The 72,089-nt window shown below is 36.7% G+C and overlaps 1 protein-coding gene across 1 annotated transcript; it reads right to left on the bottom strand.

Moving 5' to 3' along the window:
* Nucleotides 1-18,690: 18,690 nt before the first annotated feature.
* LOC134543269 (uncharacterized protein DDB_G0290685-like) lies at nucleotides 18,691-57,427 on the bottom strand. Its single transcript, XM_063388180.1, has 5 exons — nucleotides 57,372-57,427; nucleotides 24,111-24,713; nucleotides 22,995-24,042; nucleotides 19,718-19,910; nucleotides 18,691-18,737 (listed from the first exon to the last, which is right to left on the bottom strand). Exons 1-5 carry the CDS (start codon nucleotides 57,425-57,427, stop codon nucleotides 18,691-18,693), a joined length of 1,947 nt encoding a protein of 648 aa, XP_063244250.1.
* Between the last annotated feature and the right edge of the window lie 14,662 nt (nucleotides 57,428-72,089).

The following is a 72,089-nucleotide window of genomic DNA, read 5'->3' as shown; positions in this document are numbered from 1 at the left end:
ATTTCAGTTTCGTCGCAATTCACCGTGTAATCTGGTCCCTGGTGACATGACCGCTAGACCATCGCGCAACGCCTTCCCCCCCCCCCCCCCGCAACTCCTTCCACCCCCCCCCCCCAGACCATCGCGCAACGCCTTCCACCCCCCCCCCCCAGACCATCGCGCAACGCCTTCCCCCCCCCAGACCATCGCGCAATGCCTTCCACACCCCCCCCCCCCAGATAATCACGCAACGCCTTCCACCCCCCCCCCCAGACCCTCGCGCAAGCCTTCCACCCCCCCCCCCCAGACCATCGCGCAACGCCTTCCCCCCCCCCAGACCATCGCGCAATGCCTTCCACACACACCCCCCCCCCCCAGATAATCACGCAACGCCTTCCACCCCCCCCCAGACCCTCGCGCAAGCCTTCCACCCCCCCCCCCCAGACCATCGCGCAACGCCTTCCACACCCCCCCCCCCCCCCACACAATCGCGCAACGCCTTCCACCCCGCCCCCTCCCTCCCGGTGCCCAGGACACTGACGCGGCAGGACAACTGGCTCGCAGAGGCGAGAAGTGTTTCCACTCATGTTCCCCGCGGCGGGAAGCCTTCTTTTCACAGACGAGAGAGCCAAACGCCCGATCGTGCATCTTCGGTTTTTTTTTTGTATGTTAGGTTAGCTACATTATAAATACTTTAAAACATTGTGGACGGTTGATATGGTTACGATAGCTACATTAAAGATAATGTGAAATCGTGTAAACGGTTTCCTAGCCCTGGATAGCTACATATTAAAAAAGTTATTTGCTAAGGCAACCATAAAATGATTTTACAGTATTTTTTAATGTAGCTATACTTACCTAATATAACCAACCATCCAAAATGTTTTAAAGTATTTATAATGTAACTAACCTATCCTAATCGACCGCAAAATTTAATGCCACACCGGTTTATACAATGAGCTAGAAAGGGGGGAAAAAAAAGCGAGCATGAACTTCGGGGAACTTCGGGTGTGGCTCTCTCGTATGTGAAATGATGGATTTCCCCCCCCTACCCCCCCAGTGGCGGCCAGGCGTCATTTCTCAGCGCTGCCAACTGCGCGGACTATTTCCCTCCTTTCACCCCCCCCCCTCCTGCATGCAGGTGGTGACTCCTGACGCGGCCGCACAAAGCTACAGCCACATGCAGACCGGATCGATCCATTGGGTTAGACGGCGCGAGCGAGCTGCGCAGCAAACGCATTCGTGGGCCCCCGACGTTCAAAGACTCGACCGTTAGAAACATCACGAACGTTAAGTCGTTTCGGACGCAATCGGCACATCGTTGAATTATTCAACTGACTGATCACTTTTTGAAATCGTGTTAAGATACGACTATCATTTCTTTTTTCTAGTAACATTTTTTACGTGAAAATTGGTACTTCAGTGTGCTGTTGGCAAATCGCTATGCAGTGGGTAACGCTGTGAGCAAGAGAAAACTTTAAACTGTATACACCATCATTTATTCGCTAAAGAGCAAGTAAAGTGTAAAGAGAAGTTAGTAGCCACCATCTTGGAATTTTTATTTTTTAAAAATTACGAACTGTAGTTATTTATCTTAATTTTAATGACAAGAGTATGAATAATGCTTTCGAAAAGTAGCATATTTCGTTACTGTCTGTTTTTTTTAATGAAACATTCCAGTTTAGAGGTAATCACTGCCAGTGTGGTGTAGTTTTGAACACTAAGTTGTCAGTTTACATGTTCATAAAATTTAAAAAAAAACACATGGAAACGTAAGATACATTTTCTGGTGTTCTACGAACACCCGTACACAATCTTATACTGTTTCCTTTTCTCTCTCTCATTCTCTCTATCAAAATTCAAAATAGTATGTTATGTCGCTAGACTGGCTACAGCAGCAGCTACGTCTTAATCCCAAGTTTTACTTTTTATTTCAAATATTGTATGTTGTGTGATGTGAAATATAGTTGTCATGACGTTTATATAGCAATCCATAACTTTTATTGGAAAGGTAAAAGAAAAGTTTGCAACTTCCATATTTAGGGTAGCAATAGGTAACTGCTACCCTGAAGATGGCGACTGCAAAGTTGACCAAAACGTCGGTGAAATCTTCATCTTCGACGCGGCCAAGCAACTTCAGGCGATGGCCGCTGCGGAAGCCAGCGATCCTTGTTGAGGTAAAAAAAAAAAAAAATGTTTATAAAATAATATCGTGAAGATACTTGTACGGTGTAATGCCGCCACTTGAGGCCACGGAGATCTCTGGCGCGAGGTGAGTGCTCTTAGCCGCTTTTCGAACTGAGCTCGAGCCTTTTTTCTCTTCTGCTGTCGGCGACACCGTCGTTCGAGCCACGTGTTACCTCGCGTTCCTTCAGGTCGACTTCCCGAACTACCCCCTTACCCTCTTCCCACCCCCCGCAAACGGGCCTACACCTGCACCCTAGATTCGGGCAAAGAAACTACCGCGGGTAGGAGGGAGGAAACTACAGCAGGAGTAATGACGTGAAATATATATTTTTTTTTCCCTTCCTCCCCCTCCTAAAACACTTCATCCGCATTCCCTCCCGGCAAGGATCGACGGTAGTGGCCGTGGCGTCCGCATGGTGGGAGGGAATTAGTTCACCCCGGAGGTGTCCGGTGTGTCCCTTACATCGTGCCGCACCTGCTCGGAAGGACCCGATAATTTAGCAATAGCCACCCGCGCAGGGCTTAGCGTTAGGCTCAGTCTCCGGCGTTTCACCCTCTCGCTGCGAACCAATGGCCGAGATTCTGATCATGTTTCTGTAACTCCAAAGGTTATTCACGAAGGAATATTTTTAAAAGAAATGTGTGCGTGAAGTCCACGCGCGCCAGAAGTGAAACTTCTTTCTCATTATGTTAATTGGGTAGAGGAAAAAATACTTCTTATTCGCTGAGGTCGCAGAGGAAAACAAAATATATGCAATTATGCGAGCGTTAAATAATGCTGTTGCGCAAGTATGCAAGATTGTGAGTGTGAAAGAATGAAGAATGCAAGTAAGCGAGTGTGCAAGCAGCAAGTGTGCCAGTATGCTGCGTCATTTCTATCCCTCCCCTGCCGTCTCCTCCCCTACCGTTTCCCCCACCACGTTCCTAACTATACCTTTCATGCGATCGGAATTTTCGTAACGCTAAAAAATTGTAGCGTTCATTAAGACTGAATAAGTTAAGTGTTTATAAGTGTAAACAGATACGACTGGTGAGGAAAGACGTTTTGGTAATTTGCTACAATAGGGGCTCACCCTCAAGAAAAAAAAAGGAAATTTTAACAGACAATATATATATATTTATATTAAACTTTCTAAAATAATAATTTTTAGTTGTGTTATCTACTACAGCTAGAAAATAACATTTAGTAAACATTCGGCGAGCAAATTTGTTATCCGACAGAAAATCCAAGAGAGCTATTGGCATGCATTTTCCAGGAAAAACCCAAAAGTTTATAAATAATGTTACGAAAAAAGAATAAGCAACTCGGCGCGTGAGACCGAGGCATGTAGACGTGTAAATCATTTTCTAGAACTCAGTTCAGAAGTGTGGCTACATGGCAGGGATGGGGAGTCGAATGAGGCAATTTGGAACCAAATTCCGCCCGCATCACCGCATCACGGTTCATTTGACTACGTGCTCGGGAACACGTGTGCAATCGCGTGTTTTGTAGGGGTCGGTCAAATTGGGGGGGGGGGGGGGGGAGGGGATATTCGGCAAAATACAGCAAGTGTGTTGTGCAGGAAGGGGAAGGGTATAAGCAGTGTCGTGGCGAAAAACTAGAATGAATCATCGCATATTGTTCCATTCGCAAAACATTGCAGGAGATTTCTACAAGGTTGTATACGTACAGGAAAAAAAATCATGACTCGGGTAGAGAGCTAACACATTTATATTTTAAAATAAAAATAAAATATAAGTGTGGTTGAGTTTTTCAGTACTCGCCAGAGATGAGTAACATCTAACCGCGATAAAGCCAGCCCCACACGATACCAATTTCCTTAGAAGTTTTCATACCTATTTTCTGTCTCATCTCGTGTAGGTAACATTTCAGCACCCTTCGGAGGGGTCTGGCTGTGTGTATAAAAGTTTTCATAACCGAAGTCTTCGCCAAAACCGTAATAAAACGTGTTCTATTTTTCTGCTTTACCAACAAGTGAAAGACTTCAAGATGGTGAAACCACGCTAGTTTTAAAATGGACCCACACTCGGGGCCAGCAACCCGAGCACTTGTCCACCCAGTAACACAAACCAAGTTAGGACAAGGACCCAGGCTTCTGCTACGGACGAATTTAATAGCCCATAGTCTCCTCGTTAATAACAGGGTGTCTTGATAGCGTAGTGATATAGCGCATCGCGTAGATAGGTAAGAACTGCCGTTGTTTTTGATGTGGTTCTAAACCTTGTCACGTAAAAAAATTTTAAATTATTTTTGTTATGCTGTAAAAAATATTTATGAATATATTTTTTTTATCTTAACTTTATAATATTATTAATTACATAGTGGTCTACATTAGTTTTATTATTTCGTTACTAGTTAGATTTATTTCTACTTCAAATAAAATAAAAGTGTATGTTCACAAGTCATTTAAACAAAAAAAATCTCTGATTAAAATTCCAACGTTTATTAGTACTAATTGTCCATACATTGTTGATGAATAAACTAAAAATCTCATATAAACCTACACCTGTTAGTGTGAATTAAAATGAGAGATGAATTTTTTTTCACTTTATATTCAAGTTTATTATGGGAAATATGCGGGTTTCTTTGTCCCGGTGTGTTACTTAATTTTTTAGTTACAATAAGTAAGTAGTAAAATAAGTTAGTAATCAAGTAACAAATATAAAATATGTGAATCGGTAGCATTTTTTACTATTTCAATGAAATTAGCACAATTAATACTGTGAATTAGCTAGATTAACCGTCTGTGTAATGTAATATTATAGATTTATTATAAATTAACCCTATTAATGCAAAATATATTTCCCGTGTATCCTTTAAATTTTATATTACTATATTTTTAAACTAACCTACCAATAAAAAAATACAAAGTCGTTAATTGCAATTTGCTCTGTATTTGTTTTTGAATAATAAAACAACTTTTTTTTTTTATATTTCTCAAATGAACTAGAGAAGATCAAATATCAAAAGAATCATTCACTATATTAAATCACTTTTAACATAAACAGCTACAATTTTCATATTTCTTTTCACTATTTTGTTCAATTTAAATGTTTACCTTTCCCGACATGCTTTCTGTGGTCGGCAAATTACGTTGGCTGGTTTTCTGTAAGAATTGTAGGTATCTTGTGTCTGGAGTTAAGAATTCTTTCTTCTCTTCTGCTGCAAAAATTTTTATGCACATTTTTATACCCATGGGTATACCCAGAGTTATAGCAGAAAATGGGCATCGTGTCAGGTGGGCTTAATGTAAATGTAAATGCACTAATAATATTAAACTTGATCACACGAAATATAACATAAAATCATGAAAAATAATACCGAGATTGATAAATTTACGCGAATTATATTTTCAACTTCTTTTTTGAACGCGAATCACTCGTAGTTTCCTTAAACGCCGCTAGAATTCGCTGCCGGAGCAGCTACGTCGACTATCGAATCATTCAATTTGAAGAGCGAAATATATAATGTATAATGAAACTTCTCCGACAAAAGAGAAAAAAGACTTGTTGAAAAAATAATAAATAGAGTTTTGAATTATTTTTCGACAAGGGACTTTATTATAATACTGGCAATCTTTTTAAAATTAATTAAATCTTTAATACTATAAAGTTTCTCTTTTTTAATTTGCGAACTTTGGTTGAAGTCATCCGTCTAAGATGACAGTACCGTGGTTACACCATTCCGTTCCATGCATCTTCCGTTCCATTCACAAAATTACTCCCACCAAAAATGCACTATACCGAGAACTAATATATTTATACATTAAGAAAAAATTCTTCCAGACACGTCGAAACCATTCACTGTTATAATTGGTTTTCAACAAATAATAAACACATACACAAAAGACAGACACTTCGAAAGTTTTTGAGTCACTGAACACACAGCTTATACATGCGCAAACTACCAAAATCAAGGAATTGATATAAGATGCCAAAAGAAATTGACATATTTTTAAAATCCTTTTTTAATAAGTTTACGTAGAACATAAATCTTATGATTCTACCATTTGAAAAATAAAATGTGAGCCTAGCTTACGCCACCATACTCATTTTAAGTTCTATACATGCAATTGTGATATCACTGGTGCCAGGTGGGTAGTTAACTATCAGTTTAGTTATTTTTCAGAAGGGCTTGTGCCCCATTTAACTTCTCCCCTCACGCGGCTGCGCCTTTGGTTCGATGCGAGACCCGGCGTCGATATGTGCACCAGCCGGATACGACACAGACCACTCCAATCATCTCTCACGCCAATCGGCTGCTCCAATCACCGTCAGTCACACTGTTTTATTTTTTTATTTTTAAAATCACTTTTGTTATCTGCCTGCCAGCTTTCTCTCTGCACGGCTCCACATTAGCGGAACCTATGCACCGGGGGGAAAATGTTTTTTTTTTCTAAGCGTTGGTATTCGTGGAGTGCGGTGTGACGCGTTGTGTCCACGCAGAAAGAGAGAGAGAGAGAGAGAGAGAGAGACGAATGGCCTTCGGACCACGGACCCTCCCGATACGCTGATCCCATAAAGAACGGTCGGATGATGATATCGTTTGATTGTGTTCCAACTTATCGCCAGGCTCATTTATAAAGCATGTTGCGCCGGAATTACTGGAGGATTACATTTCCGTGCGAAAGGTTGATGAGTGGAGAAGGGAGGGAATTGGGAGTTAATTTTTTTTTTTTTCGCGAGTTTCGAAATCATCCGTCCGCCTTTTTTTTTTTTTTTTCCCCTTTCTGCCTTTTGCCCTACGAGCTGATAGTGCTTATTACTTTCATCATTCATTCCATTTGGTCACACTTTATTTATTTCTCTTAGAAGTTAAAAAAAAAAAAAAAGTGGTGTGCCGATTCTCACCATTTACGTTTTCTGGCCTCATGGTAGATGGGAAACATACGTCACTCGACGAAACAAAGTAATCGATTATCGCGCCTCGTTTACTTTTTTTTTTTGACAGTTTAGAGCGGAAATACTTCAAACGAATTTCATAACGTACGAACCAAAAAAAGATGTATTACCTGAATATTACATTAAAAATGTATTATCTACTTTTACCCCTGTGATGTCAGCATTGAAGGATAGAACATTGTATCCAACGCTCATATTACACAACGGATTCGAAATGTCAGATATTTAAACAGGCACCAGAACGTTTAATTCTGATCATCAGAGACGTCAGTATCGTATTCATTTTACACTCCTGTGTCATTCATAAACTCTCCCGAGTGAGAGCTAATAGACCACTTGTTATTTATATGATTTACTGCACGTGGACAAAACTCATCGGATGAAAAATGGTAACCATTATGTAATAAATTTAGTGTTATAGCACTTAACTTTCGATAACCTTTATTTAATCTTCACCAAATAAATTTGAATATGTGTTATATGTGTATTAATTTTAGTAGGTATTTAGAAAAAAATTCTCATATTTCATAAACAAAAATGAGAAATTAGGATATTTTGATGACCAAGCAGTTCTCATGTACCTTCTCCATAGGGGTCTGGTGGAAAAAGAAGATTCTGGGTTTATGAAATCCTTGAAATTGTATGAAAAGCATGTAAATAATAGTATATGTGTTTTCGATGTGGTATGACGTGATAACAATTAATTTTTTTCGGGAAAAGTAGTAAGAGAAAGATATTTAGCGTACCCTGAATTTGTATTTTTTGTTCACCCTTCTGTAACGTTTGTTCTAGGAGTAATCTATTGGATTTAAACTTCTTTGTTAAGGAGGCTCCAGTTTTCGAACCTTACGAAAACTCCGATCGCATGAGGGATAGTTAGGTACGTGGTGGGGGAACCGGTAGAGGAGGAGAGTGCGTCAGCGGCGACGCCACTCAAACGCATGCGTTAGCAGTTGAATGGGAAGATGACAAAGGGGGGATAGGTACGTAGCGGAGCATGTTATATGCTAGTTGTAATGGCCAGCAGGGGATAGGTAGAAAAGACGCAGCAGTGATGTTACGGAACTCTTAACGCCCCTTGTGTTTGTCCACTCCTCAGTTTTCGTAACGGCTAACGATTGACGCTACCATATTAATTCTATTTTATTTATAGTATCTACAATTTAATTATTCATGGGGAAAAATAATTATGGATTTTTGCAATTAACTTTATAAGTATCATTCATTTTTATGTAAATAGTGTGATTGAAAATATAAAAAAATGCGTGTAGACTTAGGAGGTTGTTTTATAAGTGTAATTTAATTTTTGTATGTGAATACTGTGATTATTAAAGCCAAAATTACTTATAGTTTTGTGAGATAGACTTTATAAGTGTAATTTATGTTAGATTGAAGTGTTTTTTTGTTCTTTCATTTTAATCAGCTGGAGATAGTGTTTTAACACCATATCTAAAAATAATAAAACGGCAGAAGCAGATAAGAGTTATTATCAAAGACAACGTGGAAATAAACCTCCAAAAGAGGCGCCGAAAAGTGCCAGTGAACAGGTGCGAGAGTTCAGGTTGCGGAAAAAGGCTTTCTTTTTTCCATTTGAGATAATACCCGCACCCTTACTCAATCATTATCTTTTGTTCGATAAAAAATCACTAATAATTTATTTCTATCTATACTTCAAAAGCAAGACGTTTCACTTCGGTTGCGTGTGGACACACATTTTTTTTATTATTTTTACTCGCAGGAGTGTAAATATTTCGTTGGCATACGCCCGCCAAAATCTGTTTCCGTTCTCCACCACGAGTGTTGCCACTGAAGGGAAGCGAGACGAAGGAAAATAGAAGGGAGGGTTTTCCTACAAGGAAAACCCCCTCTCCCCTCCTGCAGGTTCGTTCACCCCTCCTTCTTTTTCTCCCGTTACCAACCATCGCGTTGATATTAACCCTCCTCCTTTTGCTCGCAAAACCTAAAGTTCTCATTTCAGAAATTGGCCCCTTTCTCCGTGGAAATAAACTTCCACTGGCGCCGAGGTCCCTCAAGACGTCTGTGTCTGCTACGAGTCCCCCCCCCCCCCCCCCCCTTTTCCTCCTCGTGAGAAAGATGCTTCCTCCATTCGAGTTCTGGAGAAAGTCCCCACTTTTTTTTAACATCCATACCCTTACTTTATCTCACCCCCACCCCACACCCTTAGAATTCCTTATCACTCAATCCTCCCTTTGAGTGGAGAAAGCTTTTTTTTATATTTATATCTAAGACTCGTCGAAACGAAACCAACCCCTTCTTCGTCCGTCAAGGAGATGAAATTTATGCAATTCGGAGTCTGCCTGTAACCTGGATATCTCCGCTGTGCAATACAAGCATAGTGTGTTAGCAAAAAAAAAAAATATATTCTTGTTATCGTAAAAATTAACAAAAAAATTGCTAAAAAATAAAAATAAATGGTTTTTGGCTTGTTTTTATCTGTAGGAAACAACCCCACTAAATTGAAATCTTTTACTTTATGTGGTCTTCAGGCAAATAATTAAAAGTTTGATTCAATTTTGTGTTTAAAATTTTTTAAATAACTGAACAGAATGTTACTGATGCAAGTTATTTTTTTTAATATCCATTAAAAAAAGGAAACGAATTAACAGGAAAAGCCATACATGGGTTTAACATTAAATTTAGGATTATATTACATTTAGAAGAGTTGACAAACTCTACTTTAACTAGAAACAATCATATTATAATATGATAATGTTTTTATTATTTCACTTACGTCAGTCAAGTATTCGCATGATATTTGAATGTATACGCCTGGCTTTGTGCTTGTTTAACGAATCGGAGTTATTTTTTTAATGATTTAAAGGATGAGCAACTCTTTCTTGCGTTTTACCCATTTAGATAATTAATCCGTATTCTTTGAATGAAAACCTAATGAAATATTACTTGATTTGGCATGAATAAATCATCCAGGAAAACCTTTTTAATTTTATTTTTCATACAGATTTTTGGTACATTGTAGTCAGAATATATAATTTTGGTCTACTAGTCACTTTTATGGATGCATTTTAAAATGATAATTTGTTTATTTTTTCGTTAAGTAAACACAAAAGCTATGATATTAACACCAACGCATGTTATTAGGAACATTGTTTCAAATACTTACTATACAATAATTAAACAATTCAGATAATTAATTGTTTTCAAAATCTACCATAGATTTGTGTTTATAGTTTCGTTTTAAATTACTACCGAAATGATAAAATTTGAAATCGCAGTGTAATAATGAAACGCTAAAGTATTAATTAATTGTAACATGACTGTTAGTAAGCGATAAATAACAATTTGGTGAAAAATGTTAAGAGTTGTGATCAAACGAAAATATTCTTCTTTAATATGTAACTGTGATTCTGACAGATGTTGAAATTTTTTTTTCTATAAGTTATGCATGTCTTTGAATTAAAAAGCAAACGTACAAACGGTATTTGATGTACTCATATATTAAGAGGGTATTTAAAACGTGTGACATTCAACAACATAAATAAAAAATTAATTTGGGAGTAACTTAGGCACGAGACGATTGAAACAAGTAAGCTGTGACTGGCATCAATCTTCTCGGGGGCGGAGTTTCAGCTGAACCCAAGTTCCCGCCTCCCTGTTCTCTTCCTCGCACGTCTTCCTCCCTCGCTGCGCCGCACCAACTTGCTCCGCAGTTCGGATGAAGAGCTTATCAAACACGTTCAAACACGCGAGCAAATAACGGCCGCGCGCGCCGCTAATTAGGCGCGGCTCAGGAGAAGCGAGCGCGGAAAATGGGTGTTTGTCGGAGGAGGGGCGGAGAGGGAGGAGAATAAGCATCCCCGAGGTTGCCTGGCGATCCAGGGGCTCGTCCCCGCAACAATGCTTACCTCGCGGCGACGCGGGGTAGTCTAACCTCCAGGGGAAGGGGGGAATACCGCAGTGCCTCTGTCTCTCAAGCGCTCCACACATGTTTCCGGCCTGGTTCGTTGACGACTCTCGCGCGTTCACGACGCATCAGTCGGGACAAGGGAGATGTCGAGACGGATATGAAGTTGGTATTTCGTCTCCAGATATATTTTTTTAAATATGTAAACATCTTAGCTCTCGGTATGCGGCATTTGGTAGTGGTGATTTTTCTTTAAAATGGAACGGAATTCGATGAACGGTGGCAGAACCAAAAAAACCGTATATATTTACTTCCGTAAACATTGGGGGACACACCAAACGTATTGGTTTGGCAAATAAAAATTAATGATAGTAAAAACACCCTTAAATATATTTTATAAACAAAATAGTCATTATAAAACGTAACCTCAAGTTTTAAAATACCTAAGAAAACAGGCTTTACAATGTTTATAATACATATTATCCATATAGATTCCCAATAGCCCTATCAGCACAGTGGCAGAGCGCGCGTATGGAATCCTCAAGCGAGAAGTTCAAATCTCGTTACTGTATTTTTTATACTTTTTTAATAGCATTATAATATAGCAATGTTAAATCTGCTGAATAAAGTTAAGGTGGGTTTGTAGGAAATATTTAGACTGATTTCAGTAATTTAAAGAAAATCCAATATATAAAAAAATGCCTACTTAGTGTTATAATATGTGTTTTAAAATGTTTCATGTTAATATTTTAGTAATGCAATACAAGTATAACTTCTAAAGTGTGCGGAAACTTTAAAGTATCAACTGTTTAGTGAATTTTGACAATATGGGTAGAATTTTAATACAATTCCTTGTCGACAATCATGTCTAAATCCGGTGTTTATCAGAGCTGTTTCTAATGAATAGTTAAAACTTTACGTTTTATTTTGTACTGCTAATTTTTATCTGCGTTTGACGCTGGCAAGCAACGCTTACGATTCAGGCAGCGAATTCTAGCGGCGCGCGCAGAAAGTATGTTTGTGATAAGCATTCAGAAATTTTGGTATTTGTAAAGCGGTTCTTTTATTTATCACGCTCGGCATTGTATTAAAGAATTGTACGTTAAATTTCGTGCCCGAATTTCATATTATAAGATTATTTGCAACTTGAACAACATGAGAAAACTTTGATTTGGTCGTTACTGAGTTTGGATGTTTACACATCACTGGCGAGTACATATTTTAATTGATATTTATTTGACAGCTTCATTCCCATTTTTGCAAAGAAAAAAAAAGCATTGAATGAGAAAATGTTGTGTTAAACGGCATCGTCGGAGGAGCCTTGAGATCACCACTTACTTATTGTCACCATCTAGCCCATAGTGGGCCATGTTTTCTGTACAGTGTCATTGTTATTGTCTCCTGTATTGTGTAACTTGTTTATTCAGCTTTAAATTATGCTATTTTTTTGGTCGGGCCCCCGAAATTAGGAGGCCCCTTTAAAAAAAAACGTAGGGAATCAGGGAATGTAAAATCAATTTAAGACATAGTCACCCTAGTGCAAGCTGGCAGGAGTTAATCCTGTCCCAAAAAAAAAACCTCTCTCGAATTCTTTGAGCACACTACTTCCATTAGTGACCAAGCCATTTTTGGACCTCCAAGGTTTAAGCAATGGCCTACCACACCCTGAAGACATTACTGCTCGACTCCTAACAACAATCAGAACCAAACAAGAGCACATTCTTACAAAATTACAACTCTTAAAAATCATAGTAGCTTGACTTCTGGGTTGTAGCCGTGTCCTTGGCGAATAATTCACCGACTTTTCGGTCAACATTGCAGTCTCCATCATCAGGGAGCAGTTACCTACACTGCTCCCTGATGATGGAGACTGCAATGTTGACCGAAACGTCGGTGAATTATTCGCCAAGGACACGGCTACAACTCAGAAGCCAAGCTACTTCAGACAATGGCCATGAAAGCCTGCAAACATTCTTAAAAATCATACTTTTATATGCTTTAAATACTTGTCATATGCTTCTCAACTTATTGTACGTACAATTATTCTAACACAAAAAAAAAATTGCATCAGCTCGAAAAAAAATAGAGAGCTCGTATTTTTTTAATAATACAAATTGGCACGCTAGATTTTTTACATATTTTTCTTTGGCCCTAAATATTTATTGGTTGGCTATACTTGCGTTAACGCATGACCTAACCCACTTGGTTCTACTTAACGTTACGTTACGTTGTGTGCGTTACGTTCTTACTGTTGTGAAAGACTTGAAATAAAATGCCTTCATTTCCCAACGAAATATTTCCAGAAATTTAATAAAATATTCCCCCCCCCCCCCCTTTCCCGGATCGTTTATTGCAAAAGAAAATGGTTCGATTTTAATAAGAATTTATTTTTCTCCGAGCACTGGTTTATATACGCTTTAGTTTTCTTTTTCTTTGCGTGCTTCCTTTTCCATTTCCTCTTTCCGCCCAGAAACAAGTTTATGCGGCCTAGCTATCAGCGTTGTTTTCGCCGATCGTAAAATAGACGACTTTTTTTTTACTCGATTTGTTTTTTTTAACCGCTACAAGGAGAACGCCGCGAAACAAGAAGGGTAAAAAGAATACCTGGTAAACGTGGTAAATCACGTTCGAGGAACTTCCGCTCTCCAAAGTTGGCCGTATTGGAAATCGCGCAGAAACCAGAGGCTCACCAGATTCTGGCAAGGGGATTTAGGAAGCAGACCAAGAAATACAACCCTCTGGACTCATGGGGAAAATTTATATATATTATATACTTTTATTATTTATTTTATATATTAAATATGGCTACAAGGTAGGTACCTACAATAACGTCAAAACGAATGCTAGGCCTATACTGTTTTTAATGTAGTTATTTAACTTTGAAAATTTAACATACTTGAAAGTGTCAGTAATATTAAATTTACATCATTTCCTGGACAAGAAAATTTATTTTTGATACATATGGTAGGTATATGTAATGACAATAAATTTTATGGATCTTGTAAATTGACTCGCAATAATATTTATTTGGATTTCGGTGGAAGTGATACTTTATTACAGCATACTAATATATTTTTGGTCTTTATTATGCCCAGCTACGTTATTCTGCCAAACTCAAGTGTAGTTTAATTTATTAACCATATAGGATTGCTTTCAACTACCGAGTACGTTCGGTTAGAACGTTTCACTGTATAAATATTTTTATCAGAAGAACTGATAACTAGAAACCTAATTAATCAAAATCATACCCTGAATAATTATATGTTACATAACATTAAGAAAACTAATCTACTAAATAACATAACAATTTTTGGAACAAATTTTTGAAATGTGAAAACATACATTTACATTCACAGTGTCTCTATCACAAAATGGTATTACGCAACCAAAAAACATACATAACATCAATGTTTATTAAAATAAATCAATTCACTTGATATAAAAAACGATTAATTATTTTTAATGATTTCGGCTTTTTATGGTGAGTAAATGAGCTTTCTTGAAAAGTTACGTTTCTGCACTAAACTTTAAGATGAATATTAATTCAATATTGACTTCAGTATAATCGTAGATTCATTATCTTTTAATTTCCTACGTTAATGTTTAAAAACTCTCAATAAATTTTTTGTTAAATATTACCTAGAGCTTACAAAAAATATGCCAAAAATATTCTTACAGTGAGCTTTACTCAGTAATAATAATTAATGTAGGTATAACCATTTTTGACTCACACAATTAAATATAAAAATTAAATTTAAATTAAGTAATCTAAGCATACTCAATAAATTGTTAATAATATAACGGTAAAATTATACTGCCATTGTAGCAGATAAGTTAAATAAATATAGTTTAAAAAACTAAAGAAACATGCTTTTAAAGATTATCAAACTAAAAAGTTAAAAATAATTTTAAAATTTAATTTATGACAATAGTATATAAGCAATACTAGTATAAACGAGAAAAAAGCTTGAGGCGCTTTGTGCCATATTTTTTGTATATTAAGCGCCCCATGCTTTTTTCTCGTTTATACTAGTATTGCTTATATACTATTGTCATAAATTAAATTTTAAAATTAATTTTTTTTAACTTTTTAGTTTGATAATCTTTAAAAGCATGTTTCTTTAGTTTTTTAAACTATATTTATTTTTAACTTTTTAGTTTGATATTCATTAAAAGCATGTTTTTTTAGTTTTTTAAACTATATTTATGTATAATTATCATAGGGAAATGAGTTACCGACACTACCTATTACCATCTGAGATAACTATTTGGAGTTGCAACGTCACAAAGAAATGGTAAAGTCTCTCCGAATCATTTACAGTTAGATGTATGGATATAATCTTAGAATTTACCGGAAGAAAAAAAATTTGGCGTGGCCGGGAGTAGAACCCGCGTAAAAAATATATAACTGTAAATAAAATTATAATTAACTGAAGCTGGCTTACATACAACACTCATACAAAAATCGTTACGATAGCTAATTGCATTATTTTCCCGGATATACGAAAATTAAAATACATATTTAAAAGAATTTTTTATGTATTGAAATATATTTTTATTTTCTACTAAATATTTCATGTTGTATAATAATATTCTTTAATTATGTATGTGTTATACCATTCATATTTGAATTTTTTGATTCCTGATATAAAACAAGTGTTTTGGTAATACCTTTCGATTGCTTACATTATTTTGAAATACATTCAGTAAGTAGTGAAGAATGAAATTTTTGGTTGGTTTCCGATGTTTTGGTTATTTTATATGCCTCTCAGAATATATTATTAACGTGTTTTTTAAATTAATTCTAGTTTTAAATTTGTAAAAGTTCAAACTAATTCCACATGTTTTCTTGTATTTCAGTAAATAATACCTAGCTTGATGCAAAAAAATTCAATAGGAACTTAACGTAACTGTATAGTATTTTATACTAAGTCTATCGTAATTATATTGTCATTTTTAATTTTGAATGATAATAATGAGGTTTTAACCAAGAAATCTCATTTAAATATTTACCTGCAACGTTCTACAATCAAACAGTCTCACGAAACGTTTTATAAATTTATTCATTTATAAATATATATTACTTGAAAATTTATTTACATCTTGAAATACATTTTTACAGAGCCCAAGGAAGTGGATTTGCATCAATCTTATTTTTAAAAACTTATTATATTCTGATCAATGGCTACAAGATCTCAGCAAAAAAAAATGCAAACAAAGAGCCAAATACAAAAGGATCACAAAAGGTTAAGAACCTCATCACAACTCACACCGATATTTCGAACTCCAAAAGCTCTTATTTGAAGACCATTCGAATTTCGTCACAGAGAAGGCAAGCGAAACGAACGAGAGAGACAGAGTTTTGATTTCAGAAGTTTTCAGAACAGTTTCCTAATGATTCTACAATAATGAGACACGGCCCTTGTTCCCTCCGCGGAGAAAAGAGGGCAGCGATGAAAGTGTAATCACAAACACGGGGAAGAAGAGAAACTTGTGTAGCAAGAAAGATTCGCGAGGTGAGAGGCAGACGTTGGTGCGGTATCCTCTTAGGAATTGATATTCGCAGAATGGTGCAGCCCGTATGATTTATGTGCCGAATGTAATTTAACTTTTCCAATCATACTGCCCCCACCCTTTTCCACGTCAATAAACAACCGCCGTTATAATTACTGCATTGATTTTACCAAAACGAGTCACCCCCCCCCCCCCCAATAGGTTATTTTTATATATCTATTTTTTTGACATGAATTGTTTCTAGATTTGGAAAAAAAAGGCATTTAATTATTTCATTAACGTTCCATTCAAACCAACAATTTTCAAAGGCCAGTCAAATCCCCATGTTTGTGAAAATCACTACCATCAGTTGTGTGATTGAGATCACAGGTCTTGGGACTTGACATGTTTTTTAAAGATGAACTAAGCGCGAGGTGGTTCCAATATATGTAACTGTAGGCGTGAAATTCTACGTTTTTTTAAGCTGAATGCTTGAAATATTAAAATTAGAAAATACCGTGTAATTAGGCATTGTAATGATGGAACGTTTCTGAATAACTCAACAAAATTAATTTACTAGCTTAAGAAGATTCTGGTCAAAAGTTTTATGATTTACTAATTGATTTTTTTTTGTTTTAGATACAGATAATGCATGTTTTCTTTCCATTCAATATGAAACTTTAGTAGGTAAGTGGAGGACGACCGTTTAACTCATAGAAACTCATAGTTCTCGACAAGTTCTCGACGATAAGTAGTTCTCAATATGAAGTAGAAACACAAATTTTCTTCTTTCTACGTTAGGACCCTCATTAGTTTCATGTGCTTCGCGATGCGTAAGGAAAAATGAAAGGTTAGATTCGTTGTAATACAGCACTTGCTCCAGAAACTAAGTAATATCATAAAATTGTTTAAATAATCTACCAATCAATACGAGGCGAGTTATACCATTTTTATAATAAACTCTAAGTAAATGTTTGTCAATATAAGAAACATTAGAGACAGAATTTATCGATCCATGGATGGATATTTTAACTAACGATGTGATTTCTCTAATTTTGTAGTAAGTAAACGTATTTATATTAATTTTCATTTATTCAATTTTTATATTGAATTGGTTTATTTTAATTTAATTATTACTTTATCTTACATAAATATTTATTGCATTTTAATACATAAAGCATTTAAAATAAATAATAATAGTTTTTATCATTATAGAACAACGTGTATAGTAGAAAATACCACACGTATACATAAATTAGACTAATAGCACTCACACAAGCTGGATTTTGTTAGTGCTGTATTTTCTGTGATCCAGTGCTTGATTGAATTATGCTTAAAAAACTAAAATAGCTGAGTTGTTGAAAATTCCGAGCAGGAAACCAATATAAACACTTTTACATTGCTAATAATACATTTTGTACCATTTCTTGGAAAGTGAACAGTAAGCAAGTGAGTTATAACTACTCGTAAGGTCTTAACTATCCTATTTTGAAGTTACGTTTTAAATTTTTTTACATCACACCATGGTGATCTCTACCCAAACAAGATAAAATAGAAAAAAAAATATTTATATAAAAGGTAGAGACCGGAAAATATCGTGGGTTCATTGACCTCTAAGATAGACTTCACAGTTTGCATACTCGGGCAAATGTCACTTGTTCATTGGCTGCTGAATTGTGAGACGTCTGAACTTAGGTTGTCAGTAATTCGGCATTTTCTTGGTTTAGTGTTTCTCATTGGTTCATAGTTCTCCATAAAACAAATTTTGGTCCAGCCATTAAAGGGGCACAGAGACATACATTTTTTTTTTATTTTAGCCTATCGCGAAATTATTTCGTGAATTTTTCTGGTCTCATTAGGTAATAGAGGTCAAATAAACACATGTTTACGTATTTTTCAACGTGATCTAGAAGGAAAATCCGCAATATTTATTACATTTTCGAATTGAAAAAAAGTGAAGTGTAGATCAAAAACAAAACATTTGTTCATTATGTATCCATTGATACTTACTATTTTTACCTAGAGTTTGTGTAATTTTATTTTTTATAAGTTTTGCAAATTACTGTTTCCTGTGGTGGTGAATACTGTACCTCGCAAAGCCTCACGCCTGATGATGTTAAAGCTTTTCAACACGTATCAGCGCAAAACACGCGCGAGTGTTTTGGTTTACGGGCCTCCTGCGCCGTAAGCGCTAAAGAGATTTTAAACGCTTACCTCGTTACGCATCCTGGTAACCACGTCGAAGCCTACATCACTGAACCCAGCTCCGGCAAGAAGTCTGCAGTGTAGCTACCTAGCAAAAATATCGCATTCAATTAGTACAGGGCAGACTTCAAATTGCAAATACGTTACATTTTTTTTTGTTTCCAGGTTAAACTACACAAATGAAGCGTTTCAGTGAAAAAAAAATTGGAAATAAAAGAATTCAAATATGTTTACCCTTGCGATACCCATGAATTGGGCCCACAGTTTACCTGAATCGCTCTGTGCGGTGGCACGGCAGTAGGCTGAAAGTCATTTTTCCGAAAATTCGTTTGATCTAGAGGCACTAGACCGAAAGTCATTTAATCGAAATGCACTAGACCAAAAGACAGTCGAAAAGCACTAGGCTGACAGGCACTAGACCGACATTTCGGTCAAATGACTTTTGGTCTTCTTACTGATATCTCTCTGTGCCGTTGATAAACCCTCAACGAAATAATTATCTTGCTCCGGTAAGAGGATATTATCCTAAATTATTTTTCTTTTATGATTTAGTGTTTTTCTAATGATGTTTTTTTTTCACATATTTAATATAACCAAATTTATATGTTTATAAAATGTATTAATAACCTTTCAATTCCTTTTTACCAGTTAAAGGAACTTAAAAGCAAATATTTATGTAATCTTGGAATGTACTGAAGGCATGAAATCGTATGGTATGCAATTTTAGAATAACCGTTCGTATGCAACCTATGGTTTAAACTCTTCAATTTAAATATATAATTCGTAAGTCAATAACAATAAGGTTTGCTAAAATGATAAAACATGAGTTTTTCACGAATCCACAAGAATAATCTTGGTATAAGTCAACGAAAAGAGCACTCTTCTTCATTGCACTTGCCTGTTTACCCTGTTTACAGAAGGACACGGAACTAGGAAGTTGGAATACCGCGTAGTTTTGACGAAGATTCAGCTATCTGGAATTCATGAAGATATCTTCGATTTATTTCAGGGAATTTCTTCGTTTAAAAAGTCCGTAAATAATTTACAGGATTTTTTCTAACAGCGTACAAGCCCGCAAGGGCCATGTCAAATCCAGGCAGCAGTGCGTGATGACCCTTGTTGGTGTTGGGAGATGCCGCTGAGGCTCGCTCTGCCGACACGGGTCGCTCGGCGTGGTGGCTCTGATCGCTGAAGGAACGTCCTGAATGAGTCCCCTCTCTGACGATGGGTGGACGCAGTGCGCGTCGAAACATCTCCGGTGCTAGTAGAAGTCGGACGCTCTTCGGCCAGATCACATCAGGCTCTCTTTCGTTTGTCTTGAGGTATGACAGATCTGTTGATACGGTTAAGACGGGGAAGTTCCTCTGAGTTAGCTGAACTAGGTTAAACGGGGGTGGGTGTCAGTGATGCTGGGATGGGTATGCGTCAGCCTCTCATCGTAGTTCCTCTTCAAACACGTCCGAGCTGCGATGAGAAATGGCGTTAACTATTTTCCCTGTGGCTCTAGGGAGAGCGTGTCGATGTTGTTCCAGCCCCGCACGGGAGTTTTAAAATTTCCGGCCTGTAACGTCTACTGATTGCTGCATAGTGACAATGATGAGCAAATCCCACCCCGAGGGCGCAGGTGTTCCGAAACACCCTGTGTTCGGACACTGACTGACACTTCTTCACCGGATAACATTACCTTCTCCCCGCACGTCAATCGAGGCAGATTTCTCGCTCTTTCTCTCTCTCTCTCTCGACGGTTTAACTTTGTAAAGCTTCGAAAATTGTGTTCGGCGTGCGTGGGGTCTACCTCCCGATGCAATGCCGTCACGCATACCTGCTGCCCATTCCTCTCTCCACGCCAGGCTCTTTTCCGATAGCAGCTGCGGTAATCACATTTCCTAGCTCGGGGATTTTGTAATGGGATGAATCAACCCTTCTGCCTAGCTTGTATCATTGTCTATTCGTCTCTCTTCACCGTATACTCCTCTCAAACGCTTTTGGAGTCCGCTTTGATGCATTCGCTTTTTATCTCGGAACAAACTGTAAATTACCCCCCTACAACCTCCCTTTTTTTTTTAACAAAAACTAGTTTGGTGAAATTATTGATTCCTCAGCCTAGATACAGATGTCCTGAGGCCGCTCTTCGCCGGTGCTCCCGAGAGCTCACTACAACTGTATCTTGTTCCCAGTTCCTATTGGCCAAAATCTAATACTCAACTGTACAGTTAAAAAGCATCAAAACTGTGTTTGTTATTTTTTAATTCTTCGTTCTGTATATATTTCACTTTTTGTGTTTTGCCCATTTTTCACTACAATGTACAAAAATTCTAATTATATGTGTACTGAGGCTGCAATACGTTCGCTTGCACAATACGAAGGAAAGTTAAATTCTCTGTTTGACAACATATATTTTTAAAATCTTTGACAAATGGACACATTTGGGTTGTAACTTTTGAAATTTTTAATTTTTAAAACGTTAAAAATTTTGTACACTTAATGTATTTTTTTAAGTTCTTACAACTCGTCACTTCATAAAAGATGTTCATTGTCTACACAGATTTTTTTTTCTTTATTTATCAAAAGATTCCTATGGAAACCGGTTGCCAAGGAATAGTTTGTAATATTGCAAGAATGATATTGTCGCGATCGTATTTTGAAGGGGCAGGGGGGTTGTTAACAAACCATTCGTAGCTCGTCTATCTAAAACAACATTGCTCAAACTAGGTAAAGTTCCTAGGTACCTATATACCAGTATGTATAACCCCTTACAAGTATCGAGGGACTGCGTAAGCTGAAAAACTAACATTCTCAAAAAAAAAATAGACAATTTATTTTAAAAGACACATTCAAAGATAATTAAAATCACCGATAATTCATGAAACAAACTCCCTGTAGTTGAAAATACAGCCTACCCAGACATATCTCTGAACTGTAGTTGTTACATATGCTGGTCCGTAATACTATTGCTGAGAACGAGACGTAATGAACTATACAAACTTTTTTTGAAGACCTAATTCTTGCGCCTTCTGTGTGTCTGTGTGTGTGAGAGAGAGAGAGAGAGAGAGAGAGTGGACAGAAGACATCACCACCAAAACTTATATAAAGTTGCGTTTCGGCTTGAAACGAGACACAATCCCGGCGTGGTCAACTTCATAGTTTTATTTTCTTCCTCTCTCTCTCTCTTTTTTTTTTCCAAGTCTGTGTCGCGGAGGGCCCATGCTGTACACGCGGCGCCGAGAAACCTGTAAAGTTTCTACGACGGCAAGGCAGAAGCGGAACGCGGGCAGTAGACTGACTGCGCCCGTCGAGGCCCGGGAGTAGACCCTTTTTACGGCGCGTTTATGCGGGCGCAGACGAGGGCCAATAACGGCCCGGCGCTGACGAGCCTGGTCGCCGGGCGTAGGTTAACCTCGCGAACCGGCCGACATGGCCTGTGCCCGGGCGTGTATCGGACAGTAAAAGATCGCGCGGAAACGCGCTCTCAAAGCGGACCGGGGAAGGAACACCAGTTATTATTCAGTATAAAAATAAAAATTAAAAATACTCTACGTTCCACGAAACTTTTTTTTTCTCCCCGAGATATGTTATTCACGTTTCTCTTTCCTCTCGTTTTCAAAAGTATCTTTGAAATTAATCAGCGTCGGTGAAGTTAGGTAACGGAACTGAATTAACCTACAAATTCTCTATCCATGGGTGAATTATTTTTTCGTAAAATTTTTTAAGTGTAATCTTGAACACCTTTATTAATAACCATACATTGACAATCTAAAATACACCTAAGTGATTATGAAAACATAATTTAACTTCATTTCCGATATTGTTTTGAAAAGACAACCTGGACGTGGTTTTAATAAAAAAAAGGATTTTGATTCTCTTATCTTTTTTTCGTTAATTGGGAGTCACGTAAATTCATAATCACGTTTATTCCTAATTTTTAAAAAAATGTCAATCACATAAATTAATTTTAATTTATAATATATTTAACAACTCTAAAATTCTTTTAGGTATATTTCGAATAAATACTATCTATGGTAGCCGTTAAAAAGGTGCGACTTCCGAAAAAGTTTTATTTAGTTTTACGTTTCATGTTCCATAGACCCAAAACCATCGTCAACTCCAAGAGATGGAAAAAACGAGGATCGGAAGACAACAAATGCATAACTCCCTTAGTAGTTACACAATAGATTCCTTTCGAATTCTTTGTTGTAAGTCTTATAATTTGTATCTAAAACAATTTTTGATACAAGCTACCATTGCTTTTAAGGGTGAAATATATAGGGGTTAAAGGACTAAAACAAACCAAACTGCCTTATTAAGTATCGGGTAATTATAAATGTAATAAAAAATTATCTAAAACGTTCTCGCCCGAGTGGTTGCTGTTCTCTCCCGAGGGTTTGCTGTTCTCACCCGAGCGCGGTTGTTTTCTCCCGAGTGGTTGCTGTTCTAGCCCGAGTGGTTGCTGTTCCCGTCCAAGTGGCTTTTTTTTTTCGCCCGAGCGGTTGCTGTTCTCGCCTAAGTGTATGCTGTTCTCGCCCGAGTGGTTGCTGTTCTCGTCCGAGAGGTTGCTGCACTCGCCCGAGAGGTTTATGTTCTCGTCCGATAGGCTGCTGTTCTCGCTCGAGGGGTTGCTGTACTCGTCCGAGAGGTTGCTGTTCTCGCCCGAGTGTTTGATGTTCTCGCCCGAGTGGTTGTTGTTCTCGCCCGAGGGGTTGCTGTACTCGTCCGAGAGGTTGCTGTTCTCGCCCGAGTGGTTGTTGTTCTCGCCCGAGTGGTTGTTGTTCTCGCCTGAGGGGTTGCTGTACTCGTCCGAGAGGTTGCTGTTCTCGCCCGAGTGTTTGTTGTTCTCGCCTGAGTGTTTGTTGTTCTCGCCCGAGTGGTTGCTGTTCTCGCCCGAGAGGTTGCTGTTCTCGCCCGAGGGGTTGCTGTACTCGTCCGAGTGGTTGCTGTTCTCGCCCGAGAGGTTACTGCTCTCGCCCGAGAGGTTTATGTTCTCGCCCGAGCGGTTGCTGTTCTCGCCCGAGGGGTTGCTGTACTCGTCCGAGGGGTTGCTGTTCTCGCCTGAGTGTTTGCTGTTCTCGCCCGAGTGGTTGCTGTTCTCACCCGAGTGGTTGCTGTTCTCGCCCGAGTGGTTGCTGTTCTCGCCTGAGTGTTTGCTGTTCTCGCCCGAGAGGTTGCTGTTCTCGCCCGAGGGGTTGCTGTACTCGTCCGAGTGGTTGCTGTTCTCGCCCGAGAGGTTGCTGCTCTCGCCCGAGAGGTTTATGTTCTCGCCCGAGTGGTTGCTGTTCTCGCCCGAGTGGTTGCTGTTCTCGCCCGAGTGGTTGCTGTTCTCGCCCGAGTGTTTGCTGTTCTCGCCCGAGTGTTTGCTGTTCTCGCCCGAGGTGTTGCTGTACTCGTCCGAGATGTTGCTGTTATCGCCCGAGTGTTTGTTGTTCTCGCCCGAGTGGTTGTTGTTCTCGCCGAGGGGTTGCTGTACTTGTCCGAGAGGTTGCTGTTCTCGCCCGAGTGTTTGTTGTTCTCGCCCGAGGGGTTGATGTTCTCGCCCGAGGGGTTGATGTTCTCGCCTGAGTGGTTGCTGTTATCGCCCGAGAGGTTGCTGTTCTCGCCCGAGGGGTTGCTGTTCTCGCCCGAGGGGTTGCTGTTCTCGCCCGAGGGGTTGCTGTTCTCGCCCGAGTGGTTGCTGTTCTCGCCCGAGAGGTTGCTGTTCTCGCCCGAGAGGTTGCTGTTCTCGCCCGAGGGGTTGCTGTACTCGTCCGAGTGGTTGCTGTTCTCGCCCGAGAGGTTGCTGTTCTCGCCCGAGAGGTTGCTGTTCTCGCCCGAGAGGTTGCTGTTCTCGCCCGAGAGGTTGCTGTTCTCGCCCGAGAGGTTGCTGTACTCGTCCGAGTGGTTGCTGTTCTCGCCCGAGAGGTTGCTGTACTCGTCCGAGAGGTTGCTGTTCTCGCCCGAGTGTTTGTTGTTCTCGCCCGAGTGTTTGTTGTTCTCGCCCGAGTGGTTGCTGTTCTCGCCCGAGAGGTTGCTGTTCTCGCCCGAGTGGTTGCTGTTCTCGCCCGAGGGGTTGCTGTTCTCGCCCGAGGGGTTGCTGTTCTCGTCCGAGGGGTTGAGACAGAATTGGCGGCGGAGTGCGTGAGGCAGGGCGGGGCATTAATTTCGCAAATGGCCGGCGCACCCTTTCGCGTGTGGAGGCGTGCCCTGTGATTCTTGAATTAATTAACGCACGTCGGAGTGCCCTGGTACTTCGCAGAATAGGGCGAAACCCTTCCATTTCCCGTTACTGAACAGGGACAACACGGATCAGACACACCTTCACTGATCCCGAGTCAGACATTCTTTCGCGCATATTAGGATTATTATTTTTTATAAAAGTAAAAGGTATTTCACGTAATATGTTTTATGTAAATCCAATTCTACAAATAATTATATTTATTGTTTTGGTGATCATATCTGAAATGGAAAGTTTGCTAATATCAGTTCAGTTACAAAAATAAAACTTATTAAAATATATAAAATATCTCTTCCTTATTCATTTTTTTTTCCCAGGAGGTAGGATTTCTCCAGTCTAAGTGTTCGTAACTGAAATATTTGGATCAGAAAATTTTAAAATGCTCTAAAATTGCGAAAGTGTATGTTTTTTTTTTTTTTTTTTTTTTTTTTTTGCGATTGGACGATGAAGTTACACGAGCGAAATGCGAACTTTGTATATGTTCGGGACTGACCGTATGTCAATAAATAATTTTTATTTAAACAGGAAGATCAGGGGAAGATTTCTCCTACTCAGTGAGTGATAAAAGCTCAAAACCTCAACTACCCGATCAAAATTTTTTTCAAGGGAAGAACACCTAGTAACTTTTATACTGTTTAGGCTACCAATAGCATTGCACCATAAAGATAAAACTTTGATTGGTTTCAGTGAAATGAAAGTAACAGAAAATTATATTAAGGAATTTTTGCTGGCTGGTAAATATATACATTTATTACTATATTATTTATTAAATTTCACTATAAATTATAGATGAGTCGTTTGAATCTTCAAACCTCTCAAATAACGACAAATCTTAGTGTTTGAAATATTCGAGTATCCATGAAAAATCAATACAATAAATATTGGAGGAAATGTGGTAAATTCAAAACCTCTACACTAACATTCCTGAAGTTTATTAGTTGAATATATTTTTCTTCTTTCGTAATATTATCGTTCCCTGTTCCTATGTAAGTAAATAAAATTACCACATGTAGGCATACTCATAGGGTTAACTTAAATAGTGAAACTAAAATATTAAGGGTGGAGTTTTTAACCACCATGCTTAATATTTATTATTTCTTGTTAAATTATTATATTTTTTTACTATAGAGACCAAGAGTTGGATTCGATGGGTGGATTCTAAGTACTTTTTGTGATTCTAATTCTAATTTCGGATACGAGAAAATTGAAATTTGACCACTAATACTATAAAAAAAACTGGCTTTGAAGACTGAAATGGACTGTAAAATCATTGAAAATTATTGCTGAGCTGAGTGTTATATATTTTCTATGAAACATACTTTAAGAATAAACTATTCAAGTAACGATTTTGAAACCAGCTTGTAGTCAAATTCCTCTGATTTGGAGCGATTCAAAATATTCCTAATTTAGAGTGTGGGAAATAAAACGTTGCATGGTTAAAAAAAAAAAAATTTACCAACCGGTCACGACACTGAAATGTATGCAGGAAATGTCTCGAAACACGAATATGCGACGTCCAAAATCCTGTACACTCTGTAATAAATTTTTACGAACGCGAGAGACGAGACCAAGGTGCCAGGTTCGGAGCTGGCTGTCAGTCAAGCACGGCCACTGGAGTTACGCACCGTGTCACGTGCTGTACACTGACGTGAGGCATGCCACACGTGCCTGGTCGGATTACAAGGGTCGTCTCTACCCCCCTCCCCCCTCCGCGCCGCTAGCAAGATCCTGCTTCAGCGCTGTTATCTATCGCTGAACGGCCTTGGAAATTCCGCGGGCCGCCGCGCGGAGTGGCTTGAATGGGAGCCGCCTTTCTGGACTTTTCTGGCGTCAGCTCGGCCCGGGATGACGCGACACGTCACTGCCGCTCTCGTCGGTTCGAGAAGAGCACCACGGGTATTTAAGCAGTGACGCTGGCCTTCGCAGCAGTGCCGCAAGAATGCCGCGACAGTTCCAAGCGAGTTGGGAGAGTTCCGCGAGTGAAGGAAAGTGCGACATCAGCGAAGAGGGTGAGAGACCCCCTCGAGAGTGGTGCGACGGTATCGAGAGAGTGCATCCGAGTGGCGCGAGGTAAGGGGCGAACCACTGTTGAGCCGATCTCCAGTGAGGAATGTGAACTGAGGAACTTGACAGACATTGAGTGACTTGGCGAGTAAACATTTTTATGGGCCAGTGATTGATGATCGGACATTTTTAAGTGTAATTATTTATTAGTCACGTTGATATTAGTAATTAATAAAACCACCGTTAGGATATTTACGCGAGTCTCTCGATAAAAAATCATACATTATGTACTATAGGTAACGACAGAAATATTTTAAGATATTATTATAATCGTTAAGTAAATTTAAGTTACTTTATGCAATCAACGACAGAAATTTGGTTCACACTCCGTTTCATGTTAATTATTAATTAAGTACTCGTGCAACCAATAAAATTACTAGGAATTTTGTTGTTAAAATTATAAATGCACTTAATTAAAAAATATATATTATTGTAAAATAAACAAAAGTTTGCACGTTTGTTCACTTCTTTTTTTATACTTCCCGCCACTATTCCGAGTCAGAAATATTAGTCATTTTCTTCTGGCTTGGCCCCTTTGGGTAATGCACAATATTACGAAAGGGGAAGAAAAACACCGCTATTCACAGCTTTATGATGGCCACGGTTCACGGAATATTTCTGGTGAGATTACATCCACGGAGACTTGTTTGTAGTTGCGTGGGCTCATTTTCTCCACACATACAAAAAAATTCTGCTTGCGTGCAGTGCTACAACGTGAATTTTGTTTCTCCTCTTTTACGAAATAAGGATTATTTCCTCGCGATTTAGGTTTCTAGCTTATAGCCCCAAGACAGTAACAGTCGCCAGAATATCAGTTTTATTTCCGCACACATACGCAGCATAAATTCTGGTAGTTTTTTCTTCAATAATCTCGAAAATGAGGGAAGTAAGGAAAAAAAAGACAATACTACTGAAATAATTTCAATGAAAAAAATGTGCCGATCATCATACATATGTTTATATCTGTGTATGTGTGTTATAAGGATTATTATTCTTTAATTAATAAAGGAATTGCTAATTCAATATTTTAACATATTTTCCAAATTACTCTTTGCAATCCCAAGTGTAACCTCTACGTTTTTGTTTCATTACTGTTTAATTAACTACTTAATTGGATACTTCATAGGCTTGCCAACGTGAGTATTCGGGTCTGTGCAATATACAATGTGCATCATATGCTTCCCATTTGATTTTCAAGTTTTGAAGTTTTTGTTTACTATCCAATTAAAAGTATCCTTTGTAATTTGTGATTTTATATTTTGTGAATTTTTATTTAATGACTTAATAATATCAGCATTGTACTACTTATAGTAGCACAGATTTTATTCAGGTATGATTTTGATACTGTGTGAAAGTGAATTTTGGTATATAACTTTCCAATAAAATAAGTTGTGATTACATGCTAACATTTTAAGAGCTGTGTTGATTAGCCACTACATACCAGGAAGAGTTTTATTTTTTCGAGAGCGTTTGTTTAGTAGTTTAGTCTAGTTTGAACCTTCACGAATATCAGTCTTGTGTCTACGATTTCCAAGTTTTGGAAAACGTTATTTCGAATTACCTATATTGAGTTTTATATTTTAAGAATAATTTTATTCATGATGCGTTACTTTGGTGAGATCTCCTGAAGAAGGTATTGAAATATTATTCAATCGTCACTAAGTTAACTACGTTCTATGTGGACATTGATTTCATCGTATTAAATTACGAGTAGGCTAAATCATAATAAAAGGCCTAAACTTCGATATGAATAATCTACAAAATTCTTAGGGGAACAAACTCATCTTGACTTGCGTAACGCAGATGGAATCGACTACAGGACAATAATTTTACATCACACAAAGCTATTACTACATCGAGTACATCCATGGATGTTTCGTCTTGTCTGCTACCTCCGAGAATAATCCCACGTTCCAACTGATTGAAACAGTCGCTGTTCGGCGAATACTACAGTTTTCTGTCTACTTCTACGTCCCGAACTATCAAGCTTCGTTGCAGATCTATTGGGTGGGTATTTAAAGAACGATCGTCGATTTGATGGAACATTAAGACCTACCGATCTGTTGAAAGACTCTAAAAATAATTAATGTTAGCAGAAACTGGTATGTACTGTGTTGATACTATTGAGAATGTGTGTGTAGTCCATTAACAGTTTTCCAATTGGTTTCGTCATTATAATAATTTCATTTGGATAAATTCAGAGCTTTCCCTTATCTTTAGATTTATGAATTCACTGTTTAGCATTGTCCAGAGGTACCCTAGGAAAACAGATGACCCCTGTTTTGCTAGACCCTGTTGATTATTTTAATTTTAATCTTGTGTTGTTAAAATTTTATGTGTTTGAACATATAAATTTGCGATAAAACATTTCATTCAAAGTCTTGAAACTTATGAGGTTTCAGATGACATAGCTCTATGTTAACAATAAATAAATAACTGGGATAACCAATTGGGAAATAAATAGGTTAGGTGTTGAAACAAGGTAATTTTAATTATTGTGCTAATTCATGTAGTTAGCAGTTCATTGGATAATTCATTGGATAGTTCATTGGATAATAAAACATAAATTTCATAATACTAAAATAGTTTATTTTGGCTTTACATCAGTTATTTAGTATTCTCAAATACTAGATTATATTAAAATTACAGACTTAAGTGAAATTTCTTGTCTCGACCTGAAAGCAATCTTGAATCTGTCATTAAAATCACAAACTAAGTTAGAAGAATCATTTAATGACAATACTAGACTCACAGTTAATATTTATAACACCGTAAATATTATAATACATATTAATAAACATCTCATATATGTTTAGAATGGCGACCAAATATTTAAATAAGTTTAAATCACAAGTGTAGAAATAAATAATTAGAATCACATTTATTTACATTGTGAAAGTAGAAACCGTCAAAGTGTCAAATATTATCCTGATTTAAACACTGTTATAATTTTTTCGACTTAAATTCTCCTCGACATACCAATATCAGATTGGCAAACGAATTAAAATATTTCCGTAAACTTTCAATCCTTAAGAAGTGTTATTTAGAAGAAAACTTATTAAAATACAGAAAATAATAATTGACGGTTTTGCGTTGTCAGAATTTTCTTATAGCAACAATAAATTACAAAATAAAAATAGGAAATTTATGTGACTTAGTTCGGATTTATTATCCCCAATTAAATGGCTTACTTTAATTAATTTTGAGTAAATGTTTTAATTTTACTGTGCAAGCTACGCTTATTCTTCCCCAAATAGTCTCCTGCACCTTGGAAAGAAAACAATTCCACGCGGAAAATTCTCGGGACGGCTGTAAGGGGTCGAATCCGAGACTTTTTTTTATCTTTGATCTTACTACTGGACGAGATGGTTGCACTTTCCTTTCAGCTACAAAAAAAAATTCATGATATTTATATACTTTCCTTTGTAAATACCATTTGCGTTCCTGGAATTCAGGTACTTTGAATGCGATGTTACCTTCTCGTGATGTACTGTGCGCGCATCACTTGCCAAAACGCCAATAACTATCACAGTCTGCTTTTCACGACGCTTTATTAAACTTCAGTTGAAATAAAAACACGTTTCTTCGAATTTCGTTCGTTCGTGAAATGTCCGGCTTTAAGATATATATGTATGTGTATATATATATATATATATATATATATATATACACACACACACACATATATATATCACTGATACATACATATATCAGTGATTTTCCGAGGAAAATACAGAGGTGCATTTGTAAAAGAACCTTTGTATTTTGCTGGATTGATGAAGAATAGAGGGAAAGTTCAGTGAGTAAAAAAAAAAAAAAAAGAAGGTTTTGTCTGAAGTTTTATACTATGTAATTTCCGAGTAAGGATTAAAATAAAAGTGAAGCCGATCTCCTTTGTAGCTCAGTTGGATGTACGCTGGTCTTCGGTACAAGGTGTCCTGTATCCCAGGAAGGCATAGTTAATAGTATCAAGACTTATATTTTTAATACTTTTAATTCATGTTCTAAACTTAGCTCAAAAGACTTAATATTTATTCAAACGATTAAGATAAAAATGTTTATTTTGTCATGCGAGATTACCGTGGGGTGAACCTGAATTACTATGCACTTAGCGAGTTATGGAAAACTTCGGTTTCTGGCCTCGCCCACGCTTACTGCCCCGGATGGCAATATGATGAATCGGCGGCGAGATTACAAAAGATTTCACTGATAATTCTAGGAGATTTAGTCTATAGTCTAATGTAATAAAAACCCATGCAATTATTTTTTTGTTTTAATTTTGTGAATTAAAATTAATACTAACTCATTTTGGAAAAAAAAAATTCAGTTTGTTAGAGAGCCGAACCCAAAACTGCTTCACGCAGAAATTTAGCTTGCAATGCAGTCAGCTTAACAACTTTTTTTTAATGAATGACATACGGACAGGTTTGACAGTTAACAGTGGGACAACTATCCCCCGTTAATGTTGTAATATTTTTATATAGTCTCTAGTTGTGTAATCGTGGTTGTTGTAGTTAATGGTGTATGGGTAGGCGCCAAAGCAGACGATTAAATTAACATAATTTACATCCATGTCTTAACCGGAATTCGAACCCAGAGCCCTCGCACCGTAACCTGATGCGCTGCCGATTGAGCTACGGAGGTCGACTCCACTGAGCTAAATCCACAAATACTAAGATATCATTACTATAATATATAATTAAATGTAAAACGCAGGGCAGGCTTGAAGAAAAAAGCGTTTATTTTTATTTTTTTATAACCATTTTACATTTAACTTTAAAAAGCCCATTATTTTAGTGTTGCACTATTATATGTAGAATTTTACTAGTAACCGTAAAATCACTGTCGAACTTTAACACCATTCAGACATAAAAAAAAATAATAACTAAACGATTGTGTTACATTCAACCGCGCAAGGTGTTCATTGTGTAAACTGCACAAGATTTTTCGTAAGACGAATACTATTTTCCTCTGACCATAAATGCACACATGTGGATACATAGAACAATTAATCGGCATACGGCGGGAAACTTCACCCTAAATTTCTTTTGTTTCCTGCTGAACAAAAGACAGGATGATTCTTTCATTTGCTAACTGTGTTATAAATAATATATGCTGTAGCAAGCGCATTGGTTTCTCCATGTTGTTCGATTGGATCGCCTCGGAGGGAGGGGAGAAGAGAAGGGGGTGGGGAATCGTTAGACCCGAACATTGCAGAGAGAACGGACCCTAGCACCGATGGAGCACTTAGAACAGCATTTTAAACACTTGTCGATAAAACTGATTTGTTCCGACCGGCGAGCGAGCAGGGTGTGGTGGTTTCGACATCGAAAGCTCGCGGTGGAATAAGCGAGAAACTTAGAATTTAATCCCCCACCCCCCACCCCAGAGGTCTCGTCTCTCGATATCGACCCGTGCGCCCGTTCGAAAAGGTGACCGAGGTCGGGCGACCGACGATCGAATGGGGCAGAGTCGAAAGGGCTCGTCGTGGTCGAGAGTGCAGGACCGTGTTTCGTTCCAGAAGTGTTCGTGAGGAGGGGTGAAGGCTGGGGGGGGGGGGCGCGTTTTGTTTGGCGAGCACTCGTGCGAGGCCACGGACCTGCGAAAACATTTGGACGGCGAGCAACGTGGCTGAAGTAGGGGGTGAGGTGGGGGTGCGTAATACATTGTAGACCCGGAAGGGGGGGGGGGGGGCAGAGTTGTTCCTATACGCACAGGGAGCTCCTACGGCGAGTTCTCGTGTGACCCCTGCACCGAGCTTAACTCATCTCTCTCACTCACTCTCTCTCTCTCTCTCTACCTCCCTTCAGAAGAACAACACACGTCGCGCACGTTTGTGACAATGTCTGCCCAGGGATCGTCCTTTTCCACGACACGTTGTCCGTCCCCCGAGCTGTTTTCTGAAGTCGCCCTCTGGCGGTGACCTGTTGGTTTTTTTTTGTTTTGTTTTTTTTTGGCACGCTGTATATGGCCCTTCATTCGCTTATGTTTTCGTTTTCCTTCGCCCACTCGTTATTGAGTTACCCTTTTACTTTTTTTTCTTCTTCTCTTCCATTCCTCTTCCTTGACGGGTGGTGTGCTAGCCTCCGCCTAACAACGTCGCGTTAGGGAAGACGTGGGAAATGTATCCTCTTTGATGGAGGGTCTGTGCGTGGCCGCGAAAACAGCGTGAAAGAAGAACATGGCGTCACACAAGAAAAGAAGGAAAAAAAAAAAGTGAAAAGTATGTTGTGTTTTTCTGTTTAGTTACGTTTGGTGGGAAAATACGCCTTATTTATCCCAGTTACTATGTACACTTGTTTTAGATCAAATTTTTGCAAAAATCTAAATTTATATCTATTTTATACATTTTAAAACATTTGAAGTGGTCCTTGCTAGTTGCATGATTATAAGATCGGCCAATCAGAAATTTATTGATATATGCCTTGAATTATCCTTTCTATATATCCTGTAATTTTAGTACATATATAATTTTTACTGAATATAACTTATTTAAAATACCTTATTGAACAAAAAAAATAGAAATAATTTTATTAAAATATATTTTCCAAGAACATTTTATGAATTTTTTCCGAATAAAACGATTTAAAATGTTCTACAAAAAAACTATTTCATATAGATGATAGTTGTTCTTGTTGCAACCGTCTCTTCGTTGTCAACCAATGTGTTCGTCTGTGCTGTAATTTTTTGTAACTTAATTCCTTTCATGTTATTCTCTATGCTATCTAGGTAAAAAAAATTGACATTAGCTGACGTTGGTTTGTACTCCGTGTGTTTATTTATTCATCTTTGCAGTTCGTCCTTGAAGTTTTCTTTGTTAGCCAGTGTACATCAGCGTTGGGGTATATGATTTTTAATATTATTCATCATTGCAATAATCATTAAATGATCCTGTCATTAAGTATGGGAATTGAACAGTAATATCTGGTCAAATATATAAAGTTAATTAACTGAGTCATACGGGTTAATGAACTGAGTCATACGGGTTTCGCCTATTATGCTGGCTACCCCTTGTAGACCTTAGAGGAATGCTGTCGTGTAAAAGGCTGATTTACATTCAACTATCAGCCGCCTACCATGATTTATTTTTGACAGCGAGGGTCTACCCACTTTACAAGCTATGGTCATGTCTTATAAATCTTGAAATAAAATTGATTTTATTTGAGTTAACATTTTTCACAAAAATCTTAGAGTTTTCGTATTTGGTTGCTGATCGCTGCAAAAAAAAAGTTACCACAACTCTTGAAAAAGGAAAAAAAAAAGAGCTGGGAATGGATTTCTGGTTGAGGGGGTGGGGGAATGATTTCATAGAAAAGGAATCAGAGATTTAGAATCCCTTGGCGTACATGGTCCTTCGAAATCGGTGTGATAAGTATTCCAACCGCGCTTCCCGTGACAAAATTTCCCTGCGCGTATTTTATTTTATTTTTTGCCTCCGCCTTCTCTCTTCCTCCTCTTGGAAAAGAGTGTCGGTGCTGATTGATGGCCTGCCGTTATTTTCACTCCCACCAGACACCCTTCTCCCCTTCCCCCCCCCCCATCCCCAAGCTGGTCCAGCCCCCGTACTCCTTCTCCCAACCCCCTCCCCCACGCGTACCTACCGAGGGGGGTTGGTACGGTACAGGGAGGGGGGGAATATGGGTTCGAACCACGCCGTAGTTGAAGCTCCACTCGGCAACCCTCGCACGCACTCAGGCCGTCATGTAGCAATTGAATGTGTGTGGCGTGAAACGTTCTACGCACGCGGAGGGGGAAAATGTTCACCCCGGTTGACGCGGGCGCCTGGGTGGTATGCAACTCTCGACGCAGCAGCATGCCACACCAGCGGCTGGCCTACCCACCAGGCGAAACCACGTCCAAGCACACTATACCAAAAAATTTTAAAAGATTTTTTAACGCAAACGTTAAAACGGATGGGTAGGCCGGGTGGATGACATAAAATTTTAACATTAACAAAAATTTAAACTTAAGTTTAAAAAAAAATGGGTGTGTAGCCGTCATGCACGTTAGAAATGAATCTTCATACGTAAGAGGAATGAGACATTTTTAGGGTACTCTAATATGTGCGCTGAAAAATATTAATTAGTGTTCGTCCACATCTTCAACAAATTATGCAAAATTATGGAAAAATTACGAGATAATATGTAACGGTTTACAAAAGTATTGTAAAGTATACGAAAACAAGCGTTGCTTCTGCCATCTGTAACAGTCTGTAAAGTATAAATCTGTTTCAGTTCAAAATCCTTTTTAAAACCCCGAAACATTGAGCAATATTCGTTACGTTAACTTCGTTACTTACTCACGTCCGTTACCCTATAATTCTAATATTACTTTACCAGCTATAAAAAATTGTCTTAAAAAAACTACTTACTTTTACCTGAAACATTCCTAATGTGTCGTCATGGGAATTCTATCTGCTGCGTTCGTTTGTTTTCTCTTATTTTTTTTTGCCTTTTCAGCCACTGAGTTAAAGTATGCTGTCTTACTCTATTATAACGTTAAGTTTTGACAGTCTCTTTAGGCGTAGGTCTACGATTTATCATCCAAGTAATCTTTGAGATTAAAAATTTACTACCACCGTAAGACGTAAAGTTTAGTACTCTTATCCTGATTCTTATGTGGTGTAAAATGAAATTTAACTCTTGTAAAAAGAATAATTTTGTGGGAAAACTTTGTAAAACGTGCCATTAATCGACTTAAGAAACGTAAGATTATTTTTGTTAATATTACACTATAAGCATTTTGAAAATAGATGTTTCAAACAAAATACTTACAATACAACTATTAAAGCATTTTCGTGACACTCCAAACAGCTGTACTAGTAGTTTCCTAATTTGAAGGCACCAAATTGCTAAACACAAAAATTTCTGCAAATATCAATTAGTAGATATTCAAACCAAACTGTTCCAAATGTACAAATATATTCTCAAAAAATTTTAATCGCCAAGAAGCAGAGTACATTTAAAATTAATTTCTCACGCACAATAACCTTAAAAGAAGTTGTAGCGAAACAAAATAAAAGCCATAACGTTTGTTGTCTAGAAACATAAACCAATACAAATAACTTTGTTTTAAATTAATGGAAGATTTACAAATATATACTTAGTACCTAATAATAATGGTTTATTCTGTCAACTGTAAACAGTTTAAAATTTCCCAAGCAATTAATGACAGTTTTTCAAATATATACTTAGTACCTAATAATAATAATAATAATAATAGTTTATTCTGTAAACTGTAAACAATTTAAAATTTTCCAAGCACCTGCTTTAGAAAATGACAACTGCTAATTAATGATTAATTTCATGAAACGCATTCCAAATAACCACTGCTAATTAATAATTAATATCAAGAAACGAATCCTTGAACCACAGAACATGCACACGAGAAAGTTGTATACTACCAATTTATGCACAAACATTTTGATTTAATATCACTTGGAAATTTCGAAAAGCACGGTATTTCTGATACAGAATGTTTACGAGTGGAAGAACAGTTGCTCTCCCACATTTCTCCAACCTTTCAACTTGATATCCATCTGATGTACGTCAGTCAAAAACAGACCAACATGATGGGTGGTGCATTTGGTATTTGAGTATCACGCAAAATAACTGATAATTTATGCCAGATGGAAGCAAGCAAAATTCACTCTCTAACATAACTCAGGTAACTCTTGCTGTAATGACACACATGTATTATGTATTTTAATATAAATCTATTTTGCTTGAATACGCGTTGTCGGGTGTATTCCGGATTGTATTTAAATCGTACTTATGTATGGCAATATGAACAAGGAGTTATTTTAAGCTTTGTTACTTTCTGATTTTTTTTGTAATGTTCCAGAAAATGTAATGGAAGTTATTAACCTATACAAGTGTATAGGCAGTTTTTCATAAATACATAGTATTTATCCTAAATTTTGTTATAAAAAAGACAAAACTACATGTAATGTCCCACGTTTGTATAGTGAATTTCCCATACAATAGTTTAGGTTAGTAGCTTCCATTAAGTCTTAAGCAATGTTTCCATAAATTTAATTCCTCTAGTCTTTTCTCTGTTTTGCCTGCTTTTATACTAAGTAACTGTGATTTTAAAAGGTTTACTTAGAATTTGCTGTTGCTGTCTACGGGTACATCTGACTAACCTTAAATTGTGAGGAGTTATTAACTAGAATATAATTGAAGAGTTTAACTAGGTAGAGAGGATTACTACAAAATTTTAGCAAAAACTATTTTAATCAGGAAAATATTTTTAATTAAAATATAACATTTAACAACAAATTGGTCAAATATTAATTTTTATTTACGTCTAAATTTATACAGAGAACTTATTTAGTTCTACGATAAATGTTTAAGACAATAATTAATAATATAAAAATATTACTAATATATATGATTTATAAAAATAGTCCTTTTAAATTGAATTTCTTAATGATTTGCTAATTTATAGACAATTTGCTGATCGTGTAATTTATGTCTAAATCAAAGTCATATATGTGCAACTTTTATTTCTCTGAAATTATTTTTATTGAGTAGATATTGAAAATGACGAATCAAACAAACGTGTCAAAAATTGTTTGTTATAAACGTTTTATTCCATTATTCCATACATGACGAATCAACAAAAGATACCTTTCCTTGGTAAGTTAATTCAGATTTCATTACAAAACCGTCAACTTATTTTTTTTAAATCATTAATTCTTTACATAATTAATATTTTGTATTTATTGCTAACTATGTAGTGTGTGGCTATGTAAAAACATTTTTTATAAATTTTTCCTTTCAAATCAATTAAAAATGCAATTTTTTATTACATAAGTATTTTACTTACAAAGTAAATCATTTTGCTTATTTTTTTTTAGGAAGACGGAATTTTATAGTTTTTAGTTTACTGATTTTTTTCCCTTTCTAAGAATGTTCTCGAAGATTGTTTGGTTACGTTATTTAGGCTCTTAGGTTTTTTTAAAATAAAAACATATTCATTGATATTGCTGACAGGTTCTTCAGCGGAAGAACTGCTGCGACAGTTTAAAGAGTTGGATTTAATGTCGGGCGATCCCGTGAGTATTTTATTGCTATCAACATGAGCTCCATAGAGCCGTAGGGAAATGGATATGTCATTTAAACGCAACTTCGAGGTGTTACAGGACAAGATACAACGAGAGGTTGAGGCAACCCATCCCAGCATCTTTGCCCCTCAAATATCCACCCCCCCCCCACCCAAAAAAAAAAATCCTTCCTTCCAACCGTACTGCTGACCTGTGGTTGAATCAAAGGAAACCCCATCCTACGAGTATCACGAGGCGCTTAACCAAGTCTATTACGTCTCTGGGACTCCTCAGCCAACCCAGAGAGCCTGTTGCCTTGGTTCGGAGAGGTTCTATGTTCCCATCCATGCATTCTTTACGTGATCCTGTTGGATTCTGCCCCGCAAACTAAAGCTGGCAATAGCTCCAACACCTCGAACTGTTTTACGAAAAATAGAACAAAAATGATCCATATCAGAAACCTTCCATATTATCTACATAATCAAACGAAATAATTCTCACAAATACTTGAAGCATTGTTTCTTTATTTACTCTAGTAAAATAAACAATTTATATTTAATTTTTTTTTTAAATTTTCCTTCACTTAATTTGAACCACACAAACGTATGTATAGTTAGTTACCTGTGCCTGTTGGAAAAAGTCCCCCAACTGGAAGAAATAAATCACTAGTTCCTTCTTGCTGGCCAAGCGCATTCAGAAGATAATGGAAAACACAGTTATAATTCAAATATCAGTTTTTTTACTCTTTTCCAAAGTTACCCAATTTTGACTTAGGTTATTTTGCTTCTGAGGTAAAGAATTAGCAATCAATTTGTTTCTTTTGAATAAACATGTTACCTCTTCATAGCCTTATATTTCTTCAAAAGTGTAGCGAGGTTTTCGTATTACCTGCAACGTAACTAATAGCGGAATTAAACAAAAAACGTTGTTTTTTAACGTAAAAACCAATCAAGGATTTTTTTAAAAGTTTTTTTTAACTTTGTCGGAAGCTAACATTTCTCGGCTGAAACAAACAAAAAAAATGTATTTTTCCGTTATTATTTGGAGATTGAGTTTACTTCGGATTTCCTGAGGAGCAAACATTTTTTGGACGATTGACTCCAGGGGGGGATAGGTGAAATAGCGTCGAAAGTAATGGAACGAGTTAGTTTACACAGTTTTCACCTTGTGTTGGTAGCGTTTTGTGCAAGCAAACCAAATTGGAATTCCGACCCTGTGCTAATAGCGCACCCACGCATGGGTTCCTAAAACAACGGAAACGTGGATTTATTATAGCAAAAGGCCGTCCAATTCAGTTTTATTAAAAATAAACTCAATTCGTTCTAGAATTAAATTAATATATTATGGCCTTCTCCAACAATTTTTTTTTCCTTGGCCGATGGTTGTTCAGTACAATATTATTTCATAATCTCGTAGTTATTAATTCTAATGATAGCGCGTTATCACGGCAAATGTCTGAGCTTGTTCGGCTTGTAGTTTATAACAGTGTCGAAGGTGAAAGGTTAACCGGCGTTTCGGTCATCATCGCCGTCGCCATGTTCAGGGTAGCAGTCTCTTATTGAGGGTCCTGGAGGTTCTTTTGTCTTTGAATGCTCTCGCTAGTAAGATGAGTATTTACTGGATTTCTTTAGGTGTTTACCAAACAGCGGCTTCTTTCATTCTGGTTGGCTGGGCGGTTTGGCCAATGTTGACTGAAACTTCGGTGAACTCATTAAAATTAAATTTCTTTGAGAAATAATTACAATATGACCGAACACGAAAAATAAAGACTAAAATGAGGAATGAAAATAAACCCAAGGAAATATAGGTGGCATTTTCCAAGTCCTTGTTTTAAAAGCCCGCAAGAATATGTTTGAAAGAAATCAGGCAAAGGTAAAACTTTTAATAACTTATCCCTGTTTTAAATTTATAAATACGTAATATGCTTCACTTTGTGTTGTTTCATTTCATGCACCAGAATTTAATGGAACTGTCTAGAAATTGTCATTAGTGCCAGTATTTCAGGCATGTCTTAAGAAACTAAATAAACATTAAGAAAAGCGACTAGCTGATTGCCTTGTGTTTGCAGCCATGCCATCGTAGTTTATTATTAATTAACACTATAAATCCACATTTAATTTCAACATCATATCTTCCATGGTTTTCAATGTAAGTTTGTCAAAAATTGTGGAATTCTCTTCGACCTCCAGTTTTTAATTCATTTAAGCACGAATAAGCTTAGCTGATAAATTCTCCTTCAGCATCGTTACAAGTTTATTTGTCCGAGCCACGATCATTCCATGTTGTTTTTTTACTCCAAACTAGACTCGACTGACCAATACGTACTCACAGAGTTTGTTCTTTAGATGATACCATGATCAAACACTTTAGTTTGCTCTTGGAACGATACCATGATCAAACACTTTGGTTTGCTCTTTGGACGATACCATGGTCAAACACTTTAGTTTGTTCTTTGAACGATACCATTATCAAACATTTTGGTTTGCTCTTTGGACGATACCGTGGTCAAACCCTTTTACTTTTTTTACTGGATTGAAAATTCTTGTTTTTTATTAGGTATTATTTCTGGCTCATTATGGTCTGAAACGGCCCAAGAGTACTATATTAAAATTTTCAAATAAACAATATACATAAGTACTTTATGTATACTCTGCTACAGTGAATCAGCCAAATTCTCCTAGCCTATGTTCAGAGATTAATTATTTACTGATGTCTGACGATAGGGTCATTCCTCGACATAAAGGGAATAGAGGGTCCTCTCTTCCAAAAATTTCTTGGATACTTCTATGGATTTAACATCATAACCCTGAATATTTTATTTTCAACTATAACTAGGAAAATTATCAAAAAATCTAACTGGGGTGTTGAGGCCCGGAGACAAACTCGGTTAAATAATTTTTTTTTGAGGCAAGAGCATGGATAGCAAAGTGCAAATTAACGGGCCCACTTTTTTTAAAAAAACTTGGCATGGTTCTCGCGTAGTGATATAAAGGGGAATACTAGGGGAATGGGTTGAAAGGGCTGAAAAGATAGCCGCTCCCTGACATAGAGGGATGCCTCGACGAGTCGGATTTCCTGCCGCGACCCTTTTCTCTGGTCACGGCGGGCTTCGCCGCCGGTGGTGTGGAAGGGAGGGGGTTGGTTTCTTTCACTTTGGCCCACAACACAAGAGGGATGGTTGTTCACGAGCTAGAGGGGTGGGGGGAAAGTTTGGGGCGAAAAAAAAATAGCCCTGTGCGGACTTGCGACCGGGTTAACTGATGACCGTCCCTTCCTCTTGTCTGTTTGCTTCGCCGCTGTGAGCGCCACTCTCAACCCTCCCCCCCCCCCCCCCCCAATCCAAAAACCCTTTGGGATCTGGCCTGGTGAAAAGGAAAGGTAAGGGGGTGGTGTTTGAACTCCCTATCCACATCTTCACCCACCCCCTGAAAAAAAGGGGCGAGTCATTTGTTATAACTCGCACCTCTCCCCGAGGCTTGCTGAAGATGTACCTACCACTGCAGACAGACAAGACGAATCACTAGAAGCGCGAGATATATTTTTTTTTCCCCAGCCAAACCTGATGATAACGGGATTTTTTTTTACTACCTAGCTATCGTAATACATATTTTTGTGGATAAATTGAAGTTTAGCCTGTTCCTGCAGTTGCATGCTAAATCTTGCAAACACACACGGAAATTATTGAGAATAAAACTCGGATGTGCTCATGATCCATGACAAATAGGCTCAAGCTTAATTTTCATCCCAGGGAACAAAGAAAAAAATATATCAAACACTTAACTCGAGGGTTCTTTTAATTTTATCTCCAATTCTCAACTTAGCTATTTAATTTTTGCACTTTTAAAACCACCCTGGGAAATGGAAAGCTGATGTAGATTAGTGGTTACAAAAAAATGTTCTATTAGAGTGAGGGGGCCCTAGGTAATTCAAATCCCTTTCTTGCAACTGACTTTCGGTTTCCCATTAGTAGTATTCATCGGTTCCTCTTGCGGCTGGATATTTGTGGTGCTGTGCAGCTGGTCCGCCATATTGGTTTGGGACGTCAAGGTGGCCATCTTGGATGACATTGGTGGTCAAAGGCGTATGTTTTCCATTACAGAGGCCCGAGCTGTCGTGGCTCGATTCACCTTGCTTCCCATGAATTTTGTATAAAAATTAAATTTAATGTATCTCTAAGGGTCATAACAACACTGATAGGTAATGAAAAATAATCCATCTTACGTACATGAGACAGCGCATGGCTGGCTAACTCTAGGAAAAAAATTAGAATCAAAGATGTTGGACATTAGGTCATTCAAGATGGCGACCTCCAGCAGACAAAAACAATATGGCAGCTGCATTTTTTGAATCGAAGGAAGTGGCTGTGACGTCAGAAACCTAAAAGGAAACTGTGACGTAATAATCCAAGATGGCGAACGTGACATCATAAATCAAATGGTGGAATCCCAGATGGAAAAAAATGTCTATAAATTAAAATGTAAGATTCAATTATGGTGGCCAGTGTAAAGGTCAAGGTCAAAAAGTTCATCCAAGATGGCTGTTGTGTAGTCACAATCGGCTCCACAGCTCCACAACAATGAACCATCCGCAGGACGAACCAATATAAAACATGTTGTGGCAATCTATACATTTTTCATTTCCTAAAGCCTTTTTACATATGTTTATATCCTCACAGTTTACTCAGAATATATAACTTTTCGATTTGTTAATATCTATTCTAGTATTTAAAATAAATATGAGCCTTACTGCCTATCCTAACATTTGAAAAAAAAAATTGGTTGTCTGTAAAGTTGGTTTACGGACGATAGTTTAACGTGACAACGTCATAACAAAACATTGATGTAATGATTGCATACTTTTATGAATAAAATTGAATCATTTTTATTTTAATAATAAAAGAATAAATACTTGAAATTATACTAGTAATCATATTTTTAAAATGCAAGAATAATTAACCTTTATTGCCGAAATTGTTGTCGTAATAAGCAATGAAAACCACAGATTAAAGTCGTCGAGAATATTTTACGTTTTTATGTCTTCCAGTGCTCAAAATGACCCGAGAACGAAATTTTATTTATAATTCATTAATAATAACGCCCCCCGCGATAAACAAAGGAAAATATATATTAGAGAGCCTGGTTGCCGTGGAAGCGGATAGATATCACGATTCGTTCGGTTCGCGTCCGTCACCGTAGATGACAGCACCGTAGGGGAATAATATTATTTCGTTTTTATAATACGATTTTATAAAAAATACGCATCCTAAATACACCAAACTTATTTATAATGTGTTACAATATTTTTTAAAACATTGTGCAAAAGATCCCGGGTGTAATTTGAATTATTATGTATTGGACTGTAAAACACCATTGTTCGTTAAAAACGTATTTGAAAATTCAACATTACCTTTAAATAACCGTACCGATTGTGCTGAAAATCGGTGGACGATCGTTAAATTATACAAAATTAATAATTAAAACAACGAAAACATGATTGAAAAGTTAAATCGATGGTTGTTCCAATCGAGTGGAAGAGAGATGCGGCGCAAGCGTACAATGAGCGTAATGGGACACGTCGTAGTGGGACAATTAGCGTAACGGGACACATCGTAGTGTGTCAATGTGTGTTACGGGACATTTTTTCGTGCGTACAGTCGGCGTTTATCTATTTATTAGACGTTGTCACGTCAAAAACTACCATAAGTTAAAACGCAACTATACAGTCCTAATACTCGAACGATATGAGTAAATTATGTCTAAATGTGGAAATAAGCAGCATACAAAGTCTTGTGATTATAATTCATGTGTTAACTCCAGGTCACTAGTTGAAATGAAATGCAATATAGTGACCGAAAATCACAATTACCTGACAACCGTCGGTTAAGTAAGTTAAATATTGCAGAATTTATATCAGATGTTTAATAAGCCACAACAGAGTGTCACCATCAGGTGTATAGACATCTATAGTACTAAGGTGGCAATCCCATTGATTTTATTTTACGTCATGTCTATCAAAAGAACGATAAAATTAACTTAAGCATAAATGATTTCACAGAAAAATATGTTTACGTTACTAAATCATTACTTATACCAACGTTTTGTTTCTTATGGGCTGTTGGGGTTATTTTTTCGTAGGCTGAACACTACGGCCTTACTTATTAATGGCTGTGGTGTTGTGTTTGTCGTGTCGGGGCTGTCACAGGATATTGTGATTCCAGCATTATGTTTTTAGCATGTGCTGAGAAAACCACTAGAAGAGCATTTGAACATATAGATCTAAAGAAAAACAATTGCCATTGAGAATAGATGAAAACAACCACAACATTTCCAACTTGGGAACTATGAATACGGAATAATTTATATACTTTACTTGAGAACGATTCGCGTTTGCTGTTTAAGTTTTATTGATTAAGTAGTTGTGAAATTATGTCTATATTTTAACTGCGTCAATGACTACGAAATCATTTAGAATTACTCAAATGAAAATTGTTAAGTGAAAACATTTCAGAATATTAATTTATTAAAGCCTTGAAATCTGTTTTATGGATGTTTACTAGAGGAATAGCCTATTTCCGATATTATATTTCTTCTTATTCTGAAATGCTTGCTTGTCCGTGAACAGATTATTAGTGAAGTCAATGCAGACGGCCAAACACAACGCCACAGTATAGCGACAATGTGAAAGGAATTAGCCATGACCTACAGTAGGGAAGCATCCTACCAATTTTTGTAGAATTATTTCAGGAATCAGCAGAAAAAATCGGTGGGGCTGTATCGGGACCCGCAGCCGTTTGTTTCGCATGAAACGTTTATGTCAGCGAGTCGCTTTTAGTGTAATAATAAAAAAACGAGAAAGTAAAGTTTTTAATTCAAAACAGACATTAAATGGTAGCTTCCTATTCATTTCAATTAATATTTGACAAAAATTTTATTTAATATTTATGTGATATCGAAGGCATAATATCAACATTAATATTTTTTTGGTGAACGTACAATATGTACTGCCCAGTGTTGTCAGTTCTCTATACAAAAACACACGAATCACCGCGCTATCACGTCTGAGTCGTGAGGTACATTGAACAGAATTTTTGACGTGACAACGTCTAATAAATCGATGAACGCCGGCTGCACGCACGAAAAAGTGTCCCACTACGGATGTCCCACTACGGATGTCCCACTACCGATGTGTCCTGTTTGCTCATTGTACACATGCGTGGCATCTCTCTTCATGCTCATCGTACGCATGCGTGGCATCTTTCTTCCACTCGATTGGAACAACCATCGATTTGACTTTTCAATCATATTTTCGTCGTTTGAATTATTAATATTATGTAATTTAACAATCGTCCACCGATTTTCAGCACAATCGGTACGGTTATTTAAAAGTAATGTTGAATATTCAAATACGTTTTGAACCAACAATGGTGTTTTACAGTTACACATAATAATTGAAATTACACCCGGGATATTTTGCACAATGTTTTAAAAAATATTGTAACACATTATAAATAAGTTTGGTGTATTTGGGATGCGTATTTGTTATAAAATCGTAATAATATTATTCCCCTACCGTGAAAAAATTTATATATATATATAACATCTGAAACTATCACTATTCAAGTATGGCCTTGTTAACATAAGTGTAAACAAATGTACACATAAAACAAACAAAACATAATTCTGTTTAAAGAAAGTCAGTATCGATGTGAATTTCAAAAAATTCAGTATAGTTCATTAAACAAAATTGCAAATTACAAACAACATATTAAATAATAGGTAAATTAATTCAAGATGTAGTTTCGGACATACACCATTACTCATTCAACTGTGTGTAATGACAAACCTCAGTATGTTTGTGCCTTAAGAAGGGAATATATCTCTTTCCCGAAACACCGCAACTGTTCTCTTAGGAATCATATACTGTGTTAGTTTAGTATGTGCTATCATCGTTGTGGTTTTCAAAATATCTGTTTTTTCCTTCAACTGTTGCTTACGGTGTTCGTCTGTGCTGTCATTGCTGGGTTCACCTGTGCGTCTCTGTACAGCCGTTGCTTTTTTTTTAATTTTTAAATTTTATCGTTGAGTTATTCTGCTTGCCATTGTGCACCGTAAAGTTTCTTTGTAAATGGAACATAATTATTCATTTAAACTTACATATTTGTAAATTTGTACATTTACATGAAAATAATTGTAACACTACAAAATAGTGTTACAATTTTTTCTTCGTATTGCCCCAGTACCTCCAATATTTAGTTATTTGCAAACAGTTTTTTTGAATAGCTTCCCAGTATTACCTGCGCAAGTAAATCAACGGTAAAACAAAAGAAAGCCAAAAGTAATATCCTAAATAAGTTAACTTTTCTGTGACTTTAAAACCAAATAATAAAAATGTTTATACAATAACTTCATGCTTGTAAGCACACACATATTTTAACTAAACACTCTCTTTTGATATCTAACATTTATTTCAAAATAATTTTACCATCGACAGTGCAAGCTCTTACATATTTTTTTTTACTAGTCTCATATTCTATAAAATTATTGTACAGCGGGACTGTAAGTTTGTTTGCAGGAAATGAACTAAAAAATTGCCAGACTAGTTATACAAATTCTATTTCACGGTTAAGATATTACATAATTTATGCGGAACGAACAACATAAGAACACATAAATTCATAAATTTGTTCGTTACCGAGGTTAGATCGTACTGCACGTGTTAATGTCACACGAAACTACAGCAAACGCGTGGACTAACATTATATCAGTGTTAAGAAGACCGCAAGTATTCGCTCTACCACTCTGGTTCTGGAGTAGAGCGCCTGCCTTGTGACTTGTAGGACCCGGGTTCGCGCCCCGGCTCCTCCAAGGCGGATTGCCCAGACAAAATGGTGGCATTTTCTCTGGTAGGAATACAATCCCTTGTAACAAGTCAGGCTACCAAAGAAACGGTGGAACAGAAAAAAACCTTCCAGGTGGCTTCCAACTGGGGAGCCCGTTTCTTTTCGTGGGCTCCCCATGCGGTGGCCATTCCGGGGGTTTATCCTGGGGAACGGGGTTTTGCAAATTTATATATTTTTTTTAGTTTTTTAGCGTTTTAGTTTTTTAGTAACTGTAGCATTATCATTCCAACATGTTATAAATAAAGCTCAAAAAACATTAAAAATTAAGTGTGCATCAGTCAGTGAGTGGTTGTGTGTTCAACCATTTATCGGTATACTGTATTATTATTAGTATTATGGACGGTTAAATTCTAGTCAGAAACCTTTGTTTTGTAGTATTTTAGCAGTTTTTTGAAAAAAAAAATATTTATAGGCACATGAAATTTTATTCCTAAAAATAAAATTTCTGAAAATCACATAGTTTTCAATCAGGAATATCGTCTTCAACACTCGCTTTATATATATATATATATATATATATATATATGTATGTACCAGTATAAATCAAGACGTAAATAAAATATTATATTTATTTCAACATGAGGAAAGCCTTTGATACTTTCAAACATAATCTTATGATTAAAAAATTGTCAATTTTAGGCCTCGTCAAGCAATGCGTGGTATATATAATTTAATTATCTTATGCAATTTCATGGTATTAGGTTGTTTATCTCAACTACTCTTTAATATTTAATAAATGATATTCCAACTGTAATCATAATTGATCAAGAAAACATGCTGATAAAAAAAATTGGGATATATGTTTGTGAAACTATTCAGCAAGATATTTCAGCTGTCCGGATCTGATTATCAAGTTAACAAACGTCTCTGAATTACGATAGCATATATTTTATAACCGTTAGTAAAAAATCGGTTGTCGGTTTACGGACGATAGTTTAATGTGACAACGTCATAACAAAACATTGATGAAATGATTGCATACTTTTATGAATAAAATTGAATCATTTTTATTTTAATAATAAAAGAATAAATACTTGAAATTATACTAGTAATCAGATTTTTGAAATGTAAGAATAATTAACCTTTATTGCCGAAATTGTTGTCGTAATAAGCAATGAAAACCACAGATTAAAATTCGTCGAGAATATTTTACTATTTTATGTCTTCCAGTGCTCAAAATGACCCGGAACGAAATTTTATTTATAATTCATTAATAATACCGCCCCTCGCGATAAACAAAGGAAAATATATATTAACGAGTGCCTGGTTGCTGCGGAAGCGGATAGATATCACGATTCGTTCGGTTCGCGTCCGTAACCGTAGATGACAGCACCATAGGGGAATAATATTATTTCGTTTTTATAATACGATTTTATAACAAATACGCATCCCAAATACACCAAACTTATTTATAATGTGTTACAATATTTTTTAAAACATTGTTTAAAAGATCCCGGGTGTAATTTAAATTATTATGCGTAACTGTAAAACACCATTGTTCGTTAAAAACGTATTTGAAAATTCAACATTACTTTTAAATAACCTTACCGATTGTGCTGAAAATCGGTGGACGATCGTTAAATTATACAATATTAATAATTCAAACAACGAAAACATGATTGAAAAGTAAAATCGATGGTTGTTCCAATCGATTGGAAGAGAGATGCGGTGCAAGCGTACAATGAGCGTAACGGGACACATCGTAGCGGGACACTTTTTCGTGTGTGCAGCCGGCGTTCATCGATTTATTAGTAGAGACCAGAAAACGTCGCGATTTCAATGACCTGTAGGATAGACTCCATGATCCTCTATGCATGCGGGAACATGACATCTGCTCATTGGCTACTGACTCGTGATACCTGTGGACTGGGACGCTAGTGATTCGATACTTATTTTGTTAAAGGTTTTTCATTGGCCGAGTGTCATTCAGATAAACTGTTGCCCAATCACTGATGCGGTAAAATGGCAAACGTTTTTGGATTCTAGCCTATCGCGAAAGGAATCCGCGAATTTTTCCGGTCTCTATTTATTAGACGTTGTCACGTCAAAAAATGTACTCATAAAACGAAATGTAAATTCATATCTCATGAAAATTTTCGACTGTCCATTGGTATCATTGGAATAAACTGTATAGAGTGTTCAAAAAAAATTTCACGATTAATTTTTCTAAAGTAATGTAACATTAAAATCAACTCATAAAAAAAAAAGAGACTATAATATTCTAAAAGTCAAAGGGATTCTAGCACAGTTTTTAAAAAAAAAAAATATAATAATGCGCGTTCTTGTGTACGCACGTTATAAGTTATACTTATTCGTAAAATTAAATAAAGCATACAGTTAACATCAATAGAATGAGATAACGTAGAGAACAATGTGGTAAATATCGATCAAATTTTTCTTGGTTAATATGTTATAAATAAATCAGAAACTACAGTAAATGTGTTCACTGGTTGTAAAAGGAACGCCTGTGAAAAATCTCAAAACCCACCGTTTTAATCTGTGCGTTGTCTGTCAGACTGTGTTAAAATTTTTACTAAGCAGACTTTGAGACCTTTTTACCTTCAACTTTTAGTAGTATGTAGTAAATTAATAATGATTATTCGATTTTATATTCAGGTCTGTAATACCTAATACTAAATAAAAAACTTTATTTTTGGTTTATCATATTTTATAATGACAAAATATTTTTTATTTACTTTATAATGTACTTTTAGTACTTAGGTGTTTACTTTCATTGCAATTCTGTGTCATAAAATACGTCTTAGACATACATATATAAAATAGTTAATACTGAAATGTTTGTTAATGGAGCCGCAAAAAAATTACATCTCTGTTGCTCCTGAGTTTTCTCTAGAGGAGACAACTCTTATTGCAAGGAACATTAATAACTGTAATTTACGTAACTTTAGAAGTTACCTATCTTAACTCCTATATATTTGGACTCCACCCACATCCGCTGTTATGTGTTCCTTGACTAAGTTGTTTTTCTCCTCTATTCAGCCAGCTATATATTCAAAGCCATTAAACCTAATGAAGAATAAATTATTTTGGAACTTTCCCTGTTTTTTTAATCCTTTCTTTGTGTCTTCTTTATTTTCTCTCAGCTCTGTTAAGAGTTGCTTCTTTGCCTTTGGTAACCTATTTTCGCCGTAATTCGTTTTAACTTTTGGAGAGAAGAAGTTGTGTCTAGAACTTGTAATTCTCGCCCAACGAAGCAAATTAATTTAATTGTGTAAAAATGGGCGTCCTTCTGTCGCGATTTCGTAGATTCTCAACTTCAATTTCAACTGGCCAGGAAGGAGTTTAGTTTGTACTGCTTGACATTAGCAGATTTATTTTCTTTTTCCTTTTTCCCCTGAATCAACTTTTATGCGATCCAAGTTTTTTTTAAAGCCATTGACCTAATTTTTAGAGGAAATTGTATAATTTTTTTTCCCTTCTTTTAAACCATTTCAGAATCTTTAGATTGTGAACACCGATTAAATTGAAGGTTTCTTTTTGAAAGTTCGTAAGTAATTAATAAATATCTGTAAATTATCTCTGATTATTATACAATTAACCTAGTATACTAATTTGAAGTATGAACATTTTATTTATTTCTAAAAGTTACGCTTTACACCTATATTAAGTATATATTTATTTTTAAAATGTATATACAAAATTAGTTACTGTATTATGATGTTTAAGCAATTATTTCGACAGAAAAATTAAAAAAAAAATTAACTCTAAGGCGTTGATATATAAATCGAGAGTAATTGAGTACGACACTGTGCTGCCATCTAACAAATTTGAAAGAAGTACCTATAACGCCGCTAGATCGCAGGTCGACAATAGTACCTAGTATGCCCGTAAGATCGCACTGCTAGGTGAGAGGTTTCGTATTAAAAATAGTTCTCTCGTTTGAAATTGTAATTGTATAAGGAAATTAATTTCGACAATAATCATTTAAAAACTTATTTTTAACTCACACTTTTTTTTACGTTCTTATGACATAAATGATGTAACAGCGCGCTACTTTTGGTAGTGCAATCTGACTCGTTAAAATGTCAAGACTTATCAAATGGTTACTGAATAATCATAAATTATTGTGAAATTATACAGGTGTGTTTTTGCGGATGTAATGTGAGACTGTTAAACAGATTGTAATGTTTCTGTGGAGCTATTTTGCTTGAGTAGGCATACGGAAATGTGTGTTAATTTGTATTTACGTGTTGTTCAAACAGCGATTATTAGAATTTGTTAAAGTTACGTAGTTTAATTCTCATAAAACTGAAGAAACAATTGATACTTATAATATGTTAAATTACCTCATTTTCACCTTAATAGATTTTTGTTATCTTTTTTTTTTTATCTCCTTCCGACGTTAGGTTTTAAATGGAAGCTGATACGAGAGCTGTCCAATTTTTACTATAACTTGGAGCGTAAATCAAAATTTATTTACAGTTCAATTTGTCTAAATTAATTATATACTTTTGAATTAGTAACTTCAGTTTCGTTTGCCACGATAGTAAAGAGTAGATTATTTCGTAAGTTGGTTAACTTTTTTTTTTGGGAAGGGGGGGGGGGGGGGGACACTACTTCCAACAACCAAGGTGAGAAAATTAACATAACATAATTCTTACCAAACACATAATGATGAACAATGTTTCGTGTTTTTTAATCATTCCACATAAGCCTTTTTTAAATTCTGACTTTTTCCTTCGCCGTTTTCATTCCAAATCTGCCACCCTACGTAATTTATCTTGGGTTCTCATTTATGTGCAGACGGTTATCCGTATTTAAGATAATTTATTAACCAAACATCAAACAGAACCCACTCTGAATCATGAATATTAACACTTCAAAAATTATTTTAGATCAATTTTTGTTAGTACTACTGTTAACAGTCAATTAGAACAATCACATCATTTAATTAAATGTAAACTTTTTATTTTGATTTGTAACATCTCAGCTATCAGTATACGGCATTTGGTAGGAGTAATTACGTGAATGCGACGGAAAGTCGAGGAACGAAAATGTTCAACAACCACGGTGCTGCCATCTGTCTCGGATGGCACGAGCTAAAGTTCGCTAAGACAAAGGGAAAATTTATAGTACTAACCCGTCCTCCCTTCAGTAATAAATAAAGGTTGACACCTTCTTTTGGTCTGTACATTAGAAGAAAAAAATTGTAGTACAATAGAAAGTGTTTATTTATTTAAAAATTAACAATTAAATAAATTGTTTTGGAAAGCGTTAAGGTGGAATTATCATTTGCTAGATTTAATTAAATAATGTTTTGTAATATATTACAGTTTTGTAGCCGGATATGCTGAATCGCACTAAAAATGCGGAAACCAACATCAGTAAAATGCGTTTTGGACTATAATTCCGGGTAATACATGGATGAGTGTCATGTTTTATATAGTAAGATTAAGTCTACGGAGTGTCCAAGTGCAAGTACACAGTTATGTAATTTTTACAACTTATGTATATTTCACTAGCATTTTTGGTGCACGGAAGCAATTTTGATTTGTTATTATTTAGGGCTCTATAAACGTTATTAGCTAGCCAAACCGGATGTTATGTTTTTCAATAAATGAATCTCATACCAACCAAAAGAAACCAGTTTTATTACAAAGGTAGCATATGAATTCAAAACTATATATCCTATTATTATATGCTGGTAGTTCAAACTAAAGATGAATGACCTACAATTGGCTTTTAAGATTATAATTAACAATATATAAACACTTATTAATTGATAAAAACCTGTTATGAACAATAAATGTTAGCTATAAAGTAAATTTACTAATAAAATTATGAATAAAAACTAAAAAGCCAAAATATAATTTAGTATACCACCCACTAAAGAAGTACATAAATTATACAAATGCAGTTCATCTGCTTCATATGTAGTTAGATGTTTTACAAGTATTGAAACGTGATAGCTTCTAGTTATCGTACAAATTTTATGTTGCACAATAAAACCTTTTAATAATAAGTGGTTTCGATACCAAATATAAAATTAAAATACAATAAATATATAAAATAACAATATACATCTAAATTTTATGTATACATAATAATATTATAATTTCATAATAAACCAGAACCAAGTGCATAAACAGAAATTAAATTAAAATATGATTATTATTATTATTACATCGTGCTTTACATATCTACAAGCACCTGATTATTAATTAGGAGCAGATATGTAAATGAACTAAAATGCATTTTTTTTTTTTTACCTTGGCGTTTAAGAAATAGTTCTTTTTGCCTTCTCTGAATCTGTCCAAATATTTTTATTTTTGTTTTATGGCATTAAACAATTAAGTTCTATTAGTACACAAGCACTGCCCACATCCCAGATGCATTGCGGAATTTAACATAGTTTTGTCACCATAAGTGCTTTAAAACCCCATATACACATGTTTTGCAATGGTGGATACATTTTAAGCACATTTATCTGATTCTGTGATTATTTTTTTCAATTCACTCCGTGCAATTTGGTGTTAAGAGGATGTGGCTTTATATAAGGTCACAGCTGTTGGCTTTGTTTTCTAATCATTTTTTTTAATTAAAATGTTGCACGCGGTGTACAACGGAGAATGGTTTTTATTCCGAAAGTATTTTTATTTTTGTTTTAAAATAGTGGCTGCCATTTTAACCCTTCTAGCCATTAATTAAAGGGAAAGAATGACAGACTCAATCTCGTATCTAAAAATGGGGCTTTAATCACAAGCAAACAAAAAAAGTAAATTATTATAGCTTATATTGATTTTCACCTCTAAGGCAGTATTTGTTGTTACTTTTGCGTTCTGTAACTTTCATAAATAAATAGTTTTATAAAACGTAAAATATTATTGTAAATTTTTTTTTTTCAAATACTACTAAACATCACTGGATATAATATTTTTAAAGTGATATTGTTCCTAGAAGACAAAGTGATAGCTTTATAAATGCCAACTAGTTTCATGTTTTAATAAAATTGCCTACTTCGTTATAAGAAGTTATTCTAAATCAAATAGGCAAATACCGAAACCAAATTTCAGTTCACAACAATAAATATTTTTTATGCCTATGAGAATTTATCAGAATATTAGAAAAAAAACTCTGAAAAATTAATATCGAGAGTTTGTATATAGTCGTTGCAATATAAGCTTGTTTCAAAGTTTACAGTTCTGAAATGTGGTATACCAATGGTAACCATTTCCCAATTGTCACTTGCAAAGCGTTTCATTTATGTTTGTTTACGAAAATTTTTGACGGAACAACTGTGGCAGAAGGATACATGGACGAAATGTACTACTTTTGAAAATTTGCTGTGAACGGCAAATTATAGGTACAAAATACGCTACTACAGAACATAACCTGAATAATTATATAAGTTAGAAGTAAATTGATTTGAAATTTAATATATAGTAGCAGTTTATCAGTGATGGCTTGATTGATTGGCTTTCATTTCGCAGTAAACTCAGAAAATAAACAAATGCCAGTACATATTCATTGCAAAATTTATTTTAAAAAATTACAGGCAAACTTGCAGATGTGAGCTAAAAAATAAACTGTCAGGAAAAAATTCAGCAAATTGCGTTGTGAAAAATTATGACAGAAAATAATTATTCTTTCATGATTGTTCATTTCGCAGCGATTACTCGATATATGAAAGAGTAAAAAAAAAGCAGGATTCATCAGGAACAGGTTTCGAAACATTGTATATAACCTCAGTAGTTAAATATCTTGTTATTTTAAACTAAAAAAAAAAGGGGGGGTCAGTGCTGGTAGCAAATCTGTTTCAACGGGAATGCAATTGAATATGCATTGAAAATGTTCCGCCTATTATCATGGACGCACGCGCGGTTGCCATTTCCTGGTTTCTCCACTGTGCGCTGCTGTATTTCCCATGCACTATCCGGGGGGGGAGGGGGACCCTTCTCATTGCTGTACCGCACCACGACGGGGACATTTATTTTTATTTCAGCAAATTCCTGTCCCCCCCCCCCCTTTACCATCAATACACCCTCTTCGTCTATCGACCCCCTAGTGCATGCGTCATGAATATTTTATCGGCCCTGTGAACCCAATTGAAAACGGGCATTTGAATATGCACGGGGAATCCTTTCCATTGCCCCCAGGTATCCAGGTTTTGTGTGTAATGTTTTTTGGTGGAAAGGAGGGGGGGGGGGGGAGGCGTGTGAAGAAGTAATTGAATAAGCTCTTCTGGAGGGTTGGAACCGAGGAGAGAGTGCTACGTGAAATTGTCGTATACGTTTCAGAAGTAAGGCACAGTAACGGGAAATAAAAGTAAATGCACATATTTTTCTCTCTCTTGGAATTTTTTTTTTATCGACCTTCGCCTCATATAAAATCTTGCACGTTTCCAGAAAATAGGACATTGTTGCCGAAAAGTTTGGTGTAGCTCTTAAGATTCGGTCTCATCACGCCAAGTTGAATTTATTTCTTCCATTTTTTAAGGGTAATTTATGAAATTATAACACAATGAAACCCTTGAAAAATTTATTCTGTCACTACCTTTTCAAAAGATATTCACTAAGTGTAATAAAAAAGGTGTAAAATGTCGCTTAATTTGTCGTAATTATCATCACTTTTAATCGACTATATTCGACTGTTTAAACTATAAAAATAACTTTGTCAACAAGGTATGTTTTAAATTGTGAATAGTGTAAGTTACCCGATTAATAATTGTTGTCACATAAGTCGTGCAAAGACACCACCCCCCTCCCTCCCAAAAAATTAAGTATAGCATGTTTATATTTTATTTTGAGTGGTTATCAATAGTTGGTTTTGATACGATTGAGTAGCAAAAAACTATTTTAGTCACAGTATCTAATAACATGAAGCAGGGCGGGGATTTAAATTTTTTTTTGTGAAAATGCCTTTAACTCTAAAACTACGACATCTTTTGAATTTTTTTTTGTATTCAGAACAGTAATTTACTGGTTTCTGAACTCTTCTCGGCTTAACGTTGAGTTATAAAACATTATGTGTATATAATTATATTCATTTATGTGTATGAGTTAGACGGCACGCTGTCAAGACACTGGACTCACATTTCAGACGATCCGATTTCGAATACCGTTGCGGCCTTTTTTTTTTTGCTTTCAGTTTCTCAAACAAATACTGGGGTCGATCCTTGCCGAACATTCCTGTTCCTGGTAGTAGTGTTTTACCACTGACGACACGTTCAGTCAAAACAAACTAAACGCATCCGTGATGAAACTCCACAAAAATGTTGGAAGCGTTTCTCAAGCCGCGTTGCCAACAAATTGTACGAACGTTGTTAACAAGTGTTGATAACACAATGCGTTAATTCGAAATGGCGGAAAGTTTCAGAATCCAAGATGGCGGAAAATAAAATGGCGGATGTGACGTCGTAATTCAAAATGGTGGTATCCAATATGGCCACTGAAATAAAGGTCAAGATCAATGTCATCCAAGATGGCGGACCGGCACTAGGTACCTCGTACCGACACCAGCCGCATGAGGAACATTTATGTACTTCTCTTAGCAACACTGAGAGAAAAATAAGTAAGCAAGGCACAAACTGCCCGATTCCTAAACATTAAAGTAAATTGCCCGACTCCACCTCAAATTGTCGAAGTAGCAGCACAATAGGGCTATACTGGACACACAAACTTACCAAGTGGAGCCTCCAAGACAACTTAATGTTGATCAATATCTTGACAACACGGTTGTACGGGCATAACAATGTAGTCAACATTTGTTTTCAAAATTTCTTTGATGTTTACCGCTCAGTGATGGGAAGTTGAGTATTTGTTGCCTACATGATGACAACACTTTCAGTTGTTGGTTCGAGTTTTTTTTCTTGTTGCCAACATGTGTTTCCAACTATGTTGCACCGGTGTAAACGTGGCTTTACGGATAGCTGCTGCAGATCGGCGACGGAATCAGAAAATGCAATAGGTTTTGAGCAAGTTTCACTGCGACAGAAGCGGCTAGGGTTGTTTTTTTTTCTGCTTAGTACAAAGAAGGTTCATAGAAACAAACTTAGCAAAATATGGTTCATCCATCATATTTTCAAACTTTAAGAAACGCAGAATGAAAAATTAAATACTGTTTACGTAAGCTCCAAACAACACTTCCCTCTTTTTGCAATTTTCTTCCCTCGCGGGAAATTTGTTTGATGGCCGTTGTTGGCTAAGCACTTCGGGATAGCGGAACGCACCGTTAACTAAGATAGTCCGGTACGTTAATAGGAGACCTGGAAGGAGAATTCACTGATAAACGCAGTTATTTTCTATCGCCTTTCCCTTTCACGACTTCCCTAGTTCCTGGGTGTTTGTTAAGGGTAGGTCCGGGGGGATTTGGGGGGGGGGGGGGGTGGTTTCTCTCTCAAACTGTTTTTTTTTTATCTCTCTTCATCTTGAAGGCGAGTAAAAGCTGCGAATGCCACCATTGTTTGCTCTGCACCCCGTAGAAATTTGAGCTACCCCTCCTTATTTCCCCTCGCCGAAATTAGCATGCATCCCTCTGCCTCCTCTACTTCCTCACACTCCAGCTACCACGAGCCTTCAGCGTGCCATAAGCCTTCACCACCATTCCTCCTCTAACCTCCCTTCGCCCTTCCCCCTTAAAATCCCCTTAAACTGTGGCACGCTAAAGCTCTAAGCTTTTGGCTTTTAAAATACATTTTCCTCCCCTCTGTACACCTCCCTTGAACCCCCCCTCCCTCTTCTTTAGTGGGTCGAGCCAAAACAGCAGTTTAAATGCATGATGGCGGGCGCCAAAGGGTATGTGGCGCGTGCGGTTTCAGGGGCGTCCAAAAACCTCGATCGCACAACTCCCCTTCCATCCAACTATTTTTTTTTTTTCATCCCCAAAATCTTTCCCTGGAGGACGTCCTCAATTTTACGCGCTGCGTTAGATTTTTTTTGCCCCCTCTGCGAGGATACGTTTCAGGTAAGTCGAGTTATATTGTGTGTACGTGTAACTGTTCCAACTCAGTTTCGAAACGTCCATAAAAAAAAATCGGCTCTGTACATGTCCTTTGCAAAGATTTGATTATCAAGCATTTGTAAACACACGCAAATTATCTTATCATAAACGCAAATTTCACACTCAAATGGCTCTCTTTTATACTTCCAAGCAAGCAAATTGGTATGAAACCTGAAGTGATCTTAAGAATATGGTTATTGTTAGGAGCTAGTATATTTTTCGCAAAACAACGTGACCTCTGATTAGACTGCAAGAAGGTATGTCCGCGCCAGCAATTTCTTCCTTGTGTTTGGTGGCCGTCTGCAAAAGAAGCCATTACCCTCTTTAGCCGGGCCAGTCAGGATGAATTCGCTTCCTCACACAGTTAAGTGCCGATGGTAGGAATGTTTCATGGAAAATAAAACTCAACCGATCACAAAGCATAGGCGATGCTTAAGTGTTTTATCACACGGCTACTCTCGAAATAATTTTTTTGAGGAAACTAACCGTAAAAAATCCCTTTAATTCTTATCGTCTTTCTTTATCACATAAGCGTGACTGCTTTGAGGTTACGGCCACCTTCGACCACAATAACTGTAACGAGAGTGTGCTAAGAAATAAACATAAAACTACTCGGGCGTTTTCATTAATATTTTTTTTTATAAGTTTATTATTTTCTGATGACTATAGTTTTACTTTGACAACAATCAATTGTAACATTGTACTAGACTTAAATAAAGTCTCGTTCACTATTAATGCAATTTAGTTATTGCGTTTCGGATTCAACGCCTTAAGTTCGATGTCATGGTTTTCACTATATTCTTTCTTTTTTTTGGAGAAAATGAACTTTAAAAATTTAACACTTTATTTTTTTTAATTTACTTACTCTGGTTTGCTTTACTCATCCTTTGTGTTTACTGCTTTTTTGAGGGGAGGAGGGGGGGGGGGGGTAGTTGATTTAATTATTTAATTTATTTTGAGTCAATATCTCGTAAACGCGAGGTAATAAGATCACAAGCAGCACAGAACAGGGATGCAAAGGATCGAACAGACTGTGGACTTCAGCAAGGATATTTATTCTCAATTTCTACGACGGTCTTTGTAAGCCATACAGACAATAATTTTAATGGTGCAATAATTGGTTTGTAATGTAACAAAATGGTCGCTCTCAGGAGAGAGGTTGGCGCATGAAAATCTGATTAGTCATTTCTCGGTTTCAATCACATATTTCCCCAGTGTTCACTGAAAGGGTTAGTGCATGTATCACAAAAAAAAAAAAAAAAAAAAAAATCAGCTCCAACTTCAAGATTTATTTTTTTTACTGTGGAATGATGCTTCTTTATTTTGAGAAAAAATGGTATCTCTGTTATCTATACATCCATGTCTGCGTCAAAAAACGACAGAATTTTTACCACTTGAGCTAAAGACTATAGTGGCCAGGTTGATAATGTAAGTACATAATGCTATTCATAGGAGCCGTCGCATTGAAAAACACACGTGCGCGGAGGTTAACTCGTCATTGAATGAGTCCGCAAAATATTCGTGTCTTTTTTTTTTATAATAGAGAAGCGGTATTTCATTTGGTTTTTATTATTGTCTGTGGTCGGCTGTACTTTAGAGCGCTTGGCCAGACCAGTTTATTAGAGTGCAGTTTTCGTACCATTAAACGTTCGTGATTGGCTTGAACACAGTTGCGTTAAGTTCCACTTAATTCTGCCGACCACAATAGAATGAAAAAAGGCTACAGTGTTTTGAAATATATATATTGACACTTTTTTTTCTTTTATCAAAATCCAGATGTCTCAGGATTTTTTCTTTGGATTACGTACTAGGTGAAGTTCACGTAGTTTTTTTTACCGCGTTTTTATTAACTCACTTTCTTTTCTGTCTGTTTGGTACAAATTTTGCAATCGATTTTAAACTAACTTCCCGATGAGCTAGAGACTTGAACTTTGAAATGGCTCAGAACTAGATGACAATGCAATATTAATTCACTTTCTTGTTTGTTTGTACGATACAATTTTTTTTTTTAACAAGCCCCAGTTTCGTGACGTTAGGCTAAGAGCAGAACAGTACAGTGTTGCGGGATGCTAAACGGAATATTGTCAGGCGGTGCCTACATCACCGAAGCTTCGATTAAGATGTTGAAAATCGATTGCAAAATTTCACACACGCAAGACTTAAAAGCATAAATAATAATTAAATAAAAATAAATGTACCATACATATTTTTGAAAAGGACTAAACTCATAACCCCATAAAGATGTATAACCCCATAACCGAATTCCCTAAAAATGTGTGATTGTAAGTCTTTAAGAGCTATAAAAATACTTGTTGGATTTAAAACGAATAACTTGGGGCACATGCTATAATTAATAGTAAAGAGTGTAGGAAGTAGCTGTCGTTGAGATAGCACATAAATCAGTTCATATCATTTGCAGTGCAATAAAATTGTTAGTAATTTTTGTGATCTATTCATTCAACAGTTATCTATTTCATGGCCCCCCCCCCCCCCACGTTTTTCGTCTTAAATCTTAAAAGTATTTTCATTGCTATTAAAAATTCACAATCATAAATTTTTGGGACAATTTGTAATGGGTTAGGAATCGATATAGGGTTATAAATTTGTATGAGGCTAGGAGAAATTATTTTATACTTCTTAATCAGTTTTTAAAAACGTGGTATCAAACTTGTTTGCATCTAATTATTATTTATATTTTTAAACAAAATTGCGCGATATGATATGGATTATGGATGTTTAGGAATTATGCTAGTACAATTGATGATAAAAATGCTGTATTTGGTCTATACATATAATTAATATTAATTCAATTGTATTCTAGTTCTGCGCTTTGAAAACAACGTACTGAAATAAAGGTTAAGATCCTTTTATATTATGAGAGCTTTTTGTTGTTGTTGTGAAGAGGCATTTATGCGGAAATAACCTCTAATATTTACGTGAGTTCTTGTAAGGGAGATGAAAACAAAGATGAATTTGGTGAACATGTATGGATATGGCAGAGTAAATCCTAATTGAATATTCCTGTGTGTCACTATTCCCCTGACGCAATCGCCTCTAAAAGTCCCCCTTACCCCCCCCCCCCCCTCCCACCAGCAATTAGACCAACTACTAAAAATCATCGTTGTTTCCCTACCTTTTCCCGGAATCAATATCGTTGAACCTTGTCAAATGGGGAAGGGTAAAAGTATTTGGAAAAGGGAAGGGGTGTTGAGGTGGTTTTAAATAAGGGTAGAAGAGCGGATGGGGAAGAGTTTTATCAACGACCCCTCTTCCGCCGCAGCGGGATCGCTAGCGCTTGTGTATCGCATACCGGCGACGCCTGGAATGCGAAGACGCCAAGCCGAGAGCACACTAGCTCCTCAACATCCCCCCCCTTTTACTACCCTTTGTCACCCCACTTCCCCTTCAATACATTTCTCAAATACCTTACCTCCCCCTTTCCTCTTCCCAGTTCGTCTCCGGGCTATAGCGGTTAGTGGAATGATTAGACTGGGTGACGTTGCAGGGTTATTTCTTGCGGAAGTATGTAGGAGTTGTTATTCAAAAAATTTCACTTAAACGCTAAATGAGGCAAAAAAAAATTCCTTGTTATAAAACTAAAACCACTGTAAACTTTTATGATCTCACGTTTTGGATTGTTTGCTGGCATGATTTGAAACACTTTGAAACACGCAAACAAAATGATAATTAATAACGCAATTTATTACATTTTCCACTTTAAAATCAAGTTATCTCTTCTAGGGCTTATTATGTTCTCATGTATGTAAACTTTAAACTAGTTCAGGCGTTGCATAGAAAGCAGCACTTGTCAAGAAATTAAGAGTGATCTAATGCTCAGTAAGATGATTTGCTAACACAAACAAACCAGTTTCATAAGCATGTCTTCAATTTTTTTTTCATTTGTATCATACATAAGTTTAGCTTTTGCTACTTGCAGTTGGTCATATTTACTGTTGGTCCTCAAAATCCACAATTGAATCACAGTCACCAAGAAGTCTATCACTGCCTAGACGTTTCCCGCCAATTGAATGCTACTCATGTTTTTCGTTGGTTATACAAGCCTAGAAAAAACATTTGAAAACTAAAAAAAGAGTTCATTTTAAATTAAAATTTAAATCAAAACAAAAGTTTCGAATTTTTGATGAGTTGTTATTAACAGTTTAACAACTCGTTTTTTTAAAGTCTCGTTGACTTTGACTTTTATAAGACGGTTTTAAACTATACACTGTTAAAAATTTCCATATTCGATTTACGTCGAAATCTGGTAACAAATTATCCAGGGCTCTTCGAAATTTACTGCTATCTTCGTAAATTTACGTACACTGAAATCACTTTCTTTGAGCTCAAATCCAAAAGAATATTCTTGGTATATTAACAAAACTTTCAAAAACTTGTTAAAAACACTCTTCTTTTGTCTACGTGTTAGTTTATCTTTGTTTAAAACGAAACATACAGCTCGTAAATCAACATATAGTGTAGTTCCTAAGAAGATAAAGTTATTTGAAATTGCGAAGACCTCTTCGTTTATTTGAGGTTAATTCTTGAACAGTCCGTAAATTTAATTTAATTTCTAACAGTGTACGCATCAATACCATTCCTTTGGTAGCCGTAAATCTAACCCAGAATCCTTTGCATTCAAAAGTCTGTGTGCGACCGACAGTGCTACAAAGATCGGCACCGCTGAGTTAACAGGTCGGACTAGTTAGTAAGTAGTCAAACGTTAACATAATGCGAGAAAGTGCGTAACTTCGTTCTTAATATGATATATGAATCAGTGTAAAATAGGAAAATCAGGGAAATTTGACTGAAAACACATACATAACTGATAACTTTTTGTTATATTTTTGGCTTTACCGACTGCGTTAGTTCAATTGGTTTTCATTTTATTCAGGTTTTTCTTCAGTTCATTTTTGATTTGATTGCAGTACAAATAATGTGATTGTTTTTGATACAGCTATTTAATAGTCTGATATTTTTTCACAGGAGACCTATCAAATTCATTCTCTCACTTAAACTTACCTCACTATCTTTCATACACCCCCTGTCCGAAGTATGTTGTGAAACAGTTTTACAGTGAAAATTCTACCGAATTCGTGGTAGTTAGAAACTATTTTCGTATTCATATTGTGCTTAGTGTAGAACAGCTATTACTTTCATTTGTCTCTCGAGATGATCAAATAAAAAGCAGCTAAATTTGCAGATATAACACTCTGGAAATATGTTTTGGAAAAAAAGTGTGTCCTCGAATTTGATTAAAAAATATACGCTTTATAATAGTACAACTAACATTTAATACTTAGACTAATGATATAATTTATAGTCATATAAAGAAATAATGATGACTGAAAAAATAAGCATTAAAATTTTGACAACCATGATTTAACTTTGAAATTTAGAGATGGTTTAGAGTTTGTCATACTGTATATTAGACGCTTGAAAAATAAGAGAATATCGTCATGAAACATTTTCTTTTATATCAAAATTTTGATTCAGCTCAATAAGGTCAAGGTTTGTTTGTAGGAAGTATTTACAGACTGATTTAAGTCTTTTAAGCAAAAAACAGATACTCAAACATATACTTAGTGTTATAATATGTGTTTTAAAATTATTCAGGTTAATATATTTTTATTTAAAGAATACTACGTTAAATTTCTGTATCGAGTTTCGTACTAAGTATAAGTGCATTTGCAACATGAGAACACATGAATTTGCTCGGTACCGAGGTTAGTTGTTAACACATCTCTGGCGACTCGCTCACATTTTTTGCGTGTGTGCATGCACGTGCGTTGCTGCCAAAGACCGAATAAGAAAGTAGAGCGAATTCAGGCTAATTCAATCCGTGCCAAGAAATACGTTACTGAGTATGAATTATCCCTCCTCCTCCGCAATTCGGCAAATGTAACATCCGAGCCAAAGTATTTCAAATTAAGGTAATTTAATTTATTTTAATCATTGTTGTGGACATGCGCTTTTACTAGTATGCACCGTATTTCATAGAGAAAACCCAAAGAACGGACAAAAAAATATTAATACACCAATGCACAGAAAACAAGCCAAATTCAGTCATTTGTCATCGGCTCATTTCGGCTTTTTTTCTGTGTGTATGTGTTTTCATCTTTCTTTGTCCGTCCTTTGGGTTTTCTATATGACTTACTGTGCAAACATGCAATGGCGTATGTCCAAAATAATGATTTAAATCTTTCTTTTCCACTGCACGAATCATACGATGAACGTGAATATTGAATATTTTAAGTTGTTTATTTTTGACACCATTTTTAAATTTTGAATGCTTTTGGACACATGATTTGGTGAAGAAGCGCAAGTGTAAAATATAATAAAAAAGATTAAAATACATAGTTTTAATGCAGTTACAATTTGAGTCACTGTGGGCATGTTACAAAATAAATAAACGTTTATTTTTTGTTTGTTTGTAGGTACGTATCCTTGAAACCAATTGGTTTTAAGTAAAAGTGTCACGTATTTTTAGGCACAGTAAAGGACTTTTTTTTTTTTTTTCTGCGCACACGCTCTGTCGTCTGTGTTGGGCTGTGCGGCTTCGTGCAAGTAACGGAACGCACTCTCATGTGATCTCGCCGCGTGCCACAGTGGATCGATGTGGCACGCGCGCACGCGGCGATCACACGCAGCCATCGGACGTCTACCGCCGGGCAGTGACGGAGAGGAGAGAATTTAGAACATTCGGTGGCGAATCTCGCGTCGCGACGTAACGATATCGTTCGATAACGGATTCCATCTCGAAATCTTTTTTTTTTTTTATCCCACCCCTTCGAATGGGATTCTGTGACGCGGTATTTCGTGCGTTCGGAGTGGCGACTTTGGCGGTCAACGAAAATGTGCCAGAGTTCTGAAAGACTTTTACCCTTTCCGAGCATAAAACGAGTCTGTCCGCAAAAAAAAAAAAAAAAAAAAAAAAAGTCCGATTGCAGACAACTGATCTACAGGTTAAACGGGTTATTTCCCTACTGGATTAACAAAAACGCATGTGTATAAAAAGTAATATGTTATATGTTTTATCGCATGGTACGTTTCATCAGTAAAAAAAAATATAGTTACTTAGGGAATATGCATTAAATTCCTTTTATAAACATAAAAACCAGTACTGAGTAAGTTTAAACTTCAATCACCATATTTATTATATTATTATTATGTTTAACGTGAGAAATTTAATACTTTTGTAAAGAGAGTTACATATTGCATAGTTATGCTACTCCTATGACCTAACATACCCAAACATAAATTTTACTATTGTAACGTGGGCGAATCCAAAGATGTACCAATGCAGATTATTCGGGCGGCTAAAACTCGAGTTTAGTGGATCTTAGGTTTCTCTCCTCGTCGCATTAGCGTCAAGTGAAAGCTACCACCGCCGCTAAGGACTCTCCTGTAAAATCTAAACTGTTTAGGCAAAAAATTGTAATTTAAAAATCGGCGCAAATTTTATCTTTTAATTTATTTTATATGATTACTTGAATTTAAAGTTAAAATATGTCATACAGGCTGTCCCAAAAATCTACAACAAGTCAAAAACAGTTGATAGGCCAATCAATCACGGTTCTGAATAAAAAAAACCCAAATTAAAATAGTGTCGTAATTGGCGAGATATTGTGTCTGGGTGGCTGTTTTCTGGTTGGTTGGGCTGGTCGGCATGATAGGCTTGCTGACTGCTGATTGGCTGAGGTGGTTAGCCAATAGAAGGGTTCTTGGTGGCTGTTTACTGGTTGACTGGGCCGGTCGACCAATGACAGGCTTGCTTTAAGACATCCGCAAGTTTTGCAGTGGTTCAGTCATTCGCCATCCAGGCGCTCAGAGGTCCAACTTGAATACTTTCCTGCGGTTCAGTTCTCAACTTCAAAAAAGGTGCATGCCAACTTTGGTAAGATCTCTAGACCAAAAGTTGCAGAAATGGTTATCAAAATTTTTTTTCCCGTAATACATCTGCACTTCGAAGTTTGTCGGCCGAATTTACACCAATTCTGTATAGTAATGCTTATCCAGGAGTGGTAGTTTCCGGATCTCTGCCTATGCCCTGCTAATGTATCGATTACTATAGCGTGTCTCATCCTTGGACTACAGTGTGCCTTTTTATGGGCATTCACTATCTCTTTCAAAGGCAAGATGTCTGCTATTAGTGCCGTCCTTGTTTCAGTGTGATATGTTGCCAGATATACCCAAATAGTTCAAAGGTTTGAGACGCGACTTTATAATGTAATTAAAATTTTAAAATGTTCAAAACAATTATTTTTAATATGAAAATTTGGAATGAGAATTTTGGTAATATGTTTATTGTTGAATTCCATAAATTGAATCATCTTTTAATATTCAATTATTACTGTTAAGAAAACGCAACTGTAACGCACCATATTCGTTTAAATTTACTTGCCATAAATTGTTTATATTATTTAATATTAAATATTTTTTTCTCGGTTTGACCATAGTACACAATTAATATAATGCCTTGTTTTAAATAGTGATCGACTCGTACAAATACTTTCTCCTGTAAATAATAATTGGTGTTTAATTGATAGTTGTTTTCTTTCAGTGTGTATAGAACTGTAATGATTTGTTAAAAGACATCAATTGTGGTCTTAGAGAAATAGTAAAATTGATTAAATATTGAATCTTATTATAATTGTTGATCATATTCTAAACAAGAATTTTAATGTGAACAAGCCGGATATGATCAATGTTGCAACACTGGGCGTCATTTACACTGTACTGCGATCTAAGCGTGAGACAGACTATAGAGAGCGTATGTCTGAGGAGAAGACCTCAGTTGTTTGGTTATAAGCTGTGCATTACGTCCTCCTTACTCTGAAATGGACGTAGTCGTCTACTGAACAAGTTCTGCTCAAAGTCTGAACTTGATGTAAGTTTTTGGACATACGCCATTGCTAAAAACTTTTTCTGTTGAAGAAAAACTAAAAAAAATAAAAATAAAGAAATATATAAATAAAACCCAATAAAAGACAAAAAAACACAAAATTAAGCAAAAAATTGCTGTTGTCAACAACGATATAAACACCACAAAATATTCCGTGACAGGAATAAGGTCAACAAAGCAAAGAAAAACAAAGAAAAATGTACTAAGAGAACGAAAAAAACCCACAAATGATGACGACACAGAAATATTGAACCCAAAAAATTCAGCACAACGGTTGAAACGAAACAAAACACGACAAAACGAAAAGACGAAACAAACACAATAGTTCCTGTCACGGAATATTTTGTGGTGTTTATATCCTTGTTGACAACAGCAATTTTTTGCTTAATTTTGTGTTTTTTTGTCTTTTTTGGGTTTTATTTATATATTTCTTTATTTTTAGTTTTTAGTTTTTCTTCAACAGAAAAAGTTTTTAGCAATGGCGTATGTCCAAAAACTTACATCAAGTCATGCACTCCCATTGCACAAATCTTTCAAAGATAATATCAAAGTATGAACTTTACCTGCGGTGTGTATTCTCTATCCGCCCAGCGACCTCCTCGCTCCGACACGAAGGACGAGCTGTGACGTCACATTCACTGATCCTCCCTGCGCTGTGCTGAATGAGTGAGTCTCTTGAAACTCGCTCTTCGGGGAGACGTCGAGTGATGACGAGGTGCCGACAGACCGTTCGAGGGAGTGACCATATAGAACACCCACCCCGCATCTCAAGGCGAATTGAACCATATAATTCAAGGAGGGAGATACAGAAGTGCGACTCTTACACTGTGGAAAATGGGCCATGTTTCGCGTTGCATGAGATACTATCTGTTGGGTGGACCATAAATACTAGCGGGAAAAAAAACCTCGCGCGGGAGGTTCAAATCCATGATCCATAAAACGATCCGTATAATGATCAATCCATATACAAATCCATATCCATCCTATTCCAAAAACAAATCCATTATAATGATGATTTAACTACTGGATGACTAACAGCTTAGTCGAATACAATTATTGTGCAAAAACCTTTATACTGTTTTGTAATAAAAAAAAATTCTGTATAAATAAGTAGGAGATGCAGTATTTATGGTATGCACACCACAAAATATGTACGTAGCTATCGAAATAAAGTGGAATAATGTTTCACTGGCTTGTTTGCCTGAAAATAACTGATGCATTACTTCTCAAAATGAATGTAGTAGCTATGTAAGTAATATATTATTAAAGCTATTATCTAGCGAGTGGGCATAAAACTACTTCAGAAACTAGGTACCAGTCTCGGCAATTAGAATTTCCACGTGATTTGAACACAGGTCATATTGATTGTTGGGGTTAAGGTAGGGGAGTGGGTAATTTGACCGCTCAACCACTATGGAGAAAGGAGCATGGATGAGTGGATATTGCCCACTGGAAATGTGTATACCCTTTTAAAAAATAAGTTCGTTAACTAGCAGGTTTTTGTGTGTTCAACTTGTCCGATACGTTTGACTTAGATAGCAACTCATGTTAAAGGTAAATAATTCACAAAAAGGTCTGGTAATGTTCATGGCAGTAAACGCTAAGACTGTTTGTAAATGTCATCCACATGCGTGTAAGGGCTAGTTAAATTCAGACATACAGGTGGGGATGCTTATTCGTCTCAATGATTTTTTAATTAAGTTCACGAAGGGTGCCGGTAATCATGTTGTCAGATCACTAGACCCTTACGAAGGCTAACTGGGCCCGACCCCGGAAATTGTCGCAAGTGGGGATAAACGCGGCCCACGTTGCCATGCGCATTATGTGGTTTTCTCGAAGCACTCCCGTTTCTTCCAAGACATTCGTTCCGTCAATGCTCTGATAGAATCTTGTCGCCCTTCATCTTCCGTGAGGTCTTCTCGACGTCGAAAATACGTTATGAAATCAATTTCATTTTCTTTTATAATTTTTTTTTTCTGTTCTACTGCGGATGTGTTTCGGGATGGTCTTCAAGTGTAGGTAAGGCCCATGTGTGCCCCTTCCTGTTTGTAAAGGGATGTGAAGGAAGGGCCGCCAATCGGCGTGCAGAGCTGCGGGCGTTAAGGGCCCTGTCTATCGGGGTGTTAGTGAGGCCGGATGATAAGCGCGACGGTCGCTAATGCTTCTAGCCTGGTATCGCCTCCAAGCTCAAGGCTGTGGACTGGCAATTAGTCCTCATCGTGCAAAGGGAAACTTTGTGTTTTGAGTGGTGACCGTAACATATGTGGGAGAAACAAGGATAATGGTTAGAGACCTGCAAAATTCGCGGTGTCGATGGCCTTCAGGATAGACTGCACACTCCCCCCTGTACACTCGGGCAAATAACGCAAGTTCATTGGCTGCCGACTTGTAAATCGTCTCAGCTGGTTTGTCTGTGATTCGATCCTTCTTTGTTTGAGGGTTTATAACTGGTTGAGATTCGTCCAGATGAACAGTAAGCCAATAGCAACATTATCTAAGAAGCAGGGGCGCAACAACTAAATTTCCAAAGGCGGGGCAATATACCTTTTTATAAAGAATCATCGATCCCCCCTATTGAAGCGGGGGGCCCGGGGGTCCTCCCCCGGGAAAATTTGTATTTCAAGGTGGAAAATGGTGCTATTTAAGCAGTTTTATCATCTAAAAATTGATTACACAGCACTTTCTTTGCCCCCGTTTGCCCCCACTTCAAGGTTTCAGAAGGGGGGGGGGGGAAATACCCTTGCCCCCCCTGTTGTTGCGCCCCTGCTAAGAAGTATATGTGTTTGAATTCTAGCCTCTCACCGAATGAATCCGCGAATTTTGCAGGTCTCTAATCATGGTGTAATGCAAGTCCTTTGAGTCTTTGAAGAATTTCTAATGGGTGTTTTATTTTGTGCCTAAAAATACCCGTTTTAGTCATTTCCACCCTTCTAAAAATACAGTTTTAAAACGAGATCCGGAAACAGAACATTTTATCCCCCTCAGCGTATTCTTAAATGCTTGTCCTTAACACACATCTTTTTTTTTTCTGAAGCTTTGCGCGCCGTGTGTGTGACGGGTAGGTGGGACCCTTAAGGGGTTGACTCCAGCGGAAATCAATGAAGTGCGTCTGGTGTTCGCTTCAGCCCTTCCGTCCTTCCTGTCATCCCCGCCAGTGATTTATTTTGCGACGGGCGAAACGTCGCCGTCCCATTTTCTCTCCCCAGCAGCCCACCACCCTCTCTCCCCACCCATTCTCCCGAAACTTCTACCTCCTTTACCCCGTTCCTCTAACACACCAGCGTTAAGAGGCCCGCCTTGTCAGGGCTGTGTATCTGTGTTAGTGAAGTGGGATGATAAGCGCGACGCTCGCTGGTGCTTCTAGCGCAGTGTCGCCTCTGGACTGGCGCGCAGTCTTCTCGTCGTGCACAGGACAACTGTAAAATTTGAGCGGTGACCGTAACATTTAATGGCGGAGAAATGAAGATAAAGATGTAATGCAAGTTCCTTAAGTGCTTTCAAGAATCTATACTGGTTGTTTTACGCCTAAAAATTGCTCTAAAACACGCCTCCTAGCCATTTTAACTCTTCTAGAAATACAGTTTTAAAACTTAATCCGAAATCAAAAGTACTTTTCGGCCCTCAGCGAATTCTTAAATGCTTTTCGTGAACAGAAACAGACCCCACTCGGATATCTTAGTAGTTTTCAAATCGCGTTGTTTTTTCCTGAAGCTCTGCGCACGTGTGTGTGCCTGGGCAGACGGCGCTCTTAACTTTTCGGAACAACGGGTGCTAGAGAGCCGGTGGCAATGAACTATCTCATCGAGAGGTGCGTGATGTTTATCTTCCTTGAGCCTCTCTTCCCCTCTGCAGGGCCAAGATCATTGGATCGTGGATCGAAGAGCAGAATGGTGCAACTGGCCATAAGTAAGACGTTGTGATATACTAGGCGCGTCCACAAAGTAAGTTTACCACTCGTCCCACTGCTAAAAAGCTTTGTATTGTGCGAAGCGACCTCGGTACGTGATTGAGCAATGACGTAGAATGGGGCATGCACTAACTGTTCTTCCCGTGTTATCACAGTGGCATCGTCACAGCTGTTGAAGTTGGAGGCTCTTATACCACTCCCGCCAACTGTGAAATGCGGTCAGTGATGAAGTTTTTGAATGCACAGAGCATAGCGCCGATCGGAATTCATGGGCCTGGGATCCACACATAACATAGAAACACAACTTAGAACAGTCACAACTTAACATTTTCGAAAAAAATTCCACATAACTTAGACGGCCATAAGTTAAAACAACCGTAACTTGGAACCAAACAACGTCTAAAAACGCATTTAAAAAACCGTCGTAACTTAGATAATCATAATTTAGAACTATCAACTTAAAAACTCACAACTTAGAAAATTCATAACTTAGAAACGTCACGACTTTTAAACACATTAAAAAAAAAACCGCCAAACTGCACAACTTAAAGACGTTGTAACTTAGAAAATCATAATTAGAAACACACAACGCCTAACCAAATAACTTAGAAAATCATAACTTAGAAACACACAGCACCGAACCACGTAACTTAAAGACACGCTATCACTATCAGCAGGTCGACAGAGTGTGCATAATGTGACGTGCAGTGGGAGGTCGTCCATCATTACAGACAATCTTCTGGATCTTGAGCGGGAGCGCATTATGGAGAATCGTTTTGAAAATGACGCGATGGAGACGGAGATGGTTTTTACGCAGTGGTTTTAATCTCAGGCGGCAGACTTCTACGGCACCGGTATTCAAAAGTTAGTCCCACGGTATTACAAATGTCTTAATTTCGGCGGCGAAAATGTTGAAAAACATCTTAACCATTGCTGTCTCTATTGCAATTAATATTTTTATGAAATTTTGTTTTGCTTCTGTAAACGCTTCCAGGGAAACATACTATGTGGACGAGCCACGTAATTTAGAAGACTTTTCAAACGGAAAATTTACTTTTAATTTTTTTGGGACGAATCAATATTTAGGTTTTTTTTCAAGTCAACAAAAAATGCCGAATTTTTTTTCAACACACAATTAAGTATAATAATGAAAGTAATAAATATCCCTACAATTTTACTAATTAACATACGCTTGCGCAAATAAATCCTTAAATACATAAACTAAAAAATACATGTAAAATAACATGCAAATCACATATATATATAATTTACTTATATATATATATATATATATATATATATAAGTAAATTGATGGATACTTTCGCTTAAACATATATTTTTTAGTTGTTATTATTTTTATTTTTGAGAAGCTTATACCAAACTTATCCTAAATCAGTTTAGTGAATTTTAAAACGAATTTAAATGGTTTTAAATAAAAGTCATATAATATTATTTC

This window comes from Bacillus rossius (assembly GCF_032445375.1).
Source record: "Bacillus rossius redtenbacheri isolate Brsri chromosome 9 unlocalized genomic scaffold, Brsri_v3 Brsri_v3_scf9_2, whole genome shotgun sequence".
In the NCBI taxonomy this organism is placed as follows: Eukaryota; Metazoa; Arthropoda; class Insecta; order Phasmatodea; family Bacillidae; genus Bacillus; species Bacillus rossius.
The sequence above is the reverse complement of the archived record's forward strand: the minus strand, read 5'-3'. Positions and strand labels throughout refer to the sequence as shown.

What these genes read in the sequence shown, in the direction of transcription:
- LOC134543269 (XM_063388180.1), bottom strand. Translation starts at nt 57,427, where the DNA reads ATGGTGGTGAAGGCTTATGGCACGCTGAAGGCTCGTGGTAGCTGGAGT. An exon ending in AACAGCAACCTCTCGGACAA is followed by an intron (nt 24,043 to 24,110) that starts GTACAGCAACCC and finishes GGGCGATAACAG; the next exon opens with CAACATCTCGGACGAGTACA. An exon ending in GCAACCACTCGGGCGAGAAC is followed by an intron (nt 19,911 to 22,994) that starts GTTTTAGATAAT and finishes GACTTCTACTAG; the next exon opens with CACCGGAGATGTTTCGACGC.